This window comes from Taudactylus pleione, unplaced genomic scaffold (genome assembly GCF_031769625.1).
Source record: "Taudactylus pleione unplaced genomic scaffold, aTauple2 ptg000380l, whole genome shotgun sequence".
NCBI classification, from domain to species: domain Eukaryota; kingdom Metazoa; phylum Chordata; class Amphibia; order Anura; family Myobatrachidae; genus Taudactylus; species Taudactylus pleione.
Window position 1 is genome coordinate 5819618 of NW_028284781.1, and position 72089 is coordinate 5891706.

The following is a 72089-nucleotide window of genomic DNA, read 5'->3' on the forward strand; positions in this document are numbered from 1 at the left end:
TAAAAAAAAAATTGCAAAATGTCACTGGATCCTCTTAATATTTTCCATACAACTCATTTTACCATTGTTGGTAAAGTGGGTAACAACAAGTACGGAGTAAGACCATATTCCTGATTCTGTAGTAGCAGATATACAGTATTAAAGAAGAGTTTATTACCTACATTTGTTATTGTTGTTATTACCTTTCTTACATACAAATAGAATCTTTCCAACCAATTCTTGATCATATATCAGAAGCAGCCATTCATTTTCTTCATTTCTCCATAAACATCCTCATTTTTATTATCATCATAAAAATTCACACCTTTCCCCATGCTCTATACTGTATATAGCATAGCTTTTATATTTTTAGCCTCCAAACTACAGCATTATTTTCCCTTACCCACTATGGTCTCATTTACTTTGCTAGACCTCACAGCCTCTTAACCTTCTAAGAGCCTCCATTATGAAGAAAAACAAAGACCACATCAAGCAAAATCAATTGTAAAATATATTTATTAAGAATTTTTAGCAAAAGGAAAACAACACTTTATTTTAACTCTGCATTGTAAAATAAATTATTGACCAGGATTGGCCGGAGGCTCTTACAAGCTTGTCCTATAATAGGACCAAGATGGTGGACGCCTCATTACTCACAAAGTCATCCTTTAGCACTGAGGAGAGTAAAAAACCCCTGTGGAGGAAACTTCTGGGGACCCATGGCTTGAAGGACTGCCTGTCCCTTTGGGTACTAGGAGGCTATACAGAGTTATATTTCCAAATTTATGTATAAGTATAAATTTTACCACATTAATAAATAACTTTGTCTGACATCATTAATACAGCTCCTGTCCACATCTCCTGACATTACCCAATTTACATTCCTCACAAAGCTGCGCAATTTTCTGAAGAGGATGATCATTTTGCCTCTGGAAGAAGATGAAAATCAACAGAAAAAACTTTCTATTCTCAGCCCTCTAGTGTTTGCACACACTCAATTTAGTTCTGTTATTCCTCCTGACAAAGTTTTTGTGGCTCCCCATCATCGTACAAAATTACTTACTTGGGCCAATGCCTTTCTATTTGCAGGTCATTCTGGAATTCATAAAACCTTTAAACTTCAACGTTCCTACTGGTGGCCATCCATGAAAGAGGATGTTATATATATATATATAATTTTATTGTCTCCTGTGCAAAGTGTGCCCAGCACAAATCTGTTCAAAGAAAAGCAGTAGATCCTCTATGACCTTTACCAATTCCGTCGAGTCCATGGACTCATTTATCCATGGACTTCATTTCTGAGTTACTTTCTTTCAAGGGTCACAACACGGTTTGTATAGTGGTGGATCGATTTTCTAAAATGGTTCACTTCATACCTCTGGTTGGTCTCCCTTCGGGACCTCATTTAGCCAAAGTCTTTCTTCGAGTGATATTTCATCTGCATGGCCTACCTAAAGAAATCGTGTCTGACCGTGCTGTACAATTTGTGGCTAGATTCTGGCAAGCCTTGTGTTCTTCCTTTGAGATAAAATTGTTTTCCTCTGCCTATCATCCGCAGACTAATGGATAGACAGAAAAAATTAATCACGAATTGGTGACTTATAATCAGACTATTTGTATCTTCTTCTCAAGATGATTGATCTGCTGCATTGGGCAGAATTTGCTAATAATTATCATTACCACATATCAGAATTCTACTCCTTTCTTCACATTTTTTGTAAAGCATCCTCGTGTCCGAGAGTTTCAAACTTTACCACCGGTAGCTGTACCTGCTGTCTCCGGTCTTCTTGAATTTTTCTCCGATATCTGGAAGAAAATAAATTCTTCATTAAAGAAAGCATCTACAATAAATTTGCTGATCGCAAATGTTTGGCTGTTCCTCTTCTACGACCTCGAGATAGGGTCTGCTTTCCACCAAGAATTTGAGAGTTCCAAGTATGAAACTAGCTCCGCGTTTCATTGGTCCTTATCGTATCTCAAAGGTAGTGAATCCAGTGGTATACAAATTGTAATTACCGTACCTTCCCAGCTAAGGGTATCTAATAAATTTCATATTTCCTTGCTTCGACCTTTAGTTCTTAATTAATTCCATCACACTCCACCTAAGACTCCACAAGTTGTACTCAATGTGGGATTGAATTTGAGGTGGAATGGATTCTTGATTCCAGAAATTATTTGGATCATTTTCAGTATTTAATTGACTGGAAGGTCTACGGCCCGGAAGAACGAGCATGGATAAAAGCCTCTAATGTTCATGCTCCGCAGCTTATTTGTGCTTTTCACAAAAGTGTCCTGCTAAACCTTCAAGGTGTTCAGAGTCCACCCTAAAAGGAGGGGGTACTGTCAGGATTCAGCCTGGGATCAGCCGTTACTCACTGCAGCGCTGGTTTACCCTGACTAGCCGTGCTTCAGACACCAGGTGCAGCGGCGGGTGACATGCTGAGTATTATCCCCGGGGCTCTGTTGACTTCCACGCAATCATCCATATTAGAGTTCCCACAGTGGCGGTCATGGGCGCAGCCATATTGTCTGTCTCACCTGACCGGACCCTCCAACAATTATAGCCTGGTCACCTCTCAGCTGACACTCTCCTCCAATGGACAGCTAACTGAGGGTATAAAGCAGGACTCCAGGAAACAGGAAGTCACCTGAACATCTTTTCTTCTCCTGTATCTGCTAGCTTCGAATCGCTGTTCCAGGCTCCACGCTGTTGTATCCTCAGTACGCTTCACCAGTCTCTGTGATATTTAACTTCAGTCACTACTGTTATTCTCCAGTGATATTCAGCATCGGTCACTACTGATATTCTTCAGTGATATTCAATATCAGTCACTTCAGTGATATTCAATATCGGTCACTACCAATATTCTTCAGTGATATTCAACATCAGTCACTACCAGTGACACTCAACATTGGTCACTACCGATATACTTCAAAAACGATCACTATCAATATTCTTCAGTGATACTCAACATCAGTCACTTCAGTGAAATTCAACATCAGTCACTACCAGTGGTATTCAACATCGGTCACTATCGATATTTCTCCAGTGAATTTCTACATTGGTCTCTAACAATATACTTCAGTATTACAAACATCAGTGATTACCAATATATGCCATTGATAATCTCCAGCCACTCAGTTGTCTTTTTATCTCCCTGTCAGTTGCTAATTCCTGGGTCCCAGACCAGGGGGCCGCGACCTGCTCATTTGGCGCAGCTAAAACCCATATCCCATTTGGAGGGGTCACTGATGAAAACCACCAATGAGAAAGACTCTGCACCTCTGGTCAGGTCTTGTCAACACCCGGAATTAGCCAATGAGTAAGTCGTATGTACTTTCTCCTCGATTACTGCTGCCTCCCCACCTAGTCACCCTGACTCCCAATCCTCTGATTGGAAACCTTAAGGGCCAGGTCGCGACACTATGTGTGTGAGGTGTGCCGCCAGTGTCAGTGTGTGAGGTGTGCCGCCAGTGTCAGTGTGTGAGGTGTGCTGCCGGTGTCAGTGTGTGAGGTGTGCTGCCGGTGTCAGTGTGTGAGGTGTGCCACCAGTGTCAGTGTGTAAGGAGTGCTGCCGGTATCAGTGTGTGAGGTGTGCCGCCGATGTCAGTGTGTGAGGTGTGCCGCCGATGTCAGTGTGTGAGGTGTGCCGCCGGTGTCAGTGTGTGAGGTGTGCCGCCAGTGTCAGTGTGTAAGGAGTGCTGCCGGTATCAGTGTGTGAGGTGTGCCGCCGATGTCAGTGTGTGAGGGATGCTGCCGGTGTCAGTGTGTGAGGTGTGCTGCCGGTGTCAGTGTGTGAGGTGTGCTGCCGGTGTCAGTGTGTGAGGTGTGCCACCAGTGTCAGTGTGTAAGGAGTGCTGCCGGTATCAGTGTGTGAGGTGTGCCGCCGATGTCAGTGTGTGAGGTGTGCCGCCGATGTCAGTGTGTGAGGTGTGCCGCCGGTGTCAGTGTGTGAGGTGTGCCGCCAGTGTCAGTGTGTAAGGAGTGCTGCCGGTATCAGTGTGTGAGGTGTGCCGCCGATGTCAGTGTGTGAGGGATGCTGCCGGTGTCAGTGTGTGAGGTGTGCTGCCGGTGTCAGTGTGTGAGGTGTGCTGCCGGTGTCAGTGTGTGAGGTGTGCCACCAGTGTCAGTGTGTAAGGAGTGCTGCCGGTATCAGTGTGTGAGGTGTGCCGCCGATGTCAGTGTGTGAGGTGTGCCGCCGATGTCAGTGTGTGAGGTGTGCCGCCGATGTCAGTGTGTGAGGTGTGCCGCCGATGTCAGTGTGTGAGGTGTGCTGCCGGTATCAGTGTGTGAGGTGTGCCGCCGATGTCAGTGTGTGAGGTGTGCCGCCGATGTCAGTGTGTGAGGTGTGCCGCCGGTGTCAGTGTGTGAGGTGTGCCGCCAGTGTCAGTGTGTAAGGAGTGCTGCCGGTATCAGTGTGTGAGGTGTGCCGCCGATGTCAGTGTGTGAGGGATGCTGCCGGTGTCAGTGTGTGAGGTGTGCTGCCGGTGTCAGTGTGTGAGGTGTGCTGCCGGTGTCAGTGTGTGAGGTGTGCCACCAGTGTCAGTGTGTAAGGAGTGCTGCCGGTATCAGTGTGTGAGGTGTGCCGCCGATGTCAGTGTGTGAGGTGTGCCGCCGATGTCAGTGTGTGAGGTGTGCTGCCGGTATCAGTGTGTGAGGTGTGCCGCCGATGTCAGTGTGTGAGGGATGCTGCCGGTGTCAGTGTGTGAGGTGTGCTGCCGGTGTCAGTGTGTGAGGTGTGCTGCCGGTGTCAGGATGTGGGAGAAGTGCCTACTCTTTTGGGGGTGCAAGGGGCTACCCAAAAAATCAGGAGCCTTGCGTAGGATCCAGGAGAGTAGATAAGTAAGGTGTGATGTGTGTTGCCTGTGTCAGTGTTTGAGGGGTGCTGCCGGTGTCAGTATGTGAGGGGTGTCATTATTTGTGTGCCCACTGTGTGTGTGAGACCCCCTGTCAGTAGCGTCTGTTTGGGCGGTGTGTGGAGCACTCGGCAGTAGGTGAGTGCATGGTCTAGGTGGCCGCAGGGATTTTTCCCGCAAAAAAATCCGCCACCATTTTTTTAAATTGCATACCACAGGTATCGGGAATGCGTATACCAGCAGTAATTCAAAATTGGGCGTGAGGTCCACAGAATTTTTTGCAGGCAAAATCCTGCACCGAAATGGATATGCCCTTATAAGCGACTTTGGGTGCAGCTACAATGCGACACCTATGCTAAATTAATTTACAAAATTAAGGTACGGAAGTCCAAAAATCGCTACCTATGTTGGAGCATCTAAGTTGTGCCATGTGTTTCATGCCATAGGATGCAAAAAGAATGGGTGAATGAGGACACATCTGCAGATGGACTTTTAGTGCATGAAAGTGCTCTAAATATATACAGGTTGAGTCTCCCATATCCAAATATTCCGAAATACGGAATATTCCAAAATACGGAATTTTTTTGGCATGACTGTGATAATGAAACCTTTGATTTTTGAAGGTTCAATGTACACAAACTTTGTCTAAGGCACAAATTATTAAAAATATTGTATAAAATTACCTTCAGGCTGTGTGAATAAGGTGTATATGAAACATAAATGAATTTTATGTATGTACAGAAACTTTGTTTGAGCCACAAAATTATTGAATATATTGTATAAAAGTACTGCAGGCTGTGTATATAAGGTGTATATAACACATAAATGCATTCTGTGTGTATATTTGGGTCCTATTCCCAAGATATTTCATTATGATATGCAATTATTCCAAAATACGGAATGTTCCGTTATCCAAAATACCCCTTTTCCCAAGCATTTTGGATATGGGAGACTCAACCTGTATATATAAAAAATTTAGTATCTATCTTTGGGGTTTTGCACCACCTGCTGGTAAACAAGAAGAATTAAAACTGATATGAGAAAAACATTGACTACGAAATGCCTGAGAAGAGAGTAAGGTGTTCAGCATGCAAAATATCTTTCACCTTGGATGCCAACTGCCCAACCCTATAAAAGAGCACATCCACTAGGCGATATCATTATCGTTCAGTTGTTCATTAAACTGTGCAGTGCCTATACAGTGAACGATATTTATCGTTCAGTGTAGGCACCCTCCCTCATCCCTGAACATGGTCAATCTGTCGTTATCGGCAGATTGACCGGCATGTTCAGGCGATGATTGATGTCAGAAATGACCAACGGGAGCACGTATCGCTGGTCGTGTCCGACATTATAATGCACGATTTGTGCACGTTTAGTGAACGTTTGAACGATAACGATGTCATTATTGTTCAATCGCTCATTACTATCGCCTAGTGGATGTGCCCCTTAAGGCAGAATGTTATTAAATAGGCTGATATAAAGGTCCTCACAGCATTTACTAAATAGTTTAATGTACATATTTTTTATAAAACAATTATGGTGAAATAGGTAAAAGTCTAATTTGTCTGGTAATAAGACTCTGGGCACTCTTCTCTTATCACTTGAATAACATTTTGTCAGAAGGGTTTTGCAAAAACACAAAATTGTTATCTCTATCAAGCAGGAGAATCCATTGAACAATGTCTTGGAACAATACTTAACCCTCGATTAAGTGCCAGTATTGCCCCAAAACATTGTACAATGTAGTTATTCTGCTGCAAGATAGATGCTTTTCCTTTGCAATATATCTGGTGTAGTGTAGCCACTTAGGGGTCTATTTACTAAGCTGTGTTATGAGATAAAGAGGCCTATTTACTAAGCAGTGTGTAAAGTGAAGAGTGAAAAGTGATAAGGTGCCAGCCTATCAGCTCCCAACTGTCATTTGTGAGATGACAGTTAGGAGCTGATTGGCTGGCACCTTATCACTTTTCACTCTTCACTTTTCACTTCTCTTAACACTGCTTAGTAAATAGACCCCAAAGTGAACTAAGATAAGGTACCAACCCAATCAGCTCCTAACTGTGATTTTTCAAACACAGCCTGTGAGATGGCAGTTAGGAGATAAAGTGAACGGAGGTAAGGTACCAGCCAATCAGCTCCTAACACAGCTTAATAAATAGACCCCTTAGTTTTTCTGTATTGTGGACTTAGGGGTATATTTACTAAATTGCAGGTTTTCAGAAATGGAGATGTTGCTCTTAGCTACCAACAGTGGCAACTCCCGGAGACAATGGAGTAATTTGCCGCCAGGCGCCAGCCCTGAAGGGGGCATTTGGCTCCATTGTTACCCGGCCATTCCGGGCACTGCTGAGGAGGAGCTAATTGCCGCTCCTTCTCTCTGCTCTCCCCCAACCGCTCACTCCTGAGCTACGGCTTCCGGGTCCCACAGTGCACTATAGGAGTGATGTCATGATGTCACTCCCATAGTTCCAAGGAGCGGGCGCCGGGGACGGACGGAAGCATCCACTGGAGCGGGGGTTTAAGGTAAGTGTTGTGTTGTGGTGTGTGTGTGCATGCGTGCACGCGGGGGAGGCTTACTACTGGGTGCACTACAGGGGGCATTACAGGGGCCTTACTACTGATGGCATCCTATGGGGGCACTACAGTGGCCTTACTACTGGGGGCATCATATGGGGGCACTACAGGGGCCTTACTACTGGGGGCACTACAAGGGCATTACAACTGGGGGCATTACATGGGCCCTTACTACTGGGGCCACTGCATGGGGTATTACTACTGGGGACACTACTACAGGGGGCATTACTTTTAGGGGCATTATTACCAGGGGCATTACTACAGGGGGCATTATTACTACTGGGGGCACTGCATAGGGGGACCACTACTGGGGACACTGCTTAGGGGGACCACTACTGGGGGCACTGAATTTGGGGACCACTACTGGAGGTACTGTGTAGGAGGACCACTACTGGAGGCACTGCATAGGGGAACCATTACTGGGGAGCACTACATAGGTGGGCACTGCATAGGGGGACCTCCATTGAGGGCACTGCATAGGGGGAACACTACTGGGGGCACTGTATAAAAGGAACTGCATAGGGAGGTGGCGGCAGCTGGGGCTGGCACAGGTGCTGGGGGGTGGTAAATTTTAATTTGGGGGGGTGGGGGGGGGACCAAGATTTATCTTGCCTCCGGGCACCTGGGATGAAGTTATACCACTGGCTACCAATCAGATCTCACTTAGCACCTTCTAGAAGGGGTTGGGTATGGGAAACTGGCAGTTAGGATGTCAGCTGTCAAAAGACAGACAGCGGCATCCCTATGGTAAGAATCCCAACATAAGGTAGGTAAGTATACTAACCGCCCACCCTTCAACCCCTAACCCTAACCTTCCCTTCCTGCATACTATCCCTAACTCACTCCCCCATACTCTAACCCTAACTCTCCCAGTTAGTGCCTAAACCTAAGCTGCCCCCTTAGTGCCTAGCGCTAACCACCCCATGGTGGTGCTGAACCCTAACCCCCCACCCCCACAGCCTAACCCTAACCCCCGTCGAGCCTAACCCTAAATGCCCCCCCTTTCCTGCGGCTAACAACTATCCCGAGGCCCTATACTAATGACCGGGATGCCGGCTGTTGGGATTCCGGTGTCGGCATCTCACCCAATGTTGGTATTCCAGAGCCAGGATTTCACACGCCAGCATCCCGATCGTCGGCAAAGTAACATCCCTCTACAAGATAATACCTAGGAGTAAATTTACTAAGATTCAAGATGGTCCCAATTTGCAAAGTGATTCATCTCGTTGGAACTCGCCAAAACTCGGGTGATTTAATCCCTTTTTTTATTCCAAATTTACCAACAGGCGATTTGAGGCTAAACGAGTTTGCCGATGGTGAAGCAAAACAAGATATCTCTCCAGAGAAACTCGTTTTGCAGGAGATTACTCACCTGAGATTGCAGTGTTTTCACTCCCGAGCTAGCAGCCTGCACATATCAGTGAGGTATGTCTTGCTGCTTGTGTGTTAAGACTTGTAAAAAAGGGTTAAATGTTTTAAAAAAAAATTATGTGAGGTCCCCCCCCCCAAAACACTAACCAACCCCGAACTTGCCAGCCAGTCCTGGTTCTTAAAATGACAGGGAACAAAATGTGTAGGGTTCCACTGTAATTCAAGAACCAGCAGCAGGGACAGAGCTGGTTTTAAATATACGGAGAAAAAAAATTGTCGTTAGGTGCCCCGTATATTTAAAACCAGCCCTGGACCCTTTCTAACGGGGGACTGATGCCACAGCCAGGGGTGCCCTTTCACGGGCCCCCCAGCTGCAGCATCAGCCCCGACCGATAGTCAGCCCAGGCCAGGGATCCCTGGGGATTTGGGGACCCCTCCAATAAATGAACCAAATACCAGCATGCGGGGCATTAAGGGCCCGCTGGCACTTGTAGTTCCACAACCAAAGCAATACGGAAAAAAACACTACATACACCGTGAAAGTAAAATTTTATTATAACATACATGCACACTCACACTCACTATCACACATACCTAGTATCTGAAGTAATCCATAGGGGTACCTATAAAAAAAATCCATACTCACCTCTCTTATGCATAGTTGACGTCCTCTTATCCAAGTAGGCATCCAAAGGGTTAAAATAAAAACATGAGTGGTCCCGATTCCAAGCCGGACTGAGCAAAATTATGTTTCCACGTAGCTTTACTCCGCGCGAATGACCGGGGCACACGTGTGCCTCATCATTGAAGGAGCCGCCAGCCAATCAGCGGGCATCTCCGTCGGAGCAGCTCGCTGATTGGCTGTGTGTGATCACGTGTCTCCCCATAGACTTCAATGGGGAGAAATCTCCATTGAAGTCTGTGGGAGCCCCGACATTGTATCTACTGCTCTAACCACAAGATTAACCTCAATTAACCTTGTGGTTAGAGCAGTAGATACAATGTACTTCTGATTTGGCCTGATGGTGATTTGATTCGAGATTGCTATCTCACCCGAGTTTTACGAGTGATATGGGAGAAATCTCTCTCTAACTCACCTGACTTTTGCCTTTAGTAAATTTGCAAGCAGGAAAAAAATTTATAAATCACTCAAGATGGTCATCTCGACCTATCTCGATTCTTAGTAAATTTACCCCTTAGGATCTGATTGGTTGCTATGGGCAACATCTCCACTTCTAAAAACCTTATTTATCTGAAAACAGGGCACTTCTCTGATCCGTGCTATTCATAGAGAAGGGTACCATTGGAGAAGGTTATTATTTCTCCAGCGGGGCATACGCTACTGTATGTATCGCATCACCATACATTTGTATGCTTTCCGTTCCTCTGCTAGCAACCCATTCGCCATCTCAGGATGGCATAAGCCGTGCTATTAGGGGAGAAGAGCAGTGACAGCTGTCTTCCTACCTTCTCCCTGTTCTCTCTGCCCCCTTCTCTGCCAGCAGCCAATCAGGGGAACCCTGGGTATAGAGCTCATCAAAGTGATGCGAACTATAGTGATAAGTAACAATTTTATACCGCATATTTTAATGACTAGACTCCTTTATCTCTCCTTGCAGCATATGTCTCCAGGCATCTGCCCTGAGCAAAGGTGTATCTAGGGTTCATGTTGTACAGGGTAAATTAAAAAACGGTGCCCCCTAAAAATAGTTATAGAAGTGTATAACCGGATAGATAGATAAATAGATAGATAGATATTGATAGATAGATATGCAGTGCTTGACAAGTATTTCAGACCATCATCTGCAACCAAAATATATGAAAACTTCTATAGAAGAACACATATGTGCCTTCAGGCTTCCCTGCATGCCATTGGAGTCATCTACATGTTAATCTCAGGAACCCACTTCATAGTATGCCACACTATAGTGCTTCCAATTCATAGTATACCACAGCATAGTGGCCACCAATTCATAGTATGCCACAGCTTAGTGCCCAATTCATAGTATGCCACACCATAGTGCCCCCACTTCATAGTATACCACAGCATAGTGCCCACCAATTCATAGTATGCCACACTATAGTGCCAGCAATTCATAGTATGCCACAGCTTTGTGCCCAATTAATAGTATACCACAGCTTAGTGCCAACCAATTCATAGTATACTACAGCATAGTGCCCATCAAATTATAGTATTCCACAGCATTGTGCCAAATTCATAGTATGCCACAGCTTAGTACCCAATTCATAGTATACCACAGTGTAGTGCCCACCAATTCATAGTATGCCACAGCTTAGTGCCCAGTTCATAGTATACTACCGTGTAGTGCCAACCAATTCATAGTATGCCACATTTTGGATGCTTGGTAGTGAGGTCATTCATACCTTACGATCAGGGGTGTAGCGAGGGTGGCTCCGGTGAAGCATGAGCTCACAATGAACATGGGGCACAATCCAGGTTACCGGAATTCCTGGGGCGCTGCACAGTATGATGGCCACCTGTTAGTTTTATCTCAGATTGATTGCTCTATATTCTACAAAAGTTATGGATCTGATATCCATTTCTATATTTCATGCTCCCTCAAGCTGCCCAGATGGTTAGGTCTAGAACAAGGTGGTGTACTGGACCTCTGACGTCACAACCATGTGACCCATGACAAAAGGGGGAGGGTCAAGGTTTAGAACGGGGGCCAAAAGTGTCCCCTTGCAAGCTCGCTTCGCTCCCCATGGTTCGGGCAGGTTTATATTTCCCTTGTATGTCCATGCGGATGGTAACACTGGTAGTAGACCGACCTTGCCGCAATGGTCACATGATGGTAGTGATGTCAGAGGTCCTTTCTCCAATTTGGATCTAGCAACAACCCTGCCCAGATTGCCTCCCCTCTGGCCTCCCTTCTCTGTGATCATCTTCTGTCACCTCTCCTTCCCTGTTAGATTGATTACATTCACTTCTCACCTCTTTGATTCCCTCCCCTCTCTACCCTGTGATCATCTCTTTGCCCCTCCCCTCTCCTTTCTTATTGGCTTCTGTCACCACCCCTCTCATATCTGCTCTTTGCCCCTCCCCACTTCTATGTTGTAGACTTCTGTCACCTTCCCTCTCTGATCGGCACTTTCCCCTCCCATCTCCTCTTTGATCCCTCCCTCCTTCTCTCCTCATTTATTCATTGTGCTTCAATGGACTTAAAAGTGATACATCTGAGGTAAAGTCCTAAAATATATGAAAACTTAAATTATGGTATGATATTAAAAAAAGTTTCTACTTTGCTATTTAAAGTAGTGAGGTGTTCCCAGGTGTGACTACAAAGTGTCATTTGAAAGGTCTTTTAAAAATATTAGGAGACCTGAAATAATAATGGTGGTAGACAGATCATGACATGGTTAGTAGTACTCACATTAATATAGGTGCAATGTATATGTGCTAAGTAGGAGCATACCTGAGAACGGAGCTTCCCATAGGTGTTCCCACTCCAGTGAAAGCTGCTTGGGGGCAGTAATTGCAGTAATAAGCTGTGCACCCTGTGGAATTTCACTCTTGCACATTTATTCTGTCAATTTAAATGATCAGAATATATAATACAATCTCCTCTATTGACTAATAACAATGATTTAAAGGAGATAAAAGTCAGATCTTAGGTGCTATACATAAATAAAGCAGTACCAAAGGAGCTACCCCTTAATGTCAGATAGTGCAACACCGAAGCATTCTATTACCCCAATGGGACCTGCCCCAGCATGATACTGCCACTGTTTGCCTTTTTTTTTTTCACTTCAATATTCCCCCGCAGGCTGGCCAGACAGTTGAGAACATTGAGTGTGTGTGTATGGGGGGCATTATGACATGCACTTTCTCCGGGCGCCATGGTTCCACACTACTCCTCTGCTTATGATGTGCTCTCTTATAATCCAAGTCATGTAAGGGGAATGAAATTGAGGTGACCACTTCCATATGCATTTTTCCCTTATAGTGGAATTTCTCCAAAAACACCTTTTCCTAAACTGTACTCTTAACAGGTTACACTATGTACTGTAATCTTTTATTCATGTCAAATGAAATATGAGGAATCCACTACATTGATAACTGGGAACTACACAGAGCTTGAAGCATTTTTTCGAGCATCTTTTAATGAGACTTTTTACCTTCAAATGCATTTTATTCACAGAGCGATGCGAATAGGACGGACAAGCAGCTTCTGATTAAAATAATATGTGTCATGCCTGTATTCTGTGTGTGACTGCGGGTGTATCTGCATGTGAAATGCTACGTTACACTGTCAGCAGCTGTGATACTGTAACGTAGTATTTTGCATGCAGGTACACCCGCAGTCACACACAGAATATAGGCATGCCACATATTATTTTAATCAGCAGAAGCTGCTTGTGCACCCTCTGTATCACTTTGTGAATAAGAAGGGCTGTTTACTGAGCAAGGAAGCAAACTGTATGTGAACACAGATCTGTAACATATTAAGAATGGTCTCATTGGTATGTATGGGAGTCATTGCATACAGGAATTCTTATTTTTTTCAGGCTTCATACCTGGGAGACTTGGTAGACTGAATTAGGCATCTTGAGTGTGGATGTGAGACAATTATGTGATTTTTAATCCACTCATAATGGCTACCTGTTCTGCAGGTGCACCCCACTGCTTCCAAGTCTACAGAATGATTGCATTAAATAATGCAATTGGACAGAGTATCCTTCCTCTTTAAGGAAAGCCTTGAAATTCATCATAAATGTTTGCGATTTAAAGGGAAAGTAACCTTCCATATGTAATTTGCTTCAAGTTGTCCAGCACAGAAGTGTATATATGTCATTTGCTTCATTTTGTCTAGCACAGAAGTGTATATATGTTAGAAACATTTTATTATTTCTATTTCACCTGTTCTCTTTAATTTCTTGTGTCCTTTCTGGACTTGACCACTTCCCCAATGACATCATGTACCACCGCTATATCCTGCACATTGCCATTAGGTCATAACCTTAAACTACTATGTAGTGTGAAGATGATCAAATCTTAATTCTATTTACAGGATAGCTTTGGGAGGCGTTATACAGATTCTGGGTGAAAGAAAGCAGAAGATTGGAAATTTAGTATATGATCAATTTGGTAAGCAGCCTCAGTAGTACCATCATATAAATTGCATAATGCTATGTATTAAGATTATTTGAATACATTCATTGCTTAATATATATACTGTATATATGAGAAACGTACACGGTAGGAATCCCTGTAAAATCTTGACCCTAATTGTGCATAAACAAAGTGTTTGTCATTGGAACCCTTACCACAGCCCAAGTTATCATATCCCTCCTGAGGTGCCAGTAATCCATATGAGCTTCATAGAAATATTTTATGTAATTCAGAATACAAGACCTTTAGTGCTTTGTGAGTGGCATGTAATTAACATAACCTTTTTTTCTTTATTTTTATTTCTTCTTTGTTTTGGTCAGATTTTGATTCTTTGTAAAAAATTGCAAAACGTCACTGGATCCTCTTAATATTTTCCATGCAACTCATTTTACCATTGTTTCAAAGGAGGAGACAAGTGGGTATGGAGTAAGACCATATTCCTGATTCTGTAGTAGCAGACACTGTATACAATATTTAAGAAGAGTTTATCACCTGTATATGTTATTGCTATTATGACCTTTCTTACATACACATAGAATGTTTCCCAACCAATTCTTGATCATATTGTACATCAGAAGCATCCATCCATTTTCTTCATTTCTCCATAAACTTCCTCAGTTTTACCATCATCAAATGTCACACCTTTCCCCATGCTCTATACTTTATATAGCATAGCTTTCAGATTTTTAGCCTCCCAAATACTGTATTATTTTCCCTTACCCGCTATGGTCTCATTTACTTTGCTAGACCGCACAGCCTCTTAACCTTCTGAGAGCCTCTATTATGAAAAAAACAAAGACCACATCAAGCAAAATCTATTTTAAAATATATTTATTATGAGTTTTTAGCACAAGGAAAACAACACTTTATTTTTACTCTGCATTTTAAAATAAATTATTGACCAAGATTGACCAGAGGCTCTTACAAGCTTGTTCTATAAGAGGACAAAGATGGTGGAAGCCTCATGACTCACAAAGAGTCATCCTTCAGCACTCAGGAGAGGAAAAACCCCCTGGGGGAAACCTCTAGGGACCCATGGCTTGAAGGATTGCCCGTCCCTCTGGGCACTAGGAGGCTATGCAGAGTTATATTTCCAAATGTAATAAAATATGAACATTTGACATTGAAATAGAGTATACATTTATCCACATAAATAACATTGGCTGATGTTTTTAATATAGCTTCTGTCCACATCTCCTGACATTACACAATTTACATTCTTCGCAAAGCTTCACAAATTGCTGAAGAAAATGGTCATCCCCTTTTAAAAAAAAGCACTGAGTTTACTCGAATGGCTACTACATTGTGATAGATGTGCTGTGCTGCTTAAAACCTCCACAATGTATTGGTCTAAATAAAACATTTTATTTAATGTCCCAGCCAATCACAATCCTGTTATATCACTCATAATATAACTTCCAATATCAACTGTAATATCAAATCAAATATCTGAATATAGGATTTCATTTTTATTTTCTAAATATCATTGCTCCTCTCTTCAGCATCCTCCTGTGCTATGTAGTGAAATAAATGAAAGAAAATGGTTATTTTGTTTTTATATTTACAGTCTAACTACTTAGAGAAACATCAAATATTACAAATATAGTTACAGTGTAATAACATCCATTCCTGCTATGTTATTATATATACAGTCATTTGTTACCTGTCAGTAGAGGAAGAGCTTTTGAAATGATGGGGGAGCAATTTGTAGCCAGATTAGTCAGGCCAGTATTAGGCAACCGGTCACCCTACAACTGTGCATACAACTATTAGACATGTCTGGTGTGCTGGGACTTGTAGTTGCACAACTGGTGGAGCATGTGGCAATATATCTGATGAGAGCGACTAGAAGTTATGGGGATGTCAGATAATTATTATCTGTTATATCTGCAGGTGACTATGGGCCGTATCCAATTTGATGCAAAAACGTTCAGTTTTTGCATGTGCAAACTTTTCACACCCTACACCCAAATGTGTCACTTTTCGTCCCTAACGCGTATGCAGGTTTATGGGGCAATCCTATTACAAAAGACTCGATGCGGCAATTGCCCGAAAAAAAAATAGCAAAAAGTGCTCTGGAAAATGGTGAAATGTGCCTGTACCCCCAAAACAGGTAAACTAAGATTGGGTAATAGTTTAGATGTGTATTATTTGGCAAAATCAAAAGGTTTGGGTATTTTAAATTGTGTTAAATGGCTGTTATAACAGTGGAAAAATTACAGATAAAAGTTTTTTTGCGCAAATTAAATGCTGCAGTTAAATTAGGGGTACCTAAACATGGATGCAAGTATATTTTTGTGTAATTTTATGGTACTTTTGTCGGATTTCTCCTTGCATGTCCAGGCGGGGTGTGAGAAGAAATCCTTTAGCCTGCCAAAACAACGCAGTGTAGTGAATAGCTGTGGGAATTCAGCCCATAATGTCAGCAGATAAAAAAGAAAAATATAGTCCTGGAGCCAGGTGAGTGGTATTTATTAAAAAATGTAAAAAAATTATATATGTGTGTATATATATATATATATATATATATATATATATATAATTTTTTTCCATTTTTTAATAAATACCACTCACCTGGCTCCAGGACTATATTTTTCATATATATATATATATATATGTATATATATATATATATATATATATGACAAGCAGCTGCCAACCTGAAAAGAGGGGTGCCAATCCTCAATACATGCAACAAAGAAAAATAGAACACACAGGTGGTGCTGCTAAGTGTCAATCAAGAACATATGGTATGATAAATAGAAAATTTATTGAAATGGGGTATACAAAGTAGATACTCCCAGGAGTGTACTAGATAACAAGTGTTAAAAGAATGTATAAAATATTTAAATATACACCAGACATAGAAAACAAATAAATTTGATATTGCACCAAACACAATAATAAAAGATTATTAGACAGTGAATGATAACACTGTTGCAATCTCTGAAGGGAAGTATATGTATCCAAATAGTAGCATCTGTTGGATAGATCCAAATGGCAACTTCCAAATGATTTACCACTGTTTGCAACTTGGAAGTTAAAGTCAATGATAGGACTTTATAAACCATGGAGACTTTGAATGTTCCTCATCAGCCTCTCAATACAATACAACAGGGTGGAAATAGTTTGTATATGAGGTGTGGAGGCTCTCAAAAGCGTGATGTTAATTTATATATTGATTTTTAAAAAAATAAAAAGTTTCAACTTAACATTAAATACTAATATTATATATTTATGTGTCAATTAATTATATGTTCATAAATATTATAAATGATTGAATAAATGCTACACGTTATCATTTTATAAATTATCAATTTAAGATTATATATTAAATTAGATTAGATATTAATGTGTCAATTTAAATGTATATCTAAAATTATCAAAACAAAAGTATTGGTCTAAATATAACATTTTAGTTAAAATTCTGGCCTCCACCTTCCCTCACTAGCCAGCCAATCGCTCACCTCTGATATTATTTATTATAAAAAAATATAAATATTTAAATGATCAACTTAACATTAAATATTAAAATAGATTATATGTGTCAATAAAATTCTATGTTCATATTTATTATCAATAATAGTTTAAATGGTATACATTTTTTATCAAGTTAAAATTATAAAGTTAGATTAGATATTAATATATCAAATGTAAGTATAGTTATTAGATCAATTATCAAAATACAAAATATTGGACTAAATATATTTTAGTTAAAATTCTGGCCTCCACCTCCCCTCGCTAGCCAGCCAGTCACACACCTTTGATGTTATTTATTATAAAAAATGTAATTATATAAATTAGCAACTTAACATTAAATAGTAAAATAGACTAGATATTTTTGTTGATTAAATTATTTGTGCATATTTATTATAATTAATATACATTTTAATATATAAATAATCAATTTAAGATTAATATTAAATATGATTAGAAATTTGTCAATTAAATTATATGTTCCTACTTAATATAATAAAGAAAAATGCAAAACTGCAAAACTGAAAAAATATAAATTAATATAAGACTATTTTATGTTTATATTTTATGAAAATGTATGAATAAATGATTTTACATAACAGTATTTACTTACCTTATACTAACTTACCTATGATGATGATTGTCTCATTCTCCAGTACTTGTCAGGCTTTAGAGAACATACTGTAGGTGTTTAATTGATGGTGGGCGATGTTATGCCTTCTTATATAACTCGGGCTGATGGAGAGGCTAGGTATTCTTATGCAGGCTTGATGTTGTTCTGCGGCTACTCATGGAACCAATGGCTGCCCGCTCCTGTGCAAGATGTTTATTCCTCCATCGGCTGGGGAGGTGATGGTACCTTCACTGGTGGCTGCAGGTAGAAGACAATTGGACATATTTCACATAAAAAAAGTGAGGAAAAATCTCCTGGAAACATAAGATTACTAAAGTCTACCTATAACTAGAGATGCATAAAAACGCTCAAATTATTTGTTTCCTGTTTAACAATTAATTTGTTTCTTTAGTGGCAGCATCACCAATCACAGCAGCAGCATTTATGCTGTATTACACAATGTCATGGTTATGGTCCTGATTATTCTCAATGATAGATTTTATATTTTGAGATACATCAGGAAGTGACTGGGACTTCCTAAACTTTTTGCTCTTGAACCAAATCTTAAAGGTGGCAGAAATGGCTATTTCATAGCTAATGTCAGATATAATTAAGAGTTTTTTTTCAATTTTAGTCAGACCTATTTATTTTATTTTGATTAACCCTTTCACACACGTGTCACACATGCTAAGGTTTGTCTTCTTATGACAAACATGAATAAGAATATTTGGAAGTAAAAGCCCAGTGTATGGTCACAGCATAACGTCAACATCTTTACCAGGTAAAGGATTATCTCATCCCTACCATGGTTACCATAATATAATGAGGGTTACTGTATGATAAGCAGTGGCGTGAACATGATGCGATTCCTGATGTTAACTTCCAGTTCTATGCACTTACTTTGCTGGGTATGAATGGAGGCTGCACTTGAAGATGTTCTAACTCAACCCAATCAATACACTTGAAGAACGGATGATGGCGTATCTCTCCGTTCACACCCAGACGGTTCTGAGGGTCATCGCACAGGAGCTGAAAAGAGCAACATGAGCGTAAATAGTGTCATTTCAGCTTTAGTTTCTTCTCTTATACCACATATTTGGGAGTAATATATTATAGTTGTGAGTTTTCAGCATCAAAAAGGAAATGCATTATTCTTTTACTATAATCGGAGAACGTGCATCTAGTTTAGGATAAAACTGGGTGAGAAGATACTACTGGTCAAAAGTTTTAGAACATCATAATTGTATTAATTTGTATTAAAATTAACACAGCTTATTGTCTATGTACTCTGAAATTATAGCATAGAACAAATAAACAATTGGAAATGAAAAAAATAAATAAATCATAGAATCATTTTGTTTAACAAAACAGAAATCTAAAATTTGGACTTCTCAATGTAGCCACCTTTTGCAGATATAACTGATTAACACAATTGTGGCATTCTTTCTACATTAGAAATCAATATTGCTTGGATAGTTCTTCCCAACACTGTTCCAGTAATTCCCACAAATGTGTTGCACTTATAGATTGCTTTCACCCTTCTGCCCAGTTTATCCCAAACAAGCTCAATGGTGTATAAGTCTGGAGACTATGCTGGCCATTCCATGATTTGAAGCCTTCTGTATTATTCTTTTCTGCAAAAGTAGTTTTGATACTGCCTGGAGGTATGTTTAGGTATGTTTTGGGACATTATCTTGCTGTAGGATGAACCCTTGTCCAAGTAGGTGTAGACCAGAGGGTCAAGGTATTGCATGGTGCTGCAAAATATAGTGGTAGATCTTTTGGTTTAGGGTGCCAGTCACTCTGTTCAAGTTGTGAACTTAGGTTTCAGCAAAAGAGCCCCAGACCATAACGCTTCCTCCTCCTTCTTTGAGAGATGATGTCATAGGGTTTTATTTACTATGATTTGACTTGTAAAAGCAGCCCTTTTGAATTGTGGGCTTAAATATGCTGGTAAGAGGTACTTATAGTAATTAAACCGCATGCACAGAGGAACCATCCTTTTGTTTTCTTCACGGCATACAAAAACGCTGCCTCATGTAAAAAAGATTTTGGGCCTGATTCAGAGCCACTCGTAAGCGGCAGCTCGTTCGCTCTGAGCGATGTTTGCCCAACTGCGCATGCGTACGGATCATTATACGCATGCGCGAACCAGTCAGTGCGGCCGAAATTCATGTGCTCGCAAAATAGCGAATGCCTGCTATTTTGAGTGACAGAAAGAGGCGTATGTGGGTGGTAACAGGGGAAGGTGCTTGAAAATGGGGAGTGGAAATCAGAACGCAGGCGTGCTTAAAGGTCAAAACGGGCGTTTTATGGGTGTGCATATTTAAAACAGCAGCGCCATGGACCACGTCACTGGGTTATTTTATAGTCAGAACTGCTCGCAAAATTGTGGTAGCAAACACCAACCCGAAGAATAGCGAGCAGTTCATACCCTTGTCGATGTACTCGATTAATCTAATAAATAGCGGACATGACGTAGGATGCGAGCGGCCAGGGGGCGTATTTTTCCAAAAAACGAACGCAAGTTTTGTTCGTTCGTTCAGACATAGAGGCGTGAACAGACCGCAAACAGCGAACGGTTCATTTGAATAGACACCCCTAGTTTTAGAACGAACGACCGTAAATAGCGAGTGGCTCTGAATGAGGGCCTTTATGTTTTTGATTCCAGTCTTCAGTAGCCCAGTGGTGGTGCTTCATAGCCCAGGCAAGGCTTATTTATTGCCATAGAATAACTGTAAGTTCTTAACTCATTACATGCTCCCTGAAAAAGGTTTTTTTATAACTGAAATTCACAGTATTTTTCAGTTTTTGCTGACCTGACTTTTTGTTTTAACCCTCTAGCAGTTTACAACTTTATATTGTATTATTTCAGAGTTGATATACTTAAATTTTAACATAAAGTTAAAAATGGGGATGTTCTAAAACTTATTACTGATGATGTATGTCAGTGGTGACTCCTGCAGCACTGATTGGTCTGGCTTGGAGTTTTCTTCAGCCACCACTTGTTTATGATTGTCAGAAAGGGGGAACCAAGAAAAGTAATGTGATGCATGTAATACAGATATTTTCTCCATATATGTCTACCTGACAATTCATTGCAAGAACAAATACATGACAGATACTAGAAAATGGAAGTTTTATAGAAATAATGGAGAATGACCAATGGGACACACTGTTCAGGACATCCTTGTACCTAGTGTTGAATGCTAAGTGTCTTCTCACACTCACCTCTTCAATTATGTCTCTCATATTCGGGCTTAGGTCACAGTCCGATAAAGCCGAGATCTTCAAGTCATGCGGGAATTGCCCAGATGTCATGTTGAACAGTACTACCCCGAAGGAGTACCAGTCAACTCCCGCATCGTACTGTTGGCTTGAGAGAATCTGTCAATAAAAGGTAAGCAATTTTCTAAATTATACTGTTCTATAGACTGGAAAACACAACTGGGCACAATTTGCCATCAGATTATAGATTGATAAATTATACCATACATGTGAGATGAATGAAAACTCAGATCATGTATGGCAATTGTAGACATGATGGGGGACATATTTACCAGGATGGACACACTGAACACACATTTACCGGGATAGACACATTCACAGTATTTTCATGAGAATAGGGAACCCCCTTAATGAATACAAACAGAATTAATTGATGTGGGGAAATTATGAGAAAATGGAAGTATATGATTATAATGGTGATAATGATAGTGAAACTGAAGGCGTTGGTGGTTTGGAGGTGTGCTTAAAAAATAATGAGTGGGATATAATGTATCGACCACAATAGTGATCTTTGTATTAAATATCACTTGTCTGCTCTCAGTTTCATGTTGTGGTCAATATAATTCTCTGTATTTTCTTATGGCATTCATAGCAAGAACAATTACATGACAGATACTAGAGAATGGGAGCTTAGGTCACAGCCCGATAAAGCCGAGATCTTCATGTCGTGTATGAATTATCCAGGAGCAAGAATGCTCTTTCTAAGGTAGCACTGTTGTGCAATAGTCAGCTTGCTGTTTTACACTACTGAGGTATTAGGTTTGATCCTACCAAGGCCCTATCTGTGTGGAGTTTGTATGCTCTCCCCTTGTTTTTGTGGGATTCCTTCGGGTACTCCAGTTTCCACCCACAATCTCAACAAAAATATAATGTTAGGTTATATGTCTTCTGACAAACAATTTAACCTTAGGTATATGTATGTGTACATGTGATAGAAATTATAGATTGTAAGCTCCATTGGGGCAAGGAATGACTAGATGTTCCCTGTGGAATATGTGTCTATAAATAACTTAATAAATATATTCATTTGTATTGCATAAAATTGCGTGTATGGTGGTCACTAGGTTGCTCTCTGCATTGTGTCAGGTAGTAGGATACTCTTTATATTATGAGGCAGTCACAAGTATGCTCTCTGTATGTATATCAGTCACTACAATGCTCTCTTTATTGCCTGACAGTTACTAGGTTGCTCTCATATGCCGTATAGAAGAATATGCTATTTTATATGGCTTTTACTCTCTGTATTGTATGGCATTAATAAGCATACGCTTGCATTGTATGATGGTAACATTCATGCTTTCAGTATTGTACAGCAGTCATTGGGATCTTTTAGTGGGTAGGGATATACCTGCCAGTCACTATGGTTGGGACACCCTCATTTTTTTCTTGTATATTTAGGCAAAGGCAATGATTTATTTTATGCTGTGTGTTGCCTTTCCCTCATCTATCAGTGTTCTCCACATGCAATATTTCTTGGGAAGTCTGACTGGCAAAATTTGTCTATAAGTCACACTGTAGTGATGTTTCCTTTAGAAATGTCAGTGAAGCAAGACTTATTGGCCACGTCACAGTGTAGCTGATTGCTCCGAGCCACCCCGCTGGGAGGAGGATGACGGCCACCGTCTCCACTTCGACCTCAGACCACCTTGTTGGAAATGTTGCCCCCTCCAGAAAGGAGAAAGCTGGCTGTCCCTCCACCTCGATTCTGGCACACCCTGCAAGAAGGCAAGCATGGCCCCTCTCCTACCCAGTGCCTGCCAAACAGTTAGATGTCAGATAGGGGAGGGTGCACAATGGGCTTACTTGCTATAATCTGGTTCACACCACTCCTGGTCTACACAGTCTTCCCCCTCCCAGTCTATCAACTCACCAAATGCCTGCACCCCCTCCCTTCCCCCCAGCTGCCTCATAATGCTGCCATGCAAAAATAATTCTGGGAGAACACAGTATCAATAATACGGCTAGGGCTAAGGTGTGCTAACCACAGTTTATTTATCCTCACCTGCTTGAGGACACTTTTAGGTTTTTCCAATGAAACTTTACGTTCCTGACACAACCCAGGTGAAAAGTGGTGGTCTCTTCCTGATTAGCCATGTCTGTGTGGGTTATGGTAATAAAATGACTGGTACCCCTAGAACTGTTGCCAAGCTTGTGATCCCAGCATAATGGACTGTTGTCCCATAGAGTGATGCCCATTATTCAAAAATTAGATACAAAAATACATAAACATACATACACAAATTTCATCTAAACTGCAATAACATACTCATTCATTACAATTATAGGAAGAGACCCAGTTATTATTAAATACTAAGGGCCGTATTTAATTAGCATTTTTTTTTTTCCACCCAAAATTTGCCTGGTCATTTTCTTGAAGGTAAATTATCATTAGGTGGTTTTTGAAAGAAATCCCCAAATTTTTGTTTGTTGTTTCGCCGTTTTATGTTTGTGAAAATGTTGCTGTTTTTTTGGCAAAAAACTTCCGTTTTCGCCAATGGCGAAAAAAACTTATTTTTTTTGCCGCTAATTGAATACGGCCCTAAATCTTCCTTCCTGATCCATTATAGCCTAAATTGAAAAGATAAACAAATTCTGAAATATCCTCATACAAAGAGCCATCTGCTCGCTAAGAACAACCTCTGCAAAATAACCAAAGGTGTCAGCATGGAAAAACACCTGTGATTGGCTGGCAGTGAAGGGAAATCCTGATTGGACATGATTAGGGCTTATTCAGAGCTGTACACTATTAACATCAGTGCTGCGTTTTGGAAACAACCGCTATGCTAATATATGCTAATGAAGCAGGAGGCATCTTGTGTAAATAGACACCTGCTGTTGGCTTCTGTGATCCACTGCTGCATCCGAGGACGCAGCATCAGATCCCCATCGGCCATCTTAGTAAGTCTAACTTACTCAGAATTGCTGCCGGAACTCCTCTGCCGGGGCCAGGAAATTGACCCTGTTCTCTGCACTCCCAGAAATGAGGGGAGACGCCTCCTATTTTCAACAATGCTCCCGGTGCCACCACCTTCCCACACCCAAATGGCAACAACCTGTCACTCAGGCTAGGGCTTAGGGGCACTGGGTGTGATGATGCAGGACCTACTCTGCACATGCGCAGTACAGGTAATGAGCATAAGCAAGCCCCCCACCATCTGAGTTGTACGCATAACATAGGGTATGTGTAGAGCTCTGAATCAGGCCCTTAGATCATTAGGCAGTGATTGTTTGTAGTATGGTAATGATGGCGACCTGGGCAAGAGGTGAGAGTGGAAATGTGCCATTCTTTCCTCCATATTTACATAGACCCCATATATATGAATAGCACTAATAAACTCTACACCTCACCTCTATATTATAACCTCACCTCTGGGGCAATGTAGCCTCGTGTTCCTGCAAAGCCCATGGCTCCATGGATCTTGTTAACAGCCAGCCCGAAGTCTGCGATTTTAATGTGGCCAGAACCATCAATAAGTATGTTCTCTGGTTTTATATCACTGTAAAAGAGACATTTTGCACTTAGTATTTCATTAAGTACTTGTTTGCATAGACAGTATATGATATACATCATAAGTGACTAAGGCTAATTTACTAATGTGGAAAAATGCATCTTCCATGGGACAAATGTCTTTTACATCTGGTCAGATCGAGGAGATCCGCTGTTGTGTGGACAGTTCCAAGGACCATGGAATGCTATGGCATAGCTATATAGGTGCATGGTGTGCTGTGCACATGATCCTTAAGCTAAGGGGGTCCCTGACTGCCCAAGGAATGCTATGGCATAGCTACCATAGGTGCAGGGTGTGCTCTGTGCACATGATCCCTAAACTAAGGGAGTCCCGGACTGACCATGGAATGCTACTATAGCTACTATAGGTGCAGGGCATAGCTACTATAGGTGCAGGGTGTGCTATGTATATAATCCTTTAGCTAAGGGGGTCCTGGGCTGGCCACTCTGCTCACTGAGCATTGTTCTTTGGACAGCCATTTGGCACCATATTTCCAACACTTTTCTTTGAAAATAAGAGTAGACTATAGCAAATACTAGGGATGTGCAGGCTCGGATTAGTTCAGATTTTCCCGCCAAATTCAGATTTTTCCCGACAAAAATCGGGTCTCAGAAAGAAGCAAAACGTCATCTTTCTTGGACTTTTGTCCAGGAAAGATGATGTTTGTCCATGAAAGATGACGTTTTGCCTCTTTCTCAGACCCGTTTTTTGGCGGGAAAAATCCGAATTTGGTGTGAAAATCCTAACTAATCCGAGCCTGCACATCCCTAGCAAATACTCTGACATCGGTGCCAGAGTCTAAGATAACTTCTACACATCTGTTTTCTGTGAAGGTGCCAGTGACTTATTTCTGGGGAGGAGAGGGTCATGTAAGTACATTGGATACAGCCCAGCTCTTTGATTAAAGTGCCCCTGATGAAGTGGATGCAGTGCCAGATTAAGGTCCGCATGGGCCTGGAGCTGAAATTTATGAAGGGCCTATTGTGTGCCGCTGCAGGGGTTGTGACCAGCAATGTGAGTGGCGTGACCAGTGCTGTAGCTTTGTTGTCTGTAAAGGGCTAGTATCATGGCAGGTGCAGTTACTGTATACCATCAAGCACCTCAATCTAGCTCATCTCTTTATATACTGTATTTGTCCCTGACCCTTACACACATTTTGGTAGGCCGATAGTTACCTATGGTTGTGGGGCACATATTGCACACACTTTGTGCAGGCACATGTGTAAGTATTGCTGTCTGTAAGTCACTACATCACCCTCCGAAATACCTCACCCATCCACCATGCTATATACAAAACATCTTACCCACTGAAACTCAAAGATACCATCTATCAAACACTGAAATAACCCTCACTGCCATCACTTGACGACCCCATACAACAGCCACTACCACTCCTGGATCCACACCATCACCCCCTGACCCCATATATCACCCTCTGTGTTTCTTCTCACCACCACACTCTGATCCAATATCCGACACACAAATACCCCTCACTCACATTATGCCCTGACCACATAATGGACACACAAATACCCCTCACTCACATTATGCCCTGACCACATAATGGACACACAAATACCCCTCACTCACATTATGCCCTGACCACATAATGGACACACAAATACCCCTCACTCACATTATGCCCTGACCACATAATGGACACACAAATACCCCTCACTCACATTATGCCCGGACCACATAATGGACACAGAAATATCTGTTACTCGCCGTCATGTCCTGACTTTGTCTATATGTTATGTATTGTTCTCAGCCCCCATACCTGTATGTATACAGAAAGCTTGCCCCATTCCGTGTATATGTTCAATATTATGCTACCCCCTCATCTGTATATTGTGCACTGTGCTCTTCCCTCTCTCATCTGTATGTCCATTATTATTCCCATCCTCCTCCTCTGTTCACATTATTGGGTTCCCCCCTTCTCATCTGTGTCCATTACAATATTTGTCATCCCCTCCTCCTCCTCCTCATCTGTGTCCATTATGGAGTTCTAATGCTCTCCCCTCCTCATCTGTCCGTTACGCTGCCCAGATCATCATCTGTGTCCATTATTGAGTTCTCGTCCTTCCTCCTCCTCTCTGTATCCATTACTCTGTCTCGTCCCCTCCTCCTCTGTGCCCCCCCCGTGTCCATTACTTTGTCGTCATCCCCTGCTCATCTGTGCCCAATTTTCTGTCTACCCCACCCCCTCCGTGTCCATTAGTCTACCCCACCTCTTTTTCTGTGTCCATTACTCTGTCGTAGAGTTTCTCCATTACTCTGTCACCCACCTTCTACACCTCTGTGTCCATTACGCTGTCATGGTCCCCTCATCATCTGTGTCCATTATGAAGTTCTCTTCTTCCCTCCTCATCTGTGCCCATTACTCGGTCATTATTGTCCCCACTCCTCCTCCTCTGTGTCCATTACTCTGTCCTCCCCTCCTCCATGTCCATTACTGTCATTGTCCCCTCCTCTACTGTGTCCATTACTCTGACCCCCACATCCCTTCTTCTTCTTCTGTGTCCATTACTCTGTCCCCTACCTCCTTTGTGTCTATTACTCTGTCCCCCTCCTCCTTTGTGCCCATTACTCTGTCCTCCTCCTCTGTGCCCATTACTCTGTCCCCCCTCCTCTTCTGTGTCCATTACTTTGTCCAACCTCCTCCTCCTTTGCGTCCTTTATTCTGTCCCACCTCCTCCTCCTTTGCATCCTTTATTCTGTCCCACCTCCTCCTCCTTTGTGTGCAATACTTTGTCCCCCCTTCTCCTCCTCCTCATCTGTGTCCTCCTCTCGTATGTTTTGCTTTCTCCACGCCAAGTTCACTTACCTGCTTCTCTTCTCTCTTTCACTATCTCAACTCCTCCTCCAATCTTACAATTCCCGCGGGTCTTTTTTCCACTGCCAGGAAGATCATGTAAGTTGCTAGCGGCAGTACAGCCACGGCGCTCTGGTAGTCAGGAGGATGCACCACCGACTCCTCAGTCAGCCTCAGTGTCAGCTCACGTAGGACCATCAATGCGGGTGCGCCCGGCAGCATCAATGTGACGTCACCAGATACAGCGGAGCTAAGGCACGTAGCGTGCCTTAGCTCCGCTGTATCTGGTGACCTCACATTAGGAGGGCATGTGCCACTGCGCCGCACTTTATAGCCCCCCCTGGATCCGCCACTGCTGTATCGCTGTTTGTTGGTGGTGGCAGCCGGCCCAAAACATTCAGCAACAGCAGGTCTCCTGGCTGGGCTGCCTTCACGGAGCAGAGCACGGAGCAGAGCATAGACACCTATTCACGGCACTAAGCGGCGGAGTCCGGACTCTGACTGTGATGGGGCGGCATCTATACGACGTCATGTCACATGGTGAGGAGGACGCGCTGCGCTGGAGTCAGTAAGTATGCAGCAGCACAGTGTGGTCCAGAGAAGCTAATCATGTGTGCCCAGTTTTTCAATGGCGGGATGCCGGGGAGGGGGGTTGATAGCCTGCAATGTTTGAGTGGGCAGAGCCTCGGGCTGGTGCTGTAATGCTGTAGCAGGGAAAAGAAAAGTCCTGTCTACAGCAGTGGCTGTCTGTGGGCCTATTTTAATGTAGGGCCTGGAGCTGTAGCTCCATCCGCCCCATGGTTAATCCGGCCCTGAGTGGATGTGCATCTTGAGGTGTGGTTGTTGAAGGAAAGGGGGAATTTGGGTACAGATGTAAACAGTGCAGGTCTGCATTTTGTTTGGCTAATATCATCCTGTTCAATGATTTTGTCTTTAAACTTGTAAATCATGTTTTTTTATATAGCGCATACATATTCCGCAGTGCTTTACAGAGAATTCACATCAGTTTTGTTCATTTGTGCACAGCATATTTTTAGCTATACTATTTTGTCAGTCCAGCATACCAGCTCTCACTTCTATTATAACAGAGAGAGCCACGGACCACACAAAAAGGACCCACATCACAAATTAGCATAAACAGTCTGAGGAAGCGAGCAGTGTGGCCGTGAAACGCGTTACAGGAGTTTATGCACACTCTTTAATAACTAGCCCTATGTGATATGAAGACCACCCTTTCTGGGTTACTGTATGCAAAATTCCTAATAAATTCAATGCAAAGACACAGATAAGACTTTTCAATTGTTATGATCTGTGCCTTAAAGATTTATTGCCTACGAACTTTTTTTGGAGCGGTATTTCAAACCTCTTTTGGGAAGTAAACACTAACCACTGATTGGACAGTTACATTAGTGAGTGGGTTCGAAACACCCCCTTTCAAACCCCTGTGAGGCTACTCAGCTGGAATGGCCCTCAAGCAGGCCTTGGTTATTTAATATATGACAGACAGCTACTTGGAGCCAAAAATAAAGATATTCAGTAATACACAAATAGCATACCTCCCATTATCTCGATTATTGTTATTATGTAATAATAGGGACTGCATTATCCCAATCACCAGGCAGTTGGGAAGTATTAATATAGCCTGGAGCGGTGCACACAGTAAGAACACCACTGCAGAGACATAAGAGTCCGTCTAGCCCGGCACACTTAGGGCAAGGCCGCAACTAGGGGGCGGCTGGAGGTGCACGTGCACCGGGTGAGCCGCTGTACCTGGTGCCAGTGACCTCCAGCCCGGCGCTGCAGAGAGGCTCCAAGCCGGACTCCTTCTCTGCAGCGACGCGGTGTAGCCGGAGCCGGAGGCTGGAGTTCTCTCCCGAACTCCAGCTTCCGGCTCTCCCCACGGGCACTATGGGGGAGACGTCATGACATCTCCCCCATAGTTCCAAGGAGCAGCCGGCGGACCGGACGCGACGCTGGATACAGGAGCGGGGTTCAAGGTAAGTTTTTTTTTTTTTTTAATAAGCTGCACTACAGGGGCATTATTATGCGGGCAGGGGCATTACCACAGGGGCATTACTATGGGGGCATAGGCAATAAGGGGCATTAATAATGGGGCATGAGCACTACAGGGGCATTACTATTGGGGCATGGGCACTACAGGGGCATTACCACAGGGGCATGAGCACTACAGGGGCATTATTGTAAGGGCACTACAGGGATATTACTATGGGGGCATGGGCACTACAGGGGCATTACTATGAGAGCATGGGCACTACAGGGGCATTACTATGAAAGCATGGGCACTACAGGGGCATTAATATGGGAGCATGGGCACTACAGGGGCATTACTGTATGGTGGGCACTACAGGGGCATTACTACATTACTATGGGGGTATTAACATATGGGCATTACTATGGGGGCATTACAATATGGGCACTACTGCAGGGGGAATTACATGGGGGGCGCCAAATTACTGTCTTGCCCCTGGTGACAAAAATCCTAGTTTCGGCCCTGCTTAGGGGTATGTTTACTAAAGTGAGAGTTTTTACAAATGGAGATGTTGCCCATTGCAACCAATCATATTCTACTTAACATTAAACTAACACCTTCTAGAAGATAAGAGCTAGAATCTGACTAGTTACTATGAACAGCATCTCCACTTCTAAAAACTCTAACTTTAGTAAATATACCCCTAAAAGTGACATTTCTTCTATGTTTATGTAAATGAGGAAAGAAAGGTAGATACCGATGGATGAAGCCCTTGACATGCAGGTACTGGAGACCAGAGACAATTTCAGCGGCGTAGAATCTGTTAAAGAAGAAATGTAAAAATATTGTAAAGTCCCAGATCCTGTTCTGTGTGAGGATTCTTTAGATACAAATAAAAGTAATGTGCAGGGAAAATATACTGTATGTCATTTACAGGACAATTGGGAAATTATAAACAATGTTGCAGGCTGTTTGTAATAGCGCAAAATCTGTTCAGTGCAGCGAAGGTTGTGACGTATATGTAATACCATAAGCCACAGATGTAAGACCTTTATAAGGGAACTTGTATGTAATGGTGTGAGTGTACCAGGCAGCCGCTGTATACAGATGTGTCCTCATATACCTAGCGTCCATACGCCATATGGCTCGAGACACCTTTGCAACTGAGCCACTCCAAGAGATGAGTTTTATTTCCATCACAGATGCAGCAAAACACCACTCTCAGGACCTCATTCAGAGGCGGTCGTTAGTTGCAAGCGGTCGCACTGAATCAGGGCGGCCGCTTGCATCCTGAATGACCGCCTCCTTGTCGATCGCTAAGCTGTGGGTTAACACCCACAGCTCTAGCGACCGACATGTGTGATGGTCGCGATGGTCAAGACCATCGCGACCATCGGGGCTTACGACCAGACCCTAAGGTTGGGTCTGGGCACTCGTAAGCCCCAGGGAGCTTCCTGCTCTGATCGAGCAGGAAGCTCCCCACTGACATCAGCAATGATGTCAGCGGGGCCGCCCCCAAACGGCAAGCGTTCTGGCGGGAACGCCTCCATTTGGGCAGGCACGCCCCCTGCCCGCCTCCCAAACGGGGCGAGCTGTCACTCACCATCGACAGCTCGCCCCGTCTGCTGCGAGTCCCCAAGCGACGGAGCGTCCATCGCTAGCCGGGTCTCGCGCATGCTCACGACGGAGCCGGCTAAGTTGTGCGCATGCGCACGATGGAGCCGGCTCCGTTGTGCGCATGCCCAGTAGGGCAACATCGAGTCGGTTGTGAGAGCTCAGCGCTCGCAACCGACTCTGAATGACCACCACAGTGTACTAGAGACTTTGGGCTGTGACTCTAACTGCACAGGATATAGGGGGTCATTCAGACCCACTCGCTAGTGGCAGTACGCTCGCAAGTGGGTCGATGGTCCCCACTGCGCATGCGCACGACGGAGGGAGCTCCGTCGTGCGCATGCGCGAGACCCGGACTGCGACAGCCAAGCTGTCGCTCCGGGTCTCGCACCAAAGGAGGCGTGCTGTCGATGGTGACTGACAGCACGCCCCCTTTGGTGGGCGTGCCGGGGGCGTGCCTGCCAGACGGAGGCGCTCCCATGGGAACGCCTACCGTCTGAAGCCAGCCCCACTGACAACACTAGTGATATCAGTGGGAGTGATTTTGGCTCTGATAGAGCCCAAATCACTCCAGGGCTTGTGGCAGGGAGACCCTACCGCAGGGTCTCCATCGCAAGTCCGATGGTCGCGATGGTCTTGACCATCGCGATCATCTTTTTGGACGCTCGTATATGCTGTGGGTGGTGACCCACAGTTATACGAGCGTCCAGGAGGACGCTCCATTTTAATGGAGGAGGGCCCTGATTCAGAGCGAGCGCTCTGGTCAGAGCGTCCGGCTCTGAATCAGGCCCTTAGTTTTAAACCTGTGCAGAGTCACATATGAAACACAATGGGACTTTTTGTGAGAAAAAGTCGCGTCCACTGCAAGATATTCGTATACAGATTCAGACTCATGCGCACACAGATGTACAAATGTCGCATATCAAATTGATCAGTGCAAGCTAGCAATGTAGTTTTTTCACTCCTTGGCTAATTTGCCCAGTACATGGTGCGTTGAGAGGGGCTATTTTCCCCGACTAGAACCACAGTGTATAAGGACACATGCATACTTCCTATAGCACTGAGCTGCTTACTTCATCCCCCTATAGCCAGGCTCTCCTGGCTGTAGGGGAGACTGGTCTTCTGAGCGGAATAGGTATGTAATGCTGACTGTCAGGATGACTCCTGTCAGAATACCAACAGAGGCATCCCGACAGGGGTCGGCAAGTATACTTACCCTCCCCCCTTCCCCCCTAACCCTCCCTTTTGTAGCCTAACCCTCCCCACCCATACCCTAAATCTAACCCACCCATTAGTGCCTAAACCTAACCCTCCTACCTTCGTGCCTACACCTAATACCCCCCTTAGTCCCTAACCCTAACCCCCCTAGGGATGCCTAACCCTAACCCCCGCTACGCTCCCTAAACCTAACCCTCCTCCCCGTGGCTAATGCTAAGGGCGCTCTGGACTTACCTCATTCGGGCTAGCATCCTTTGGCGTTGCTGCATCGGGATTAAGATAGGCATTGGGGTTTCTACGCCTATCTTAAATCCCTTGTCGGGATTCCCCTGTCGGTATTGCATCCGGTCTGGAGGAAGATTAAAGGTGCGAGCAGCCACTGCATAATGCGCTATGCTTCAGCTGCATGTAATTTCCATCTGCTGCTAAGACTGGCTGTTCAGATGATGTCACTTCCCAGCATCCTGTCACAGGCTCTGAATGGTATTAAGATAACTATATAGCTCTGCCTCCATGAGGGAGGGAGGAGAGAGCCATAGTGTTTATATGGGGGGTAGAGAGATAAAATGTGGATAGGGACTGAGCAAGAGAGCTCTAGAAGAGGATTAAGCTGGGTACACACCACACAATGGTGCGACCTCAGCAATGGTGCACTGTAATGATACATTGCATGTTCTGTACACACTGCACAATCCGGTGTATGACAGCGCGAGTGTCATTACATGCTGCATGTAACTGCACCACGTCATTCATTACATCGTCCCATGTGCCATGCAGAATAGCAGAAGGGACGATGCAATGAACGACTGTTGTGAATTATGGATCAGCATTACATGCTATATGATGTGTACTAAAGTCCTGATTCACATAAGAACGATATATCATACGATACATTGTATATTGTGTACAGCTTAAGAAAGACAAATACAGGTTGGAAAGAGTTATAGGTAGAAGAGACAAAGTGATGGGTGACCAACAACTGAGGAGGGGATAAAGCATAATGCCTAAGGGCGGCCATACACGGTAAGATTTTTTATATGATGTGTACGATTTTGATCGATATTAACGAGCGATCGTACACATCGTATGTTGTACATACGATGGTGATGTGCATTCCCGCAGTCATATAATTGGATCGCCTCTCGTACTGGAAAACCATACAAGGGCGACCTATCTTTTGGCAGGTAATACGATCCGATGTCTGTTTACGAGGTGTATAAAGATCTCTAGTCACTCCCCTCCTCCATTTTGTCATGAGAGACGGCGTTCCGAGCACCAACATCGCATCCCAGCGTGTGTGTGTTGAAGTAAGGATACATCGTGGCGCTCAGTACATTTGTCCCCCTCTGGCCCTGCCATTATTTATATACCACAGCGTTCAGCAGGTATACAACCAAGCTTCACTAGTCACAGAGCAGAGTATAACATACCTAAAATGGTGGCTGCCTTTTATACCCCCTAGATAAGCCCTCCCATATTCACATTCCAGCAGATTCATCGTAATGGTTATGTGCACAACCGATCGCTCATTTCCGATTTGTAATCGTGAAACGAAGCATCAGATTGTATGATCGTATGAAATATTGTACACCATTTGAACACTTCATATGTAACATTTCAATGGAAAATTTTTAAGGGAAATCTTATGAGACAAATTGTAAGTCTGTTTATCGCACCGTGTATGGTCTGCTTTAGGGTGTGTGTATCTTTGTATGTAAGTGTCTGGCTGTATCTTCTGGCCTGAAATTATTTCTTCTTTTTATCCACCTAAAATTTGGGTGTGTACCTAAAATTTGGTAATCAGTGGTGGCCAGTGCTGGTATAATCAGTAGGGCAAGTGTAATGAGGGCAGTGGTCTGACAGCTGTTCTGCCACTGATTATAATGTATCTTATTCCCCACACTGTAAACTACTATGCCTCATATCTTCTCTCACACACAATTAGAATTTTACATCAGCTTATTGATAGAACTTACGTTGCAGCCTCCACCTCAAGACGGCCTCTTCTCACCAGAAGATCGAACAGGTCTCCACCGCTGGCGTACTCCATGACGAAGGCCAGGTTGTTCTATTACAGGGCACAGACAGAACAGGTTCATATATTTTGCTATTTACTCTAGTACAGTCGTTAGTCTACTACAGTTGTTTTAGTTACCTGGTCTGGGTGCTCAGAATCTACAGCTGTGTCCACATACATCTATCCTCCGTGCACTACAATTTGCGCTACACATAACGTGGGAGCTCTGTGACTCGGTGGTGCTGAACGTCTGTTTGTGCGACTTTTTTACCATCAAATGAGATGTAAATATGTAGCCAGGCCCGCTGAGAGCCGCGGCGGGCCCGGGTAATAGGGGGTGTGGCCTAATCGCTGCGCGCTGGGGAGGTGGGCGCTCTGGCCCCCCTCAGCCCTGCTCAAAGCCAGGGGGGCGCGATCAGTGTGATCGCTCCCCCCCACAGGCATAGGAGACTGCTGTGGCTGCTGCTCAGCAGCCACGAGCAGTCTCCACTGCAGCTCAGCACACGCTGGGCTGCTGTGAGGGAGGGGGAGCGGCGCCGGACCCGGGCCCCCGCCGGGCTCCTCAGGAAGCCCGGGCCCCGGTAATCTGTACCCGCTCCCCCCCTCTCGGCGCCCCTGTATGTAGCAGAAGCAGCTTCTGCTGATTAAAATGGTATGCAGCATGCCTATTTTCTGTGTGTGACTGTGGGTGCTATCTATTCACATCCCTGTGCAAATACAACACATTTAAAGGTAAAAAGTTACACAAAAAGATGCTCAGCGATACCGAGTCACACCACAGCATGGTGCGACTGGAGGGGCTGTTTAACGAGCAAGGAGGCTAGATGTATGAGGACACATCTGTACAGCAGGTGCCACCATCTATTACACTGTGACTATTACTGAATCTGATTGTAAATGTGTGGGGAACCTGGTAACATAGATGGCGCTGACATATGTGACATTGGGGTAGATGTGTTAACTGTCGAAGCGGCTTCAGCGCACGTTATGTATGCTGATACTGCTTCTCCCCCATGTATGAATAGGAGTTTGGGTGGTAATTGACAGGGCCGCCCCTGTCATTATTGGCGCTGCATAGCAGCGCTGATGGGCAGGGCAATGTATGAACGGTCAGTTCACCTGACAGTTTTGCCAGCTGCAGATATCAATATTGATATCTGCAGCTTGGCGATGCCCTTTCCCTACAGCAGGGACAGTGCTATCCCTGCTGCGGTGGCTGCCGGCTCCAAGGATGCACGTGGGATCTCACGTTCATCCCTGGAGATTACAAAACAGGCTAAACAATTATGGCCTATGGTCACTTCAGACCCACAGTTGAAGTTGTTGAAAAACAGCAAATTATTACCTAGTTATACAAGAGGCCCAAATCTGAAAGATCTATTAGTTCACACAGATATCTCCGACATGGGTTCCTCTAAGTATAATTTCCTCTCTAGGAAACCTGGGTGTCATAAATGTTTGGGATGTCACCTGTGGTCTCCTTATCCCTGGTGACAAATTTTTTCATCCTTATACAGGGAAACCTTTTCTTATTAAGCATTCATTGACGTGTACTTCAAAGTTTGTGTTATATATCCTGTCTTGCCCATGTGGCTTGTGCTACATGGGCAAGACAGAGAGACAATTCAAGGAGAGGATAGCCCAGCACAGGGCGGCCATTAGAGCAGCTCTTCTACAGGGCAATAGCGAGCAGGTAGTGGCCCACCACTTTGTGGAGACCAACCATACCATGGCCACTTTACACTATCGGATGATAGATCATGTTCCCTGGACCATCAGGGGAGGTGATAGGTCCAAAAGATTACTCCAGATAGAGAGTCATTGGATTTCACCTTAAACACAGTGAGTCCTCAAGGCCTAAATGATGTTCTAAACCTTAATTGTTTTCTTTAAGCTAATATTTAGTAGTCAGTTGGGGAAATATATAAGAATGGTCATCATGCTCCATTTTTATGGATTACTGTTGAATATTTATATATAATTATGCAACCAGATCAATTCATGAGTTTAAAATAATTTAAACCTAAGTTAGAGGTTATATATATATGTATTTTTCATATTTATTTATAAGTTTATTATTGAGACTTTTATAGTAATATATATAATATGTGTAGATATGCTTTTTCACCACAAGATGTCCCTGTTTAATGATCATATTTATTTTATTGTTTATATGTTTTTTTTTCTTATAAGCACAGTAAGTTAAGGGGCCTATCCATTAGCAGATAAATTCAACTATAGAATCATATATCGTTCAATTGTTCAATTTATTTGCTATGGATAGGCCCTGAACGATGACAGATGCGCACTCCCGCAGCCGATAAATTGAATCTTTCATCTCTCCAACATGTTGGTCAATTATCGCATATCGCTGCCAGATATTAGAAATATGTGGCAGTTTATAGGCGGTAAACAACGAGCGACGAAAGATATTAGCAGCAGCTACAGAGAAAAAAATCCACTCCCTGAATGATGTCATGCAATATCGTTCATTGTTCGTCTTTTGCCAAAATCTGTCATGTACATGACAGATATCATTCAGCACAGCCACCGGAATTTTCAATAGATATCTTTTGTCTTTCATCTTTCAGAAAAACATCTGCTAATGGATAGGCCCCTTTAGAGTTGATTATTCACAATATTTACATGGTACTTATGTACAAATTGTCTCCAAGCATTTTGAAGACATCTGACACTTGTTATATGACATTTGTTTATTCCCCTATCAACAGTGTCAGCCGGGGCCCTGGTGGTGTCACTTCCTGTGTGATGTCACACGTGAAACCGGAAGTAGAGTGCTGGATGCCGGGGACACGGGCTGCACATTGTGGGACCTATGCACATGTCTGTAAGTATAAATATATGTCATGTTTTATTGTTATTTGTGTGTCCTGATGACGGGGGACGGACCCCGAAATGTTGCACAGTAAAGCACTGGATTTTGTTTAATTACTGAAGCCTGGGAGTGCCGTTTTGTCTACTATATATATATATAATATATATATATATATATATATATATATACACACACCACTTGATAGAAGTATTACACACTTTATAATACAGCAGTAAAAGAATAGTACTGAGCATTCACCCCGGACCACAAGGATCATTGTAACATGCATGGTAATACCTCGGTCCGGAATATCAGGATGCTATGTACTAAGAAGGGGCTCCCAGATGTTGCTTGTAAAACTGTCATCTCCACCAGTGCTTCCGCCTCCTCCTTCTCTGACATTCCTCTGATGTTCTGGACCTTTATGGCAACTTCCTTCATGCTGATGGTATCGTACGCCAGCAGGACCTGTAAGTGTCAGTGATACAGAGCTGTTACATGGTCAGGAGCACAAATGGCCGTCACTGTGTATGTACAACCAGGTTGGTTTTGCCTTTCTAAATTGTCATTTTTTTAAAAAAGTACTGACTCGCTGGGATCTACATCTTGTAAGCTATTATATCTTTCCCCATAGAGCTGTTATAGGTTCAGGAAACCTAGCCTAAAGAAGCCATTAGGTATAATCTGGATCAGCAATACTCACTGTAACACTAATCTGATTTACTAATATGCTGCTTTGTAAAGGTTAATCTTATACAAGTCCCTAGTTATCTCTCTCAATAATATTTGTTGTATTACGCTATAATTAATATCTTTGAGAGACAGCGGCTTCTGACATTAGTGGCACTCATAAGTGGGGTCTACCGTGTGTGTTCCCAACCAGGAGACCGGTTACCCAGTAACTCCATAACGACTCTTTCTTTCCACACCTGGTTCCAGTGAGTGAGCCCATTGTACATTCTTAAAACCCTGTTTTATTAATGCTTCCTTTTCAGATTCATTTGGTGATTGCAACTTTTTAACTCTGCGCAGCTTGTAAGAACTGTCTCTCTAATTGGGTGGATGTTAGCTGTTATTAATGTATATATAAAAATGATGAAGATAATTAATAAATGATTATTTGCATTGTATATAATTATATATAGTTAATTATTACAATTAGCACCTAAATGTAAAAACAGGTTGTGACTACAGCTGGTTACATAGTCTGCTTTTAGCCCTGCCCACATTCATACTGTTACCTATGAGGAAGATAACCAACCAAAGGGCAGTGGTCCTGTGGAGGGGACCCCATGGATCTGCTATTTGGGGAAGGGTAGAGTCTGAAAGTCAGCTGCTTGTCTAAACTAGTTATTTTATAATGCACATTAGTACTCTGTTGTCTAAATGGTATGTTGTTAAAGGTTAAATAACAGTAGCTATGAATGATTTCTTAGTTTCTCTCTTTTTCTTCCTGTTTTGTTATAGACAGACAGCATCTTCTAGCCAGTGACTAATGGTAATAGTGGCAGGTAGTACCTAACATGCCAAAGTAGAGTATTATCAAATAATAACACTAAATATATTTCACATGTCTTTCTTCATATAGAATTTGTATTACTCAATTATATTTACATTCACCTATAGAGCCCTATCGTTTATGGTACAGATAAACCATAATGGCTCAATAATCACATCATTGCAGAAGGATGAGGTGGTTTCTGGGAGAAAATGACCATTGATATACAGAATAATTTCTCTACAGTGTGTGCATTTGCAATAAGATAGAATAGATACGCATGATAAAGTCAGGAAACTTACTACTCCAAAGCCGCCCCGGCCAATCTGATGTTTGAAGTTGAATCTCTTGATGGTATTAGAGGTGTTCCCGGGGCAGGCTGGTGAGGCGCTGCTTGGTCCTTGTGTAGTAAAATAAGACACAGGTTATTCATGCATTGTTTAACAGGATATACGGACACAGTAAAATGATGATGATTACTGACCTGAGATATTTGGGACCACATAATTAAATGCATTGTAGGGCCCCTTTACAGCTGAATACACTGATAGCCAATTAGAAACACCAGGCCTCATTGTACAGTTACCTTCAGCTCATAAATGTACTACTTGTCTGGCATGGGCGCAATTTTCCGACCACACCAGGCAGTTCTATATCTGCTCTGGTTGCAAAATTTCGCACAGTCAGATAAACATGAGAGCGATTGCAGGAAGAGAATGTTCCCGCAGCTGCTGCTCTCAGAGGGACCTTCTGGTCCCTCTACTTGCTGGCACCCTCTCCCCCTGTGTCTGCTGTGCTGCCAATCATTGCTATTTCCGATGTTCTGATGATGGTTCCGATGTTTGAAAAATTTTTAAAAAAATTACTAATCTTACTACAAAAAAAAAAAAATCTTTTATTTTTAATGAAATAAATTTGGATTAGTTACTTTTCCCTGTCTGCACCAGACTCTCCACCTTTCCCCTGTCTGTGCCAGGCTCTCCGCATTTCCCCAGTCTGCGCCCTACTACTAACCTCGATTTTTCTCTCACCAGCACTAAGCTTGGCTAGCCAGGGCTAGTGGAACAATAAAGGCCAGATCCACAGAATGGGGTTGTTCCTACCATGTTTATGACCAGCCCCATGCCAGTTGGCACCAGGGCTGGCTTCTCCAGGAGGGTTGGCCTCACAAAGACATATGCAGGCACCCCTACTTTGTTATTACCAGACCTAGGGGGTCATTCAGACCCGGTTGCAAGAGCTGATCGATCGCAACCGGGTCGATGTTTCCCCACTGGGCATGCACACGTCGGAGCCGGCTCCGAGGTGTGCATGCGCGAGACCCGGTTAGCGACGGGTGCTCTGTCGCTACGGGTCTCGTACCAAAGGGGGCGAGCTGTCGATGGTGAGTGACCGCTCGCCCCATTTGGGAGGCGGGCAGGGGGCGTGGCCGGCCAAACGGAGGCGTTCCCGACGGAACACTTGCCGTTTGGGGGCAGCCCCACTGACATCAGCAATGATGTCAGTGGGGAGCTTCCTGCTCGATCAGAGCAGGAAGCTCCCTGGGGCTTGCGGTTGACGAGACCCAACCTTAGGGTCTCGTCGCAAGCCACGAGGGTCACGATGGTCTTGACCATCGCGACCATCACCCTGGTCGATTGCAAGAGCTGTGGGTGGTAACCCACAGCCTAGCGATCAACCAGGAGGCGGCACTTAAAAAAGTAAGCGGCCGCCCTCATTCAGAGCGATCGCTTGCAGCAAGCGATCGACTCTGAATGAGGTCCCTAGTGCCAGTAGGGCTGTAACTAATCCACAAACACCCTGGGCTTTGGGTGCAGGGTTAATAAAGTGTTAATATTAGGGCTAAACTGCAATTAGGATTAGGATAGAGTGGGGTGACACCATTCTGACTGTCAACAAATTGAACAGGTTGAATTATGTCATTGTTGACATTCAGAATATTAATATTTAGACTGTGCCGACATTATGGTTCGACATTGTGAATATGGACATTACATACCACACCCATACACCCAAACTGTTTGTATCTATTTACCAAACTGGACTATGCTATGGGTTGCAGCACCTTTTTAGTTGTGTACCTATCTACATAAATTTGAATTGTACTAATCATTTTGTTTAATTTAAACCATACTTGCCAACTCTCCCTGATTGTCAGGGAGACTCCCTGAAACTGTAGCAATCTCCCTGTCTCCCTGAAGAGTTCAGCAATCTCCCTGATTGCACCGTTCCCCCATTATGAAGATGTTATATATAAAAAAAACAGACATTCAAATGGGATCATTAGTATAATTTCCCTGCATTGGTTATAGGGCACAATGATCCTTATGGCTAAATGCATTTTCTGAAAAGTATCAGTGTGTTTTCATCAACAAGTAGATCTTACTAACTGCTTTGTGGCTCATTTACATTTGGATGTCAGGTTTATGACACGCCCCTCAGATGTAGCAGTACACGCCCACTTTACCGCCACACTCATAGGTGCTGCTTTCACAATCTCCCTGAAAAGCATTTTAAAAAGTAGGTGTGGCCGGAGGCAGGCCACACGGGGTTAATGGCTGCCACAGCACTGAAGGGGTTAACCCCCGTGCTGTGCCGCCATTTTTAAAAGGACAAAAAGGCGCCAGGCGCCCATTGTAAATGTATACTCTGCGCTACGTGCTGAGTGTTGATAAGTGTTTTTAATGTTCTATATGCCGCTGCCTGGACTTGCTGCACTGAGGAAGTGTAGGTAGAGTGTGTCATGGCCGCTGCGGGATAGGGAGAGCCAGCTCCCACTGCGACCAGCGCTGAAACCGTTAAAGTGGACAGTTTAAAAGCAAACTGCACATGGTTCATAGTAAACTGTATTAATATACACATTTTGCGGTAGAGCACTGTATTTGTAATGCATTGGTGTATAAAGTGAAGTAGTATAATCTATGACATGTTTGAAATTAATATATTTTTGTATGTAATATGGGTTTAAATTAGGGGTGAGCGGGTTCGGATTTCTGAAATCCGAACCCCCCCGATCCGAGGCCGATCCGAGTCAGGCTCGACTTTTCCCGCCTGACTCGGATCTGAAATCGAGGCAAAACGTCATCGTCCCGCCTTTCCGGGTCTCGCGGGTTTTGGATCCTATATAAGGTACCCGTGTCGGCGCCATTTTCTAACTCGGCTGTGGACAGTGAAGAGGGAGGGTGGGAGTTAGGGCTGGCCGGGCTGTGTAGTGTAGTGTAGTGCAGAGTAGTGTTGTGCTGTGCTGTGCTGCGCTGTGCTGCTGTTGTCCATAGGGGCTGTGTCCACTACTTCAAAGTCCATAGGGGCTGGCTGTGTTGTGCTGTGCTGCTGTTGTCCATAGGGGCAGCGTCCACTCCAAAGTCCTGTGCAGTGTCCCAGTCCAGGGGGTGCTTTGTCCGTCAGGGGTGCTCCCCCCAAGTGCTAAAAAAAAATAATATTTTTTCTGTGTTTGTGAATTGTGTGCGCAGTAGCCGCATGTGCATCAACAAAGTAGTGCCAAGTGTGCGCCTGTGTCATAAGTAAAGGGCCGGCTGGCTTGACCGTTAAAGGGTGCTGTAACCCCCAAAGTACACTCCAAACCAAATAACAAAATATTTTCTGTGTTTGTGAATTGTGTGCGCAGTAGCCGCACGTGCATCAACAATGTAGTGCCAAGCGTGCGCCTGTGTCATAAGTAAAGGGCCAGCTGGCTTGACCGTTAAAGGGTGCTGTAACCCCCAAAGTACACTCCAAACCAAATAACAAAATATTTTCTGTGTTTGTGAATTGTGTGCGCAGTAGCCGCACGTGCATCAACAAAGTAGTGCCAAGCGTGCGCCTGTGTCATAAGTAAAGGGCCGGCTGGCTTGACCGTTAAAGGGTGCTGTAACCCCCAAAGTACACTCCAAACCAAATAACAAAATATTTTCTGTGTTTGTGAATTGTGTGCGCAGTAGCCGCACGTGCATCAACAAAGTAGTGCCAAGCGTGCGCCTGTGTCATAAGTAAAGGGCCGGCTGGCTTGACCGTTAAAGGGTGCTGTAACCCCCAAAGTACACTCCAAACCAAATAAAAACATATTTTCTGTGTTTGTGAATTGTGTGCCCTTTGGCTGCACGTGCATCAACAAAGGAGCAGCGCCAAGCGTGCGCCTGTGTCCCATAAGTAAAGAGCCGGCTGGCTCATTTCTTAAAGGGTGGTGTAACCCACAAAGTGCACTACTCTCCAGCAAAAATAAAAAAATATTTTCTGTGTTTGTGTGCGCCTTAGCCGCACGTATATATCAATATAACATAAATGGAGGACCAAACTTTCTCCGATAAAAATAAAATAGGGAAAGATCAAGAACCACTTCCTCCTAGTGCTGTTGCTGCAGCTGGGAGTTGTTCATCATCCCAGAGAGGAAGTAGGAACACCACTACTTTTACTAAACAATTGACCCTCCAACAGTCCCTAGCGATGAGGATGAAGTACGACAGCAGTCATCCTGAAGCAAAACGTATAACTGAGGCCTTGACTGCTATGTTGGTGTTAGACGTGCGTCCGGTATCCGCCATTAGTGCAGTGGGATTTAGACAATTGATGGAGGTAGTGTGTCCCCGGTTCCAAATCCCATCTAGATTCCACCTGCATCCTCAAAGCAGCAGCGACAAGCGTGCGTCTGTCTGTTAAAGGGTGGTGTAACCCTCAAAGTGCGCTCCACAAACAATAAAAATATTCTTCTTTTTTTTTCTGTCTTTGTGAAATGTGTGGGCTGTAGCCGCACCTGCATCCTTAAAGCAGCAGCGACAAGCGTGCGTCTGTCTGTTAAAGGGTGGTGTAACCCTCAAAGTGCTCCAAAAAATAAAAAACTATTTTTTTTATGTGTTTGTGACTTGTGCGATGTAGCCGCACGTGCATCAACACAGTAGCAGCGCCAAGCATGCGCCTGTGTCATAAGTCAAGGGCCGGTTTGGACATCTGGTCCGGACTGAAGGACGTGCCAACAATTTCTGACAAGTCTACTGTCACTGCATATGATACTGTCCTCAAAGCAGCAGCGACAAGCGTGCGTCTGTCTGTTAAAGGGTGGTGACACCCTCAAAGTGTGCTCCACAAACAATAAAAATATTCTTCTTTTTTTTTCTGTCTTTGTGAATTGTGTGGGCTGTAGCCGCACTTGCATCCTCAAAGCAGCAGCGACAAGCGTGCGTCTGTCTGTTAAAGGGTGGTGTAACCCTCAAAGTGCGCTCCACAAACAATAAAAAAATTCTTCTTTTTTTTTCTGTCTTTGTGAAATGTGTGGGCTGTAGCCGCACCTGCATCCTTAAAGCAGCAGCGACAAGCGTGCGTCTGTCTGTTAAAGGATTACATCGGTGACAGCATCCAAGTAGGCATATCAGACAGTCCGTACCTGTACTGGCAGGAAAAAGAAGCAATTTGGAGGTCCCTGTACAAACTGGCTCTATTTTACCTGAGTTGCCCCCCCTCCAGTGTGTACTCCGAAAGAGTGTTTAGTGCAGCCAGGAACCTTGTCAGCGAAAGGCGTAGGAGGTTGCTTCCACAAAATGTGGAGAAGATGATGTTCATAAAATGAATTATCAACTCTTCCAGGGAGACCAGCCTCCAGAACGTACAGAGGGACCTGTGGTTGTGGATTCCAGCGGGAACGAATTAATACTCTGTGAGGATGAGGATGTACACAACACTGAAGAGGGTGAGGAATCGGTGGATGAGGAGGATGAGGACGACATCTTGCCTCCGTAGAGCCAGTTTGTGCAGGGACAGATAAATTGCCAGCTTGTTTTGTGGGGGCCCAAACGAACCAATAATTTCAGCCACAGTCGTGAGGCAGACCCTGGCGCTTAAATGTTTGGTTTGTTAAAGTGTGCATGTCCCATAAGGGTGGGTGGGAGGGCCCAAGGACAATTCCATCTTGCACCTCTTTTTTTTCTTTGAATTATGTACTGTTTGGGGCCTAGTTTTTCAAACTGCCATCCTGTCTGCCACTGCAGTGTCACTCCTAGATGGACCACGTGTTTGTGCCGCCCACTTGTATCTCTTAGCATAGTCATCCAGCTACCTCGGTGCAACCTTTTGGATATAAAAACACTATTGTGAGGTGTGAGGTGTTCAGAATAGACTGGAAATTAGTGGAAATTAAGGTTATTGAGGTTAATAATAGCATAGGAGCAGAAAACCCCACAAATTCTGTGATTTTAGCTGTTTTTATGCTTTTTAAAAAAAAAATACAGATCCAAAACACAAAACCTAGAACCCAAACACGGAAGGGTGGTTTTGGCAAAACCAATCCAGATCCAAAACACGAAGAAAGATCCAGATCCAAAACCAAAACACAAAACACGAAAAGTGGCCGGTGCACACCCCTAGTTTAAATGCACTTATAGAAATGTAAAATGTCTTGACCTCTGGAGACAAACTGCTGGTTAGACATCCTCACCTAGAGATGGATATGGTAATTACCCTAGCCTGGCAGTGGAGGGTTAGGTGTTGACTGAAGAAGCCTTTCCTTTGAAATGCGGGCTAGGGAGACTCCTGTGTGTCTGTATACGATACCAAGCAAATTTGTAATAGACAAATTGTTTGTGGTTAGGAAGCTTCTATGTTGTGTAAGAACTTAGAAGGTGATAAGACTCAGAAAGCCCAAACTGGTTTAGTCATAGACATGTGAAGAGACGAATGCAATAGGAATTTGCATTATATTTACCTTTTCAGAAACAGTATATGCTAACTGAGTTTGTGCTTAGGAAACCAAATGTTTTTGGGTGGTATCAAGGAAATTGATTTCATTTCTGTGAAATGTAAGACGTATTTATTTATGTTTTGTGAGAGAGCCTGATTGGCTAGAAGGAGCACAGGGTGGATTTGCCCCCCTGTGATGTTGTGTGTAAGATTGACATAAAAAGAGGGACTGTGAGCCCTGTATGTGTACAACCCTGTAACTTCGTTGAGGAGAAGAGCTGCTGATATATTCCTTGTGGATCCTTTGTGGATGTCTGCTGTTTGTATCATCTGTATGCTGTAATCCCTTCACCCAGAAGGAAGAGTCTTTTTTAAGACTATTGAGCAATAAACACCTTTTGCCTCTACACATCTGCATCCTGTGCCTGACAGAATTGCGCCAAACGCTATTCCGTTCTCCGGCTGTTCTGGAGTGAGCCCAAGTGTCTCCAAGCTCAAGCCCTCGGTCAGCTACTGTGCAGAGCTTGGTCCATTGTGAGGGGCCAGGGAGAAACCAGCCGACACCAACTAGGAGGTGTGGCCGCAGTGTGTCCAGCATACGCAGCGGAAGCGGTTCCAGGCGCCGCTGAAAGGAGCTTGGTGGTGGCAGCTTCGTTAAACGCCCACGGCGCAGTGGGCGGAGTCAGTGACAGGCGGACACTAATGGTGAGTGGGAGTCCAAAAGCGCTAACCCGTGACCAGGGATGGCCTAGGTGAAAGGCGTCCGGTCACATCTGGTGGCATAGCGGTGGGATAATCCCAGGCGGCTTTTCGGTCACCCGACGAGAGAAGCAGAGTTACTCAGGAGAGGAGTAACTGCAGTTAAGGAGAACGCGCAGGATGACTGATAACAGCGGAATGGAGTTGCATCAGACAGAGGTGGAAAGCGCGGCCAGCGTAACAATGGACGCCCCTCAGAACGTGGTGAGAGCAACAAGTCCCGCCCCCTCTCACAGCTGTTATGTTTCTTAGCATTCTCAAGCATGGCAGGGATCCCAACGAATGGATACCCTAGCGGAGCGGCTAGCAGAATTGGGAGAAAAGGCAACGGAACAAGAACGTATGCTTATCATTCGGATGTGGCATAACAAGCGGGCACCACGGGCCGTGGTACCCCAAGCACCGTTGCAGACTGCTGTACCGGGATCAGATCGTATACAGTTTGCCAAATTTGCAGACAGCAATGGGGACATTGATGGACATTTGCAAGTATTTCAAAGGACTTGCAAACTACACGATTTACCCAAGCAGGAGTGGGTCAGACACCTGATGCCCACACTGCACGGAGATGCCCTGGAGGCCTATCGAGGAGTGGCCACCGAGGACTGCGGTGACTATGACGAAGTCGTAAGGGCCCTCCTACAGCGATACTTTGTCACTCCTGAGTCCTACAGGAAAAAGTTCCGGGACTTGCCCAAGAACCCTACCAGCACCCATGAGCAGTTCGCCACTCAGCTGAAGCAGTACGTGGTGAAGTGAGTGAAGGGATCTGGTGCCACTACCTGGGACGCACTGATTGATCTGCTATGCCAAGAGCAGTTCTACCGCAGGTGTGCCCAAGAGGTGAAGGAGTGGGTGCTAGACGGGGAGCCACCCAGCTTGAAGATGGCGGCCCAGTTAGCAGACAAGTATGTGGCAATTTGGCCACAAGGGCAGAAGCACCCCACTAGCAGCAGACCCCAATGGACTGTACAACCAGGGGAACACCCCTCTTCTGCTCATCACCCCCCAAAGCGGGCTTCCTCCAACCCGGGTGCTCTTGGCCAGCAATCGCCCCGCGCTGTCCCTGCAAATCATCAGAGACCACCGGGGGCCCCGACTGGAGAAGAAGTGTTATGACTGTGGGAAAATCGGACATCTGAGGATGAACTGTCCCACACCCCAAGCACCCCAGACTCGTGCCCCAAATCCGAGTTCTGGAGACCGGCTTGCTTGCCTGACCCGGGGAGGTGAGCCCAAAGAGACTGTTCCTACTCCAGACAGTCCACTGGAGTGTGGGGAGAATCAGGTGGACTCTACGGAGAGAGTCACCTGCATGGCCAAGGGGCCACCTCAAAATATGCGGCGGCACCTGCAGATGGTCCAAGTGGGGCCCCTGCAGGGACAAGGATTAAGAGACTCTGGGGCCTCAATCACTGTTGTGAGCCCCTGCCTAATTGATCCTGCCACAGTACTGCCAGGTCGCACTGCCAAAGTGACCGTGGCAGGTGGAATGGAGCGAGAGGTACCTGTGGCGAGAGTCTACCTGGACTGGGGAACTGGCCCAGAGTTGAGGGATGTTGCCATCATGGATGGCCTTCCAACTGATGTGGTCCTGGGGAATGACCTTGGTGGTGGAATCGGTACCACGTTTGCTGACGCCATCGCCCGGAGTCAAGTTTCTGGATCACAGTCTACGTCAACTGCACCTGAGCAGCCCAGCCCAGAGGAAAAGATCACAGCGGCCAGACAACTGCCAGCGCAGCTTACCACAGTATCAACCAGCCCAGAGGAAAAGATTACAGCGGCTAGATCGGCACATCTACCCAGCATGCCTTTTGCCTCTGATATGCCTACGTCCCCTAGCAACGCAGAAGATGTTGGTTCCAGCTCGTTGGATCCTGTGAGGGTGCCCAATGATGCTCCTGTCCCTTGTGGTTTGCCAACTCCGGCGGTGAGTATGAATGACCACACTGACTTCCCTTTGACTGACCTCAACCAAACTGACCCTAGCAATCCCAACCCATATCCCCCTGTAGACTGTCCCTACTTAGAAGAAAGTAAGGGCCCCAGACAGGAGTTCAGGGAAGCTCAGCTTGCTGACCCATATCTGGAAAGCATATCATGCCAAGCTGGCAGCGGCTTTTCAGGGATAGCGGCAGTGAGTGTGACCTGGCAGGAAGGGTTAAGGTACAGGGTAGCCAGGAAGGTAGAAGGGGATAGGCCAGTTAGGGAGCAAGGTCCCCTGCTTGTGCCAGGTAGATCGGGGAAGACACGCAGCCTACCCGTGGTGGATTCCACACGGAGCTTAGAGGCTGGTGATCTACCTGCCATCACTGTGGAACAGGTAGCGGACAAGGTGGTGAGAGGAGACCTAGGTGACAGGGTAGGTTCCTCTAGTCATAGGTCATTGGAGGAGGATGGTAGGGCAGGTCTGACAGGTAGTGCAGACAGATGCCAGGTGGAGATGACAGAGGTGCAGTGCCCAGGGTATAGAGTGGGGGGAGACAATGGTAGGCCCGGACCAGTGGAGATAGAGCCAACCAGAGACTGTCCCCGGCCCACAACCCCAAGACAGGTACTGACCTTAGAAACTGTAAGGCCCTACGGACGAGTTGTCCCCTGACTGTAGTACTGTAGTGACACCCCTTACAGAGTTGACCAGGGAGGGACTTCCCAAGTCAGTGGACTGGATACTCGCTTGTGAGTTGGCAATCCAGTCATTGAAGGAGGCTCTGATACCAGCTCCAGTGCAGATGGCGCAATTTCAGGACCAGGACATTGTGGTACGAACTAATGCGTCATTGCACGGACTGGGAGCAGTACAGAGCCAGGAGGAGCCAGATGGGCAGGAGCACCCTTTGGCTTGTTTGAGCCGTATACTGCTATGGTGGGAGGTGGCGTATGCCACAATTGGAACACAGCGGTTGGCAATTGTTTGGGCATTGGACCACCTTCAGCACTGTGTGTGTGACTGGTCCCCCAATAGGGAAACTGGCAGACTGTTGTGGTGGAGCCTTGGACTTCAGTGTGACTATTGGGACATTGTGTACCAACAAGGAAAGGCCCACTGCAATATGGATGAACTGTCCAGGCCGGAGCCGAAGCCCCCCAGGTAGCTTCCTTGAACCCCCAAGAGACTGTGGGACCAGGAGCCAAATCGTTGGGACATGGCCCTCTGGTAGCCCGCTTGAGGGGGGGGGAGAAGTGTGGCCGGAGGCAGGCCACACAGGGTTAATGGCTGCCACAGCACTGAAGGGGTTAACCCCCGTGCTGTGCCACCATTTTTAAAAGGACAAAAAGGTGCCAGGCGCCCATTGTAAATGTATACTCTGCGCTACGTGCTGAGTGTTGATACAGTAAGTGTTTTTAATGTTCTATATGCCGCTGCCTGGACTTGCTGCACAGGGGAAGTGTAGGTAGAGTGTGTCATGGCAGCTGCGGGACAGAGAGAGCCAGCTCCCACTGCAACCAGCGCTGAAACCGTTAAAGTGGACAGTTTAAAAGCACACTGCACATGGTTCATAGTAAACTGTATTAATATACACATTTTGCGGTAGAGCACTGTATTTGTAATGCATTGGTGTATAAAGTGAAGTAGTATAATCTATGACATGTTTGAAATTAATATATTTTTGTATGTAATATGGGTTTAAATGCACTTATAGAAATGTAAAATGTCTTGACCTCTGGAGACAAACTGCTGGTTAGACATCCTCACCTAGGGATGGATATGGTAATTACCCTAGCCTGGCAGTGGAGGGTGGGGTGTTGACTGAAGAAGCCTTTCCTTTGAAATGCGGGCTAGGGAGACACCTGTGTGTCTGTATACGATACCAAGCAAATTTGTAAAAGACAAATTGTTTGTGGTTAGGAAGCTTCTATGTTGTGTAAGAACTTAGAAGGTGATAAGACTCAGAAAGCCCAAACTGGTTTAGTCATAGACATGTGAAGAGACGAATGCAATAGGAATTTGCATTATATTTACCTTTTCAGAAACGGTATATGCTAACTAGGGGTGTGCACCGGCCACTTTTCGTGTTTTGTGTTTTGGTTTTGGATCTGGATTGGTTTTGCCAAAACCACCCTTCCGTGTTTTGGGTTCTGGGTTTTGTGTTTTGGATCTGTATTTTTTTTAAAAAAGCATAAAAACAGCTAAAATCACAGAATTTGTAGGTTTTTCTGCTCCTATGCTATTATTAACCTCAATAACCTTAATTTCCACTCATTTCCAGTCTATTCTGAACACCTCACACCTCACAATAGTGTTTTTATGTCCAAAAGGTTGCACCGAGGTAGCTGGATGACTATGCTAAGCGACACGAGTGGGCGGCACAAACACGTGACCCATCTAGGAGTGACACTGCAGTGGCAGACAGGATGGCAGTTTGAAAAACTAGGCCCCAAACTGTACATAATGCAAAGAAAAAAAAGAAGTGCAAGATGGAATTGTCCTTGGGCCCTCCCACCCACCCTTATGTTGTATAAACAGGACATGCACACTTTAACAAATCAATCATTTCAGCGCCAGGGTCTGCCACACAACTGTGGCTGAAATGATAGGTTCGTTTGGGCCCCCACAAAACAAGCTGGCAATTAATGTGTCCCTGCACAAACTGGCTCTACGGAGGCAAGATGTCATCCTCATCCTCCTCATCCACCGATTCCTCACCCTCTTCAGTGTGTACATCCTCATCCTCACAAAGTATTAACTCGTCCCCACTTGAATCCACCACCACAGGTCCCTCTGTACCTTCTGGAGGCTGGTCTCCCTGGAAGAGCTGATAATTCATTTTGATGAACATCATCTTCTCCACATTCTGTGGAAGCAACCTCCTACACCTTTCGCTGACAAGGTTCCCGGCTGCACTAAACACTCTTTCGGAGTACACACTGGAGGGGGGGCAACTCAGGTAAAATAGAGCCAGTTTGTACAGGGGCCTCCAAATTGCCTCTTTTTCCTGCCAGTACAGGTATGGACTGTCTGACATGCCTACTTGGATGCTGTCACCGATGTAATCCTCCACCATTCTGTCAATGGTGACAGTATCATATGCAGTGACAGTAGACATGTCAGAAATTGTTGCCAGGTCCTTCAGTCCGGACCAGATGTCCAAACTTGGTCCTGCCTGCCCTGCATCACCGCCAGCTGGTTGCTTAGGATACCTAAGTTTTTTCCTGGCAGCCCCAGTTGCGGGAGAAAATGAAGAAGGAGCCGTTGACGTGTCACGTTCCGCTTCAGCTGACAGTGTGTTCACCAGCAGGTCTTTGCACCTCTGCAGGCTTGTGTCGGCCGGAAAGAGAGACACCACATAGGCTTTAAACCTAGGATCAAGCACGGTGGCCAAAATGTAGTGGTCTGATTTCAACAGATTGACCACCCTGGAATCCTGGCAAAGCGAATGAAGGGCTTCATCCACAAGTCCCACATGCCGAGCGGAATCGCTCCGTCTTAGCTCCTCCTTCACTTTCTCCAGCTGCTTCTGCAAAAGCCTGATGAGGGGAATGACCTGACTCAAGCTGGCTGTGTCTGAACTGACTTCACGTGTGGCAAGTTCGAAGGGCTGGAGAACCTTGCACAACACGGAAATCATTCTCCACTGCGCTTGAGTCAGGTGCATACCCCCTCCTTTGCCTATGTCATAGGTGGATGTATAGGCTTGTATGGCCTTTTGCTGCTCCTCCATCCTCTGAAGCATATAGAGGGTTGAGTTCCACCCCGTCACAACCTCTTGCTTCAGGTGATGGCGGGGCAGGTTCAAGAGTGTTTGCTGGCGCTCCAGTCTTCGGCACGCAGTCGCTGAATGGCGAAAGTGGCCAGAAATTTTTCGGGCCACCCAAAGCGTCTCCTGCACGCCCCTGTCGCTTTTCAGAAAATTCTGCACCACCAAGTTTATTGTGTGAGCAAAACATGGGACGTGCTGGAATTTGCCCAGATGTAATGCCCGCACAATATTGGTGGCGTTGTCAGATATCACAAATCCCCAGGAGAGTCTAAGTGGGGTAAGCCACTGGGCGATGATTTCCCTCAGTTTCTCTAAGAGTTTGTCGGCGGTGTGCCTCTTACTGAAACCGGTGATACACAGCGTAGCCTGCCTTGTAACGAGCTGGCGTTTCTGAGATGCTGCTATGGGTGACGCTGCTGCTGTTGCTGCGTAAGGTGATACATCTACCCAGTGGGCTGTCACAGTCATATAGTCCTTAGTCTGCCCTGTTCCACTTGTCCACATGTCCGTGGTTCAGTGGACATTGTGTACAACGGCATTTTTCAGGACACTGAGGACACTTTTTCTGACGTTTCTGTACAGTCTCGGTATCGCCTGCCTAGTGAAGTGGAATCTAGACTGGATTTGGAACCGGGGACACACTACCTCCATCAATTGTCTAAATCCCACTGCACTAATGGCGGATACCGGACGCACGTCTAACACCAACATAGCAGTCAAGGCCTCAGTTATACGTTTAGCTTCAGGATGACTGCTGTCGTACTTCATCCTCCTCGCTAAGGACTGTTGGAGGGTCAATTGTTTAGTAAAAGAAGTGGTGTTCCTACTTCCTCTCTGGGATGATGAACGACTCCCAGCAGCAGCAACAGCAGCAGCGGCAGCAGTAGGCGTAGCAATGCAGGATCCTCCGGAGGAATCCCGGATAGGAGAGTCAGTCATGCCAGTGACATGGCCTGCAGGACTACTTCCGATCCTGACTAAGGAGGAAATTGACGAGGAGAGAGTTGACGGTGTGGTTTGCAGGCGCTTGGATACAACAGGACAACGGGATTTGGGTGTCCCTGGACTACTTACGGTCTTAGCCAAAGTTTCTGAACTTGACAGTAACTTTTTATGAACGCGCTGCAGGTGCCGTATAAGGGAGGATGTTCCTAGGTGGTTGACGTCCCTACCCCTACTTATTTCACCTTTACATATGGTACATATGGCAAGACAGTTGTTGTCCGGATTTGGATAGAAATATTGCCAGACCAAAGAGGTGGAATGTTTGGTCTTCTGCCCAGGCATGACCATGATGGGCTTTTTCATCCCATGGACAACAACTGTCTCCCCCGGAGCCTGATTTAAACAAACCACATCACCATCAGAATCCTCCTCGCCAACTTCCTCCTCAGCGCCAGCTACACCAGTATCCTCATCCTGTTGTACTTCAACAGTGACATCTTCAATTTGCATATCAGCAAGTGGACTGTGGGTGCTCCTTTCAGCACTTGCAGGGGGCGTGCAAATGGTGGAAAGAGCCACCTCTTCCCGTCCAGTGCTCGGAAGGTCAGGCATCGCAACCACCACCACACTTGGACTCTCCTTGGGGATTTGTGATATCTTCTTAGAAAGCACAGTTCTTCGCTGTGCTTTTGCCAGCTTAACTCTTTTGATTTTTTTTAGTGGGAGGAGGGCTTCCATCGTCATGTGAAGCTGAACCACTAGTCATGAACATACTAGGGATCGACCTTAGCCGTTCCTTGCCACTCCGTGTCGTAAATGGCATATTGGCAAGTTTATGTTTCTCTTCAGCTGATTTAAATGTCATTTTCAAGGTCATTTTCCTGAACTTTGCCATTTGGGATTGTATGTGCCCTCTACTATGACATTGGGCATCGGCCTTGGCAGACGACGTTGATGGCATGTTATCGTCTATGTCATGACTAGTGGCAGCAGCTTCAGCACTAGGAGGAAGTGGTTCTTGATCTTTCTCTATTTTATTTTTATCGGAGAAAGTTTGGTCCTCCATTTATGTTATATCGATTTGATATATACGTGCGGCTAAACACAGAAAATATTTTTTTTTTGGTTTGGACTGGAGTGTACTTTGGGGGTTACAGCACCCTTAACGGTCAAGCCAGCCGGCCCTTTACTTATGACACAGGCGCACGCTTGGCACTACTTTGTTGATGCACGTGCGGCTACTGCGCACACAATTCACAAACACAGAAAATAATTTTTTTTTTGGTTTGGACTGGAGTGTACTTTCGGGGGTTACAGCACCCTTAACGGTCAAGCCAGCCGGCCCTTTACTTATGACACAGGCGCACGCTTGGCACTACTTTGTTGATGCACGTGCGGCTACTGCGCACACAATTCACAAACACAGAAAATAATTTTTTTTTTGGTTTGGACTGGAGTGTACTTTCGGGGGTTACAGCACCCTTAACGGTCAAGCCAGCCGGCCCTTTACTTATGACACAGGCGCACGCTTGGCACTACTTTGTTGATGCACGTGCGGCTACTGCGCACACAATTCACAAACACAGAAAATATATTATTTTTTTAGCACTTGGGGGGAGCACCCCTGATGGACAGAGCACCCCCTGGACAACACTACAGCACCCCTTTAGGACTGGGACACTGCACAGGACTTTGGAGTGGACACAGCCCCTATGGAGAACTGACTGCACAACACAGTCCAGCCAGCCCCTATGGACTTTGAAGTAGTGGACACAGCCCCTATTAACAACAGCAGCACAGCACAACACAGCCAGCCCCTATGGACTTTGAAGTAGTGGACAACAGCAGCACTACACTACACTACACTACACAGCCCTAACTGCCACCCTCCCTCTTCACTGTCCACAGCCGAGTGAGAAAATGGCGCCGACGCGGGTACCTTATATAGGATCCTAAACCCGCGAGACTCGGAAGGCGGGATGATGACGTTTTGCCTCGATTTCAGATCCGAGTCAGGTGGGAAAAGTCGAGCCTGACTCGGATCGGACTCGGATCGGGGGGGCTCGGGGGGGTTCGGATTTCAGAAATCCGAACCCGCTCACCCCTAATGCTAACTGAGTTTGTGCTTAGGAAACCAAATGTTTTAGGGTGGTATCAAGGAAATTGATTTCATTTCTGTGAAATGTAAGACGTATTTATTTATGTTTTGTGAGAGCCTGATTGGCTAGAAGGAGCACAGGGTGGCTTTGCCCCCCTGTGATGTTGTGTGTAAGATTGACATAAAAAGAGGGACTGTGAGCCCTGTATGTGTACAACCCTGTAACTTCGTTGAGGAGAAGAGCTGCTGATATATTCCTTGTGGATCCTTTGTGGATGTATGCTGTTTGTATCATCTGTATGCTGTATTCCCTTCACCCAGAAGGAAGAGTCTTTTTTAAGACTATTGAGCAATAAACACCTTATGCCTCTACGCATCTGCATCCTGTGCCTGACAGAATTGCGCCAAATGCTATTCCGTTCTCCGGGTGTTCTGGAGTGAGCCCAAGTGTCTCCAAGCTCAAGCCCTCGGTCAGCTACTGTGCAGAGCTTGGTCCATTGTGAGGGGCCAGGGAGAAACCAGCCGACACCAACTAGGAGGTGTGGCCGCAGTGCGTCCAGCATACGCAGCGGAAGCGGTTCCAGGCGCCGCTGAAAGGAGCTTGGTGGTGGCAGCTTCGTTAAATGCCCACGGTGCAGTGGGCGGAGTCAGTGACAGGCGGTCACTGACGGTGAGTGGGAGTCCAAAAGCGCTAACCCGTGACCAGGGACGACCTAGGCGAAAGGCGTCCGGTCACAGTAGGCAAGTATGATTTAAACATCTTCATCTAAATAACTGTAGTAAGCACCTCCTAATACATGGAACATCAGAAAACAAAAACTTTTAATTTAAGTCTTTGTTAATGTATAAAAAAAAACCTTTCCTGATGATATCCGCCTTCCCCTCCCTACCTGGTATTGGCTGATAGTCTGCCAATGGCTGATCGTCCACCAATGTTTCAGCCTCGTCTGCCGCTCTCTTCCTCTTCGGGAATATAAGAGATCCCTCATGTCTCCATCTTCTCTTCTCGGCTGCCGTTCTCTTCCTCTTTCCATCATCACCTTTTGAGACATTAAAAAAGATCAGAAACCTGACTTATAATAATAATTGACCTTAATTACATATACTGTAACTGCTGCCTTATAATTAGGGACAGCTAACCCACAGAGAGACACTAACAAAGACCAGATATAAGGAGGGCTAGCTATTTGTATATAATACATCTATATACATTTTATTACCAAGTTCCCAAATTATCCCACACATATCTTGAAAGATAACCTAATATTACTGTTACTATTATTCATAGAAAAAAATCATATTGCACCCAAAGGATAATGCAGAACAAATAATTTTTCAGATACAGGTTGAGTCTCCCATATCCAAAATGCTTGAGACCAGAAGTCATTTGGATATGTGATTTTTCTGTACATTGGAATATTTGCATACCATAATGAGATATCTTGCGAATGGGACCCAAGTCTAAACACAGAATGCATTTATGTCCCATATATTGCTTATGAACATAGCCTGATATTAATTGTATACATGATTTGTAATAATTTTTTGCAGGAAACAAAGTTTGTGCATAATGACCCATCAGAAAGTAAAGGTGTCACTATTTCAGTTGTGCTCAAAATATTCCATATTTCTGAATATTTGGATATGGTAGACTCAGCCTGTACAATATATATATATATATATATATATATATAAAATCATGGCATCAGTCTTTTACAGCATACCTGCCTGATATTAACCTCAGCAATATAGGGCATGAATCAGAGATGGGTACTAATGCCGCCACCGCTGCAAATTTGTATGCAGTGGCTGTGCGAATATATGCAAATGTCGCAGGCACCAGGATTTGTATTGAAATGCCCACTGACGGCTTCGCAAATCCAAGCAATTGCGTATAAAGACGCAGCATCGGTCACAGATCAGTTGATAATCTGCCTCCTGAGTAACCCTATTATCACGCAGAATGGCCGCTGAGAAGTTGGAGCTATTTTTACTGCATACGGGATCACAGTGACCGGCAGAGACACACCCAGAAAACGGTTGTGACTCACCCGCATTTGAGTTGTTACCTCCCTGTTACCACCCACAGATGGTCCATGCCGGTCACTCACTTTGTGGATAAATCCTCACTGTGAGCGACATCGGTAATGACACTGACGCATGTACAGGTTACCGATAATCTATAACTGTGTACATATTGGCAATGCATCCATATATAATAACTCATACATGATTATCACTCACCTAATTACCCATCACACTGTACAGTATTTCATTGTAATTCAGGGTCTCGTCGCAAGCCCGATGGTCGCGATAATCGCGGCGGTCTCCAGCCCGCTTGCACAAGCTTGCGTCACTCCCATAGTGCCGAGGAACGGACGCCGGGGTATGGGCGGCAGCAGCACTGGAGCGGGTATAAAGGTAAGTGTTTTTTTTGTGTGTTTGTGTGCGCGCGCGGGGGGGGGGGTAGAGCAACTACAGGGGGCTCACTACTGGGGGCAACTACAGGGGGCTCACTACTGGGGGCAACTACAGGGGGCTCACTACTGGGGGCAACTAAAGGGGGCTCACTACTGGGGGCAACTACAGGGGGCTCACTGGGGGCAACTACAGGGGGCTCACTATTCGGATCAACTAGGTGCAACTACAGTGGGCTGACTACTGGTTGCAACTACAGGGGGCTCACTACTGGGGGCAACTACAGGGGGCTCACCACTGGGGGCAACCACAGGGGGCAACTACAAGGGGCAACTACAGGGGGCTCACTACAGGGGGCAACTACTGGGCACAACTACAGGGGGCACTACTAAAATGGGCACAACTACAGGGGGCACTACTTGAAGGGGCACAACTACAAGGGGCACTGCATATGGGCACAATTACAGGGGGCCCTGCATAATGGGCACTACTACAGGGGGCATTGCATAAGGGGCACTATTACAGGGTGGCATGTGTAAGGGGCATTGCTGTGTGGCATAATGTGTTGTAAGGGGCATTCTGGTGTGCCACACTGTGTTGTAAGTGGCATTACTTAGTGTGTCATAATGCGTAAGGCACGTTGCTTATCATGTAACCACACACCTTAAACGTAGTCTTTGGGTGTGTTTGATCTTTGGGCGGGGGGGGGGGAGTTGGGCAGGAGGGGGGCGCCTGAAACTTTTTTGGCATGGGGGAGCAAAATTTATAGTTACGCCCCTATGCGTATGTGTATTAGTACATTCAGGCAAATCTTTTCTTTTAATAGTTGCAAATAGCCAGGCCCGCCAAGAGCTGCGGCGGGCCCGGGTAACAGGGGGCGTGGCCTAATCACGGAAGGCATGGCCACACCCCCTTCCCCAAAAAAGAAGAAACAAAAAAGGTTTTGCAGTGACGCGTACTGTGGAGGGAGGCGCTCTGAGGTCCCTCAGCCCGGCTCAAAGCCAGGGGGGCATGACAAGTGTGATCGCTCCCCCCACAGGCATAGGAGACTGCTGTGGCTGCTGCTCAGCAGCCGCGAGCAGTCTCCCACTGCAGCTCAGCACACACTGTGTGCTGGGCTGCTGTGAGGGAGGGGGGGGTGGCGCCAGACCCAGGCCCCCGCCGGGCCCCTCAGGAAGCTCGGGCCCAGGTAATTTGTTCCCTCTCCCCCCTCTCGGCGCCCCTGCAAATAGCGACGATAAGAAATTACAATAATCAAGTATAAAACTCAATAATTGCTAAATATGTCCCTAAGTATTGATGCGAGCTGCAGCAATACAAAACAGTTATGTGATGGGGACAGGTTTGCACTTCTGTTTGTCCACATATTTTCATTACATTAAACAAAAATAATTTGATTTGGTGCTGATCCACCAACCTGAGGCACCCCTGCAAGTGTCTTGAGGCACCCCAGGGTGCCACGGCGCACAGTTTGGGAACCACTTGGTTAGTGCATTTGCACAAAAGGCGCTGGGTCAGTACCGGGACAGTCATTCTTTTAATGCTGTTATCAGCAAGCAGTGACAGAGCTATCAATGGGTCTCAATCATTGCCGGATAAGCACATGCGCACAGTCAAGTGTGACAATCAGGGCCGGTTCTAGACCACGTGAAGCTCAGAGTGAAAGTTTCCTTTGCCCTCCCCACTAATGTCGCATCGACAATCCCCTTCATATATATGTGTTTAATGTATCGCCCCACATCACAGCATCAACCCCCCTTCCCCTGATATATAACATGTTTTTAATGTATCTCACATTAGCATAAGGTAGTAAATTTGGCTTCCGTTGCTGCCGGCACCTACAGCCACTTTGCCTGAGACCAGTTGCGTAAGTTCATTCCAGATGTCTGGAGGCAAGTTATAATTCGGTGCCCCCCCGTCACAGCCGCTGACACTGTAATGTAGCAATTTGCATGCAGCCAGGCTATAGATAGATTAAGGCAGCAGCTGATGGTCTGACATGGAGCTCTCCACTAGTGTATGGTGGCTTCTCAGGTGCTGAGAAGGGGAGTCATGTATTGGGCAGTCGTGATGGTGCACTCCAGGTGCATAGTAACAGCCCTAAGTGGGGTGAATATGTTGTGGACAACGGAGGAGGTGCCCCTTCAGAGCTGGAGCCCGGCGGCAGGTGCCTCCATTGTCTCCCATACTATGCTGGCATTCTAGGCAGTTTGGCAAAGAAAAAGTCATATCTGAGACTGGCCAATAAAAGGAAAAGATTAATATGGGCAAAAGAAAACAGACATTGGACAGAGGAAGATTGGAAAAAAGTGTTATGGACAGACAAATCGAAGTTTGAGGTGTTTGGATCACACTGAAGAACATTTGTGAAATGCAGAACAAGTGAAAAGATGCTGGAAGAGTGCCTGACGCCATCTGTCAAGCATGGTAGAGGTAATGTGATGGTCTGGGGCTGCTTTGGTGCTGGTAAAGTGGGAGATTTGTACAAGGTAAAAGGGATTTTGAATAAAGAAGGCTATCACTCCATTTTGCAACGCCATGCCATACCCTGTGGACAGCGCTTGATTGGAGCCAATTTCCTCCTCCAACAGGACAATGACCCAAAGCACACCTCCAAATTATGCAAGAACTGTTTAGGGAAGAAGCAGGAAGCTGGTATTCTGTCTGTAATGGAGAGGCCAGTGCAGTCACCAGATCTCAACCCCATTGATCTGTTGTGGGAGCAGCTTGACTGTATGGTACGCAAGAAGTGCCCATCCAGCCAATCCAACTTGTGGGAGGTGCTTCAGGAAGCGTGGGATGAAATTTCTTCAAATTACCTCAACAAATTAAGAATGCCAAAGATCTGCAATGCTGTAATTGCTGCAAAAGGAGCATTCTTTGACTAAAGCAAAGTTTGAAGGACAAAATTATTATTTCAAATAAAAATCATTATTTCTAACCTTGCCAATGTCTTCACTATATGTTCTATTCATTTTGCAACTCATTTGATACATAAAAGTCAGTTTTCATGTTAAACTTACATATATTTAAGATGAGCATATTATGTTTATGAAGATATAAATCAATTTCACTTTTCTAGAGTGTGCACAAGTATTTAATTTTTTTTTCCCTGTTAGTGTGCATGTGATACATTTGGCCCAATAGGAAGTAATGAGGAAGTTGCGTTCAATTTTGCATTCTATTTTACAATCTATTTTAATGGGGTTTTGTGCTTCAATTTTGGAAGGGTTTCATAAACTGAACACAAAATCCCTTCTTAATATGAAGCAAGATTGAATTCGATTTGAAAATCGAAAGCAAAATCCATTATTAGTAAATTTGAGATTTGCTAAGGAATTTTGCAGTTCAAGTTCAATTCGATCTTAGGAGATTTCAGAGATTCATAAAAGTTCATTTCAAATCGAACCATAGTAAATATACCCTCAGATTAAATCAGAGATGTTTGCAGCAAGAGTCTGTCTGCTTTCTTGACCAGGGGGTAAATTTACTAAATTTCAATTTGTGATTCATTTTTATGAATCACCGAAATCTCATGAGATTGAATTGAACTCGAACAGCAAAATACCTTAGCAAATCTCAAATTTACCAATAATGGATTTTGCATTCGATTTTCAAATCAAACTCGATCTTGTGTCAGAGTAAGAAGGGATTTGCTGTTCAATTTTGCATATTCATGTCCAAATCGAACAGCAAATCACACTTCAAAATGAACTGAAATCCCTGACTGAATAGAACTGCTTCATGCTTTCACTTTCAGCATGAGCAGTTTGTTTTCACTAGAGATGTGTGCCGACCCCTGTGTTTTGGTTTTGGATCTGTATCACCTCTGGTTTTGGATCTGGATTGGTTTTGTGAAAACCGCCCTTCTGTGTTTTGTTTTTTTTGGTTTTGGTTTTGGATCTGTATTTTTTCTAATAAAATCATAAAAACAGCTAAAATCACATGATTTGGGCCTGTTTTTGTTCCTACAGTATTATTAACCTCAATAACATTTATTTCCACTCATTTCCAGTCAATTTTTTTACCACCTCACAGCTAACAATATTGTTTTCATCTAGTTCAGGCCCAAAATTTGCACCAAGCTAGCTGGCTGACTAAGCTAAGTGGCAGCAGTGGGCGGTACAAACACATGGCCGTTCAACTTCCGACATGGCACATCAGGAAACAAATGTTTTTATTATTGAAGATGTTATATATAAGCGCAGTTGGTTGTGCTTATCTCATGTCTGAACAGAAACATTTTCTATTTTAAGAGTGTTGAAGCGCCATCTACTGGCAATATGTTTAATTATTAGAAATTCAAGGGATAAAAGAAGAAAGGATTTTAAGAAGTGGTTATTCACTTGCTTAGCACTTACGCATAGTATCGCATACACGCTCATACTCTGGTTTTGATCCCTCAGGGTTGCACCGGAACGACAACTTGCAATAGACTATATGGACAACATGACATTGAAGAAATGGTAATAATTACGCTTTCCGTGACTTACACTTGTTGGATGAATTGGATGATAAAAAACACCTCTTTTTTGTTACTACAATAAATGAGAGCAAGCTTTTGAAATATATATATTAGAGATAAGTGGTTCAGTTTTGATGAAAACCAAACACACCCAGATGTTGAAGTTCCGAGCTGAACAGAGTCCTGGTTCGGATCACTTTGGGGTTCCTCATAGAATCCTGACTCGGGTCTTCTCTCAAGTTTGGTACTCGGATCTAAAAACTGGATCTTGTGCATTGTTCCTCCCTCGTGATTTCAGGTGCTGTGAGGTGGTCAAAATTGACTGGAAATGGCTGTATATTAATGTTATTAATGTTAATAATCCTATAGGAACAAAAACAGGTCCAAGTTACATGATTTTATCTGTTTTAACTTTTTATCAATTTTTGAAGAAATCCAAAACCAAATCCCAACCAAAACACTTGAGGATGGTTTTGCCAAAACCAAAGCACGACGATGAGAGTCAGGTATGAATATGAACACACATGCCTCTATGCTGACACAAGCAGTTGTGACACTGATACACAAACATTTGGACACAGCAGGAGGAATGAATGCTTCAGGCCTTTGGCAGAGAAGAATGAGCAGTAAATTATAGAAGGATGATGTGAGCACATGTTGTTGCTTTATGAAGTGTCACACTATGCTATCAGACACGTCAGGCCCCAATTGTTATTGGCAATGCTGCCACCTTGTGTTCCTTCCCATTTTGCACAACATCCTACCACAATTTACCTGCAACAAACTGTGAGTAAACCAAACACATGCACAGATCATAACACTTTCCTCCATCACACCAGTCACCAAAATGGATGCAAGCACTAGAACACTTTAGGATAAATCAATATTTTGAGTCTCCCCTCATACACACCCCATAATTTCAAGGTAGTGTCTAAATCCCCTTCACGGAGAGGACCCTGTTGTCATCAGCCAATGTTCAGCGTCATTCCCTACCATCCAAGTGGGCATAGATGGGGAATATAACCATGTGGCGAGCGTAGCGAGCCACCAAGCCCGAAGCGCGGCGAGTGCAGTGAGCCCGCGAGGGGCAAGTTTTTTTTTTAAGTGGGGACAACTTATTTGTTTAGCTGGCCTTCATAGGCATGAACTGCACTTCCGCCCTCACTCACGTCACTTCCAGGTCCTTAGCAAGAAGGGGAAATACAACCAACCATAATTTCAATCTACCAGACCAGATTAACATTTCTTACCTATTAAATCTGGTCATACACTGGCCTCTCTTGCTTGGTCTGCCAGCTGGGCAGTTTGATGGATCCTTGTCAGATTTTGTCATATGTGCAGGATTGCTGAGAGCAGCCTCAGACCCCCTGTGCTTGGCAAAAGCTAATAACGTGTACAGAGATGGGGGAGTGTGACCATGAAGACTAACAGGAAGCTATGACTGTGCAGACACTTTACCCCGCTCGCAATATGGGAATGGGTAGATTGAACCATCTGCGCCATCCAATATTGTCTCTGCCAAGCCCAATACGGAGGTCTGGACTTGGGTCATTTGTATCTATCTGCTTCCCCTGCATAAACGTGTGTCAAAATGCAATTTATTAAAAGTAATATAGATAATATATTCTGCAATTTGCTGTCAGTTAGATCTAAAACAGACTACTTATCAGTGTATTTATACATTTTAAGAATCTATGCATGAGCACAAGTTGTGATTGTGATTGTCTCTAAAAACTTTTTTAGACCGACAAGAATCTGGAGAGCTGGTGAGATGTCGCTATAGCTCCTCCTGCTTCATCTCTTATCGAGGCGAAGCAGGAAGCAATAATGTAGAGAACTAGAGATGTATTAACATCCTGGCTGCTGGAGTGGAGGAGAGAGAACTCTCCCCTCCAGGGATCCCTGCAAGTCCCACAGTGCATTAGCCTAGTGCTGATGCACTGCTTCGTGCCTCTTGGCCGGTCCCAATGCGCTTGCATGAGATCTTGCAAACAACTCAAGATCTCATGCACACATTGCACAGACAGACGTTGCACAAAGCACATACAACAGTGGTGCATGCAGTGGGGTTTATGAGTACACAAAGGGTCAATTTTGTTTTTGACAGCTGTGTATCCATTTCAACAAAAACCCTGACCGTGATCGGAGCTGCCTCTGATCGGCAGAGCTCTCTGCATACAAAATGTCTGGGGGGAGCTGCTGCACATGCTCCCTCCATCCTCACATCATCCAGTGGTCGCCAGTCTCCTATCAGCCATGGGTGCCATGCACTCAACTTCTTAGCCCCCATTATTGGGTCTGACTGTGTCATGTCATTGCCATTTGTGCTGATCCTGTTCATGACTGGCTTTCCTAAAACCTTGGCTTGCACATCTGTTAGTACTCACAGTGATGGAGCATGGCTACCACCATCTTGGATTTATTCGTGTGACTACATCAGCCTACCAGATTCCTACAGCCAAGCTCACATGACCATGTCTTTTCTGCTAACCTTCAGTCGGGTTCCGGACTGTAGATAGATAGTAATTAGATAGACAATGTTTAGAAAATGGTCTACACATGATTTGCTTTGTTTTTTTAGGGTTAGGTTTAGGGTTAGACACTTACCGAAGGGTTAAGGTTAGGCAGTAGAAGGGACGGTTAGAGATAGGCACCAGGAGGGAGGGTTAGGGTTAGGCACCAAGGGGAGGGTTATGCTGAGGGTGAAGATTAGGGATAGAAAACAAAAAAAATCATGTCAACTCTTTTTTGTGTCGACCTTTTGACACTGTCGACCATTTGTACATGTCGACCTTCTTACATGTTGACCTTTATTTTGTCAATCTATTGTCTTTCCAACATCTGGGGCCAAATGTAATAATGCGAGAGTTTAAAAAATGTGAGAGAAAACTCTCACATTTTTAAACTCAGCCAATGTAATAAGTCACAGAACATACAAACTTGCATGTTTTTCAGACTCAAAAACCCCTCAAGGGTTAAACTCTCATCCAGGTGTTTCCTGTTTTAAAAATACAACTCGATCAATGTATTAGGGCTCTATTTATCAACATTGTTTTTACTAAAATAATGTGAAAAAGGGTGTTTTCACACCCTTTTCACATTATTTTAGTATCACCTATAGTTATTACAGGGCAATTGGAGTAGAATTCGTAAAATTCTACTCCAAGCCCTAAGTATCACTTATTTTTAGTAAAGCAGATCGCATTTCCCATGACTGTAATGGGAAATGTGATCCGACCAAAGTTACTAAAAAAAAATTGTAAAAAAATACTGGGGAAAGCCCTGTGATAATAACGCCACCTGGAGGTGGCGTTATCCAGGGTCTCCCGCAGTTACCGGCCTCCTGCCCTGCTCTAACGGGGAGAGCAGAGCCGGGAGTCGGTCCCTGTAATCAGCTGTGTGGTCTAAACAGACCGCAAGCTGATTACTGTAAAAAAAAAAAAAAAAAAAAAAAAGTGAAAAACAAAATTACTTACCTGACTCCAGGGACCGGTGATCGAGCCTCCGGTGATGTCTCCCCTCCGGTCAGCTGGTCTCCCACAGTGCACTGCAGCCCGGTCATCAGGTGATCGGGCCCCAGTGCAGTATGGGAGATCACCTGACCGGAGGAATGGAGATCATCACCGGAGGCCCGGAGCATGCAGGTAAGTGTAAGTAAGGGAGGGGGGGTCGCAGGGGGTCCACGATCGCGGGGGCGGGGCTTAGCGCCGGGGAGCGGGGCTTAGCGCCGGAGGGGGGGTAGCAGCAGCGACAGGTCGGCGCATGCGCGGGCACTTAATCACTGTATTTTTTGCGAAAATACCGTGATAAGGCTCCGAAGGGGATTTGCAGGGACAGAGCTTTATCGCAAGCTCTGTCCCTGCAAGGGATTTGTAGTAAATCCATGTGATATTGCCTGAATTCGCAATGCGAATTCACTCGGTAATATCACACTACAATCTACATTACCAATGCGGATTGTAGTAAATAGAGCCCTTAGTGTGAGAGTTTCACTGCTAATCTCTCACATTTTCTAATCTCTCACCCTATTACATTTGGCCCCTGGTGTCTATCTAGACATTTTCTATCTAATTACTGTCTATCTCTTATACCACACCCCCTCAAGTCTCATGTCAGAGAAGTTCTTCAACTGTACTGTACTGCTCTATATACAGAATATTTGCAACTAGGGCTTGTGCACATCAGCATTATCTGGAGCTATAGTGAAGGACACTGACAGGGAAATACTGTAGCACAAAATTTGTCTGTGGATCCCACAGGGCATTCAGAAAACACTGTTAGACTTGTAGAGTAGAGATAGACTTTCACCTTTATCATTTCAAATGATGCAAATTCCCTTTTACACTACCATGAACTTCATATAATAGATTAAATTTATGACACTGAAGACTTACCAGACTCTGCTCCTGATTTATTACCCAGATAAGTGGCGTTATCTCTGTTTGTATGGGTCCACCTTTTCCTTACAGACATCTGACTACTCATCCTCACTTAATATCTAGACAGTCCTAATGCTAGTTGTGTGGCAGCAACAAAGGCAAATGTGACATTTTACTACAGTCAGCTTAGGGGATTTAGGGCCTGATTCAGACCTCTCCACTAATTCCGCTGCTGCTGCGTCTCTGTACACAGGTGCTATGCGACACTATGCAAATGTTGCAGGTGCCGGGAGACGTATATTGAGCTGCCCACTGGTAGCTTTGCAAAGCCAAGCATCTGCGTACAAAGGATCAGTATCGTGACACGTCTGCTTTCTTTACCGACGCTCCCCGTAGCTTCCCCCAAACTTTCCCTGTCATCACACTTCAAGTAAAACTTGCCTACGGTAATATACCTTGATGCATGCGCAGTGCGACTAAGACACATGTGCCGTTTACTGATAATCGCTAAAATCCGTAAACATCAGCATGGTATACAGCACTTAATCACGCCCTTTATGTACAATGTTATGAAGAACAAATGAATGTAAGGTAAGATCCTCTAACATCAGATCCATACACAATGAGCTTTAGAACAAAACAATTAGGTGCAATAAAGGAACATGTAATGTTCAAGGTGATCAGTATTATCAATGATACAAAGGTTCAGATTTTCAATGTCACGTTTAAAGACCGTACACTTCACTTCTGTTCACAGTTGATGGTTCAATATTACTGAACTGCTTGGTGGACACATTCTTATATCATTGTTGACCCATAAGCCAGTCACACAAATGGGTGACCCCTACGCCAGTCACACACAGACTAAAAAGGGGATGCTTCAAAGCTAAAAATGAGGGCAAACCCCCAAATATGCTGCTTTCGGGGGCTTGACTGCATTTTACATATGCACCAAGCTTCGCTTTCCGGAGTATGGACCCGATAGGCAATGCCATAGATAGATGGCATTGCCTAATAGAAGCCTGTAGGTTTCTCATCAGGAAACTTCCCCGAGATGGATCCAATAGGATCCCTCCCAGGTTGCCCTGTGGCCAGTGTTAGATCTAGACTTTTCTTTAAGGGAGGCGGTTTAAGAATGAATCATGACTCCTCCCCTCTCTACTTATTCATCCTCCCACTTCCAATCCTGGCTCCTCCCATTATTGTGGCAATAGCCTTACGACATAGCTTTGTGTATCCATTACTGTCTTTATCTATTTATCTTGCTTCTTCTATTTCTTTTTACCCCTTTCATTTAAAATTTTGCATTCTTCTCCCTTGTCATTATGCCCTGTCCTAAGCACATATTTTATGCCCATCACCTCTCCCTTTATATATTTTATGCCCATCACCCATTCCCCTCACCCCTTATATAGTTTATGCCCATCACCCCGGGGAGCCCGCTTTACAATTACTGCGATCTTTATCTTTGTGAGCCCACTTTAGGGATCAGCCTGTGCTCTCACCGAAGTGACTGAGCACACAGATACAGTGAGCCAGGGTGGGAGTGCTGCATTGGAGACACAGATCACTATGACAGACGTGTGCATGATGCATCCCTTTCCCCAGCAATCTGAGGGCACGCTCCTCATTACCGCCGGATAACACACCTGCATACGGGGCATACATAAACACTATATATGTGCCCAGGGCCGTTTTAATAGCAGTAAAGGATGTGGGCAAAGCAATACACCTACCCACCCATTCGCTGACTGTGTGCATGGCTGCTGCTCTCCCCCCTTCCCCCGACTGTGCTGCTGGAAGGAGGCCTCCACATGAAAAAAACAAAACATATAGGTTTTGCATGAGAAAAACACTCACACAGGCCCCCACGAGATAAAAACACACACACAGACCCCCACATGAGATAAAAACACACACACGGGCCCCCACATGAGATAAAAACACACACAGGGCCCTACATGAGATAAAAATACACACACAGGCCCCCACATGAGATAAAAATACACACACAGGCCCCCACATGAGATAAAAACACACAGACAGGCCCCCACATGAGATAAAAACACACACACAGGCCCCCACATGAGATAAAAACACACACACAGGCCCCCACATGAGGTAAAAACACACACACAGGCCCGCACATGAGATAAAAACACACACACCGGCCCCCACATGAGATAAAAACACACACACAGGCCCCCACATGAGATAAAAACACACACACAGGCCCGCACATGAGATAAAAACACATACACCGGCCCCCACATGAGATAAAAACACACACACAGGCCCCTACATGAGATAAAAATACACACACAGGCCCCCACATGAGATAAATATACACACACCCAGGCCCCTACATGAGATGAAAACACACACACACAGGCCCCCACATGAGATAAAAACACATACACCGGCCCCCACATGAGATAAAAACACACACACAGGCCCCTACATGAGATAAAAATACACACACAGGCCCCCACATGAGATAAATATACACACACCCAGGCCCCTACATGAGATGAAAACACACACACACAGGCCCCCACATGAGATAAAAACACATACACCGGCCCCCACATGAGATAAAAACACACACACAGGCCCCCACATGAGATAAAAACACACACACAGGCCCCTACATGAGATAAAAACACACACATAGGCCCCCACATGAGATAAAAATACACACACACAGGCCCCTACATGAGATGAAAACACACACACACAGGCCCCCACATGAGAAAAAAAACACATACATAAGCTACCACATGAGAAAAAAAACACATACTCTGCTACATAAAAAAAATCAAATAAAAAATGTCAATCAATTTTCACCTCACTTACTGTCAGCCTCAGACTGTGAGCTTGGGGTGAGCTGCTGTGGCGTCCTCCATGTGTCTGCTTGGCATTGGTAGCTAGTGTAGACTCAGAGGAAGCAGTGACAGTCCTCTCCTCTCACAATTACAGAGCAGTCGGTGCCAGGAACCCCCGAATGGCTCCTTGATTGTAGTCGCACACTCACTGCCACAGCGCAGCCTCTGTCCTCCTCCACTCCAGAAAGAGACATGCTAAGGCTCAGACTTGTGAGTCAGACAGACTGTGTTCACGTGCCGCGGCTGATACCTGTGCCTGCCCCCTTAGTTTTCTACGCCTCTGAACAGCCGCAGCAGCAGGCTGTCAAACAGAGAGGTAGGCACAGGCAGTACTAAGAGAGGATCAGTCAGTGGTGCTGGCAAGCGTGTGGGAGAGCAGCGGCAACCGCGGGTTCCGCCACAGTTCACGGCACCCCAGCCTCTGCACTGCCCAGAGCTGCACCGCTGCCTGCAGGATCAACAGGTGGGCCGGGCTGGGGCTGTGTGTTACGGGGGGCGATCGCCCTTATCGCCCCCCCTGGATCTGCCACTGCCTGTGGCTCGAGCATGTGCTGAACAGCGACCGTGCATGCATAAGAAGGTCTCCCGAGTCATACACCTGGAAGCTCTGACACCACCAAAGACAGCTCTTATCGGAAGAGCTGTCCTTTGCTTAAAAGATCAAGCATATGGCGTTCCCAAACACCAGTATGGATTCGCTATATTGGTGGGATACATCACACCCAAAATATTATGCTTGATGCATCCCACCCTGTGTATGAATGCCAAGTGTGAGGATTAATGACCAATTTGGACACACGTCTATTGGCAAAATTGGACAAGATCCAGATTGACATCGTTATTGGGGACACAAGAGGGGTTGGAAGATAACCTCATAGACAGGCTTTTTGAGTCTGATGTAACCATCTTCTTTTATAGGTCACACACTGAGGTATTGGGCCAATTGCACCATATTGACTGAAATATAGCAGCATGAATGGCCAAAAATTGTGATGCTTCAGATTCAGATACACTCCTTAAACACCAGTCTATTCACTTCAGAGCAAGTCTAAAAACAATAAAAACACCTACAATATGTGTGTTATGCCATGTACAGATGTAGAAAATGGATATGGATTATGGAAAATGTAAGGGGTAGTGCCCATTCCCTCTTCCCCCAGGGCTGGATTGCCCACAAGGCAGTGGAGCGGCCTGCCTAGGGCCCGGTGTGTCCTAGGGGGCCGTCTACAATTGTGGCATTGGTCTCAAATGATTTTCAAAGTGCACCTGTTCTACCAGGCTCCTTTACGAGGAAAGGGGACTAGGGGGGCATTGGAATCCTGCGCTAGGAATGGACAGTGGAAGCCGATGGTTAGCAACCATCGATGTTCCCGATTGGGTGAAAGTACTATTTCCACCAAATTGCTGGTATTCAATGGTTGCCAGCCATCAGATGCAGCTTTCCAATGCCCACCCGTTGGCTGGCTGTTCTTTTTCAGCTGTGGACACCAGGAAGTGGTGTCTGCAGCTCAGCTAAAGTATGCATGAGCGAATCATTGACTGCTTCTGTGCATTCGCAAAGCATAACCATCAAAATCACTGGATTTCAAGTCGGAAGCCCGGCAACAATTCGATGCAGTGCTTCCGATGTCCATCCCTCTCCTGCAATACTGCATAATAATTGCCCCATCTCTGGAACTGAGATTGTCCGTGAGGGAGAAATGATGGTATAGCTTAAAGTATGGTAATCAAATAATCCAAGCGCCTGATGAGCACAGAGGATAGAGGTGAGCAACTGCAGCAGTACAAAAGAGGTATGCCAGCCTCGCATATAACATTTAAAAACACAAAATTACTGTGCTGGTGCAACCCAAACAAATAATTTCTTGATTTTTTACACTATTTGCCCCTTTTCGACCATTCCAGTACGATTACAATGGTGACGCGCGTCCCCAGCATCGTGTATCGGCATCGCAGATTAACTGAACCTGCAGAAAGATTTCAACCTATCGTGCATGATGTGACACACATCGTACAGTATTTTGCTTGTTGTGCGATGTGATGTACGAGTTACGATGTCCCTGAACACTCCCCTCCTCCATTTTGTGACAGACGACGGGAGAAGTGGAAGCAGCAGCAGCATCATGTCTTTTGGAGGCTTGTGCATAAAAAGTGAGTAATCGCCTGTACACATCACCAATGTACCCCTGCACCTCCAATGCCCTGCACCACTAATGCATACTAACCACTGCACCCCAAATGTGTATTAATCCCTGCACCACCAATGCATACTAACCACTGCACCCCAAATGTGTATTAATCCCTGCACCACCAATGCATAATAGCCACTGCACCCCCAATGCATATTAATCCCTGCACCACAATGCATAATAGCCAATGCACCCCCAATGCGTATTAACTCCTGCCCAGCCAATGCATATGTACCCTATGCCGCCAATGTACTAGCCAATCAATGGTTAATATCCATCGCACCCACAATGTACCCACTCCCCCAGCCAATGTTACGACAGTGTAGGACAACGCAAGTTGTGCCCCAATTGTTTTTTTTTTTTTTAAATAAAAATTATGAAAATAGACTGACACAGTTTTGAAAAAGTATTTAGAACACATTTAAAACATATCAACTAATTAAACAAATTAAACTGTAAAAACTTTAAAACTTTCAAATTTTCAAAACTTTTTTTTTACTATTTTTCCACAGAAATGACTAGTGCAAGAGAGCAAGAATTTGTGACAGGGTTTCTTGAGCGCATTCGTGCCCACGAATGTCTGTGGCGAAAGGGGCCCGACTACAGCAATAAACACAAGAGAGCTGCTGCAATTGAAGAGCTTGTAGCATTCAGCAAGTCATTCCACGACGAGGCTTCACCGAAGTGGGTGAAAGCCAAAATACAAAATTTGCGTACTGTGGCCCTGATTCAGAGCCGGACGCTCTGATAGAGCGCTCACTCTGAATCAGGACCGGTCTTTTTTTTACAA

At 44.9% G+C, this 72089-nt stretch overlaps 1 protein-coding gene across 1 annotated transcript; it reads right to left on the reverse strand.

The window, feature by feature from the left end:
* Positions 1-18221: 18221 nt before the first annotated feature.
* LOC148507904 (protein kinase C delta type-like) lies at positions 18222-37697 on the reverse strand. Its single transcript, XM_088445413.1, has 7 exons — positions 37593-37697; positions 34419-34510; positions 30368-30430; positions 24664-24793; positions 21240-21395; positions 18909-19037; positions 18222-18266 (listed from the first exon to the last, which is right to left on the reverse strand). The coding sequence occupies exons 1-7, from the start codon at positions 37695-37697 to the stop codon at positions 18222-18224; spliced, it is 720 nt and encodes a 239-aa protein (XP_088301539.1).
* Positions 37698-72089: the final 34392 nt, after the last annotated feature.

What these genes read in the sequence shown, in the direction of transcription:
- LOC148507904 (XM_088445413.1), bottom strand. Translation starts at nt 37,697, where the DNA reads ATGTCAGAGAAGGAGGAGGCGGAAGCACTGGTGGAGATGACAGTTTTA. An exon ending in CTTGAGGTGGAGGCTGCAAC is followed by an intron (nt 30,431 to 34,418) that starts GTAAGTTCTATC and finishes CTTCTTTAACAG; the next exon opens with ATTCTACGCCGCTGAAATTG. An exon ending in GTCAAGGGCTTCATCCATCG is followed by an intron (nt 24,794 to 30,367) that starts GTATCTACCTTT and finishes TCTCTTTTACAG; the next exon opens with TGATATAAAACCAGAGAACA.